The sequence below is a fragment of the Lupinus angustifolius genome, chromosome LG13, assembly GCF_001865875.1.
Source record: "Lupinus angustifolius cultivar Tanjil chromosome LG13, LupAngTanjil_v1.0, whole genome shotgun sequence".
Classification (NCBI taxonomy): Eukaryota; Viridiplantae; Streptophyta; class Magnoliopsida; order Fabales; family Fabaceae; genus Lupinus; species Lupinus angustifolius.
This window is the reverse complement of record NC_032021.1, coordinates 2427749-2494942: the sequence shown is the minus strand read 5'-3', so window position 1 is coordinate 2494942 and position 67194 is coordinate 2427749. Positions and strand designations below refer to the sequence as shown.

The window sequence follows — 67194 nt, the reverse complement described above, 5'->3', positions numbered from 1 at the left end:
ATGGATTAAGAGCACAAGGGGTGCTAACCCAAAGAGAATACAAAGATGAACAATATCACAAAGAAGCTAAAATACAAGACCAAGGGTCTATACACCAATTAGCAAAAGAAAGCGAATAACACTCCGTCTTAGCACAAAACCAAACCCAAGAACGAATCTTAATAGAATTCAAAACATTCAAGACACTAAACTTCATATCCCGAAACACAACTTTATTCCTCAATAACCAAATAGACCAGACCACCGCGAACCACAACATCCTCCACCAATTAGAGTAATTAGTGTTGCTACATAAATTCATGTGGTACCTCAGCGCATCCGTGATGCAGAAACTCCCTGCTGGAGCTGCTATATCAAAATTTGCTATATCATGTTGAATGAATGCCACAAAATTGAAGTTGTTTATGTGTTGATATCCAAGTGTGAGAAACATATAAAACAAGTCATTATGGAATTGAAAATAAGTAATCAGACTCACAGATCCAATATTTTTAGTCAATAGTTTATTTCTTTTTTTCAAACAAGTACCAAGTCTCTATGTATCTGATGTTGTTTAATATCTGGTGTGTTGAGTAGCAATTAGGGAATGGAGCTTAAAATATATTTGTTAAGGCATAAGTATCTATCAGAGCTGCAGAAATGGAGAGAAGTTGCTGCTAGTTATGGGCTATTGAAGGTTGTGAACAACACTTGACGAATTGATTCAACCAAATTAAATTGAACTCAAGACATCTCAAGAATCATACCCCTGGACCAAATATTAATGTTTGTAATACACATCTTATTAAGGTTTTAAATAGAAATTATGGTCGCAGTTTTAGAGACTGGCAAAATCTTGACATTCTGATCAATTTTAGACAAATGTTACTAATGTAGACTCAATTGTTATTGTGATATGTTTTCAGTGAGTCCCAAAACCTTAAGTGACTTAACGTTTGTAATGGTCACTGACTCAATTTTAAGGCTTTACTTGTTAACTCACATTTTATATACATGAAACTCGTCCAATAATAATGATATGATGATAGAGACAGTGTTCCAAAAAATGTATGTTAAGGAGTAACGTTGCTCTCGCACATTTCAGTGGGCACTTAGTAGCACTGGTCCAGAAGGGCATATTATTAAGCCGTTGCAAGTTTTCTAGAAAGCCTCTCCAGTAAGTGTAAATAAAGAACAATCTCTTTTGGGTTACTCATTCCAATACGTGTCATTTTTTCATATTGAGAATTTAGTGGAATCTTACATCACTTGACTAATACCTTGTTGGTATAACGATGATTTTGTACTACCCAACTGTAAATGCATACTTGTTTTCACATTTCAAACATCTCGTAAACTTTCCATGTTAAATTACACTTAATCCTTTGATTTATATGGTCAATTGTTCAAGTTAGTGAAACATTCTCTAGAATGAGAGATTCGAATCTCAAACCTTTCAAGTAATATTCACATGTGATTTTCAATTTGACCAATCATGTGCAAATAAAGCACCCAATATTCCATTTTAAAATTTAATCTATAGCTTAAATTAATATTCTAGTGATTAGTCCAGTATAATAACTTAATGGGGATGAAGCTGCAATGCTTCTGAGAAAACCCTAGCATAGCCCAAATTTGGCCTTACCTTATGCAAGTATATAATTATTCATTTTTCAATCTTGTGATAAGTAGCATTTATGGTATAAAAGTTCTAGCAAGTGAAGGATCAACTTAAACTAATACTCTTATAAATAGGGGTATTTAATTCTTATGCTCAAATAACACTACATTTTTGTTACGCAAGCATCACTATACTTCAGTCATACCTAATTTTTAGGTCTCTTTAATCATACATAAAGTTTTGTGGGGTGTTATCTAAACTTTTTGGAAAATAACCCGAGAAAGGCTCTTGTAAATTAGGAGAATAATTATTTCCTTCTCATTTTTGTCTTGGATAAATAAGTAGTCCATGCAAACTAAGATTAAATTTTGTTGTGTTCAAAACTATCAATTAGTAAGTACTTCAATATTAAATAAGTGTAGACTTGTATTGTTGTAGTATTTTAAAATATCAGGAAAGTTAAATAAATTTAACTAGTTTTATTGACATTTATAGATTATAATTTAGTTGAAATTGCTTTATAGGAAAGTAGTTATTAACCATCTAATATCTAAATTTAGGTATATGTTTTTTTCTTTTCATTTTTTTAGTACTATCAAGGGTATTCTTTCAACTTTTTATGTAAGAAATTAATTCTTTTCGGGTATGTGTATGTTCTCCCAACAAATGTCACTCTCAGGAATCGAATTATTTTACTTAGGATTCTAGTGTTGCCTTATACAACTCAACCAATGCCTTATTGTTGTTGTTTTTTCATTTTATGATGCTTCTTTGCTGGATATTTTAAGGTCAATAACTTGAAATACGTATAATGGAGTTGTCTATGTATAAAGATATTGAAAATTGATGTATGTCAATTTGATTTACTTTAAGCTAAGAGTAAGATGTGTCTGCTACACGTTATAAAGCAAAACAGTGAATCTTTTTGTTTTCCATGACATTCCCATAACCATAACAGAAAAATCAAGCCCAGCCCAAATTATGATTCAATCTATCCCCACTTTTGATGTGGACCAAACCAACTTTGCATCACTTTGTTTTTTTGGGTATGCAGAAACTTGCATCACTTTAATTAACACAGGACAGACAAGCCATCAAGTCATGTCCATGTCTAACTGTCTTCTATCTATTGTAGGCATACCAAAACATAAGCATATTCTCTTCAAATCTTTCACAAGTTAACTAAAGCATTACAGTTTCTTTTTTGTAAATGGAATGCATAATAGACAAATAAAGAGAGCCTTAAAACAAGTTGATTAGAATTAACATGATGTTCATCTCTATATTTGTTTTTGTTTTTGTATTTAAGAATAAATATTAGAAGTGTCGTACATACCACATCATTACAACATAAAAGAGAAAAGTATACACTGCAAAACACATCAAGCCAACCATCATGTTTCCTTATAGTATATGCATATCGTATGTTCTAATACATGTCTAAGTATCGGTTAATTTTTTTCTTCAAAAAACATGTTTAGAATATGTCTTGACTTTGTATTGATGGTTAGTAATTAATTATAGAGAATAAAGTTTTTCCTCTTACCATGAAATATTTTATCTCCTTAAATTCACTCACTCTTTACATGTGTTATATATTTTTTATATTATATTTTAAAATAAAAACTTATTGAGAGAAAGAAAATAAGACAGCGTCAAACACCAAATGGGTTTAAGGAAATATGACATAAAATACTTTATTCTCTTTAATTAATTACTAACAATCAATACAAAGTCTAGACATATTGGAAACATATTTTTTGAAGAAAAAAATTAACTGGATACTTTTAGAGACATGTATTAGAACATACAGTATGCATATTCGATACTTTATTCTCTTAATTAAATAGTTTTTCGAATACTTCTTTTAATAAAAAACCTATTTTGATATTTTTAATTCTTTTAAAACTTATCCCTTAATCTAAAATATTATATACTTATAACCAAAAATATATATATTATAGACTTAAATAATATGAAGATATAGCATTTATCATTAGTTAGTGTTTTGTTCCATCACAATTAAATCTATTAGGTAGCATTTTGAAGTGAGAGTTTTGTATAGTTAAAAATTAAGTTATTATTATAATATTTTATAAATATAATTAATTAAAAGAATTTAATATCTATGTATTGTTAGTGTAAATTTTCTTAGCCGATCAGTCATTGTCATTTACATTATTTATATTTTAGAGTTAATGATTATTAACATATAGATCATGGATGATGTTTCAACAATATAAGGACTCTTCCAATATTTGTACATACATATTAAATCATGATTATAATTATGAAAATTATAAGTCAAACATGTTTTTTCTAATAAAAGAATTTTAAGAGAATCTTTTCTTTTTGGATTACATAAAAAGAACCACTTATATATAGGACATTGAAAGTAAAAATATCTTGGAGCTTATGTCAATAACAAACAACGTCGTGATTTAGGAAAAAAGAGCTTATATTTGATTATTTTCTAAAAATAATCTGATACATTAATCTTTACCAAATATGCTCGTAATTTTCGAACACATTTACATCTTAACTTTCACCATCGTTTGATTGATGAATTTTAAACCAAATTTGATAACTTAATGAAAGAGAACTCTTCAATCTTCATCACTACCAGACTATCAAAAGTTTCGTGTCTATATTTCTAATTTAAATTATAAATGACTAATTATTTCCATCATTCTCAGCCACAAACCAATGATTTAGATACATGTGATGTCATCACCATTTTTTTATAAATATAATTTTAAATATATTCTTATAAAAACTAATAATAATTAGCCAGTCGGTGCATTCATGCAGAATCAATTAGTATAATTTATAGAAAGTTATCATTCAAAGCATGAATATGCATATATGGATTGATCTCTCCATGTAAGGTATATTGTGATTGTCACATTAAAAATACATTTATTTCTAAAAAAGTTTTATTGTTGCATTATGGAATACTCACAATAGGCATTGCTTACCTAAAAATCTATAGCTATTTTTTGTTCATTAATTTTATATTTTGCCGAGAATCCATGCCTCTATTAATGACATGAGTCCATAACCATTCCATCTATTTTTATTTTTAAGAAAAGTTCACCCTAGAAAATCTCATGTAGCATTCCATGATTTAATCATTTTACATATTAAATTAGTATGTACTCAAAACATTTCATTAGAGATTTAATAAGTTTGAAGTCCTAAGTTGATAATAAAAGCTTAATCTATTAATATACTGTCTTTAGATACTGTTACCAAAAGTAATAACAATGAGTCTCTGCACTCTAGAAGAAAAGAAAACCACAAGGGAGACAAGTATCCTATAAGATAAACATAATGTAACAGATTCTGAGAGAAATAGGTCAATGCGGTGATTAAAAAATATTATTTTTTGTACAAAAGAGATAAAAACATAGATGTAAGTCAGTATAGTGGTGTAAGACTGAACTAGATATTTAAGATGATCAAAAAGTCAAGAATTTAATTTGAGAATGATACTTGTTATGAGAGGCAATCACACACTCTAAAATAGATCAGTTCATTATCCAAAAAAGATGAAAGACATTGAGGGGTACCAAAAGAAAGAAAGTAGAGCAAATAAAGAAACTTTCAAAATTAAAAGATCAAAGATAAAGGTTTAAATCAAGAATGACACACAAGACCATTACACTGATCATGTAAAAAAAAACTTTATTTAAATTTTGATCCAAAGATGGAAATAAAGAACAAAGTCTTCTCGATGGAATGAAGATCAACTGTCTTATTGTGTATATTATCTAATTAAAAAGTGATATTTTATTAAAAATGAAAGTTTTAAAAACATAAAATAATATTTTTATATTATTTTGTGAAATTTTATTATGAACAAGATGAAAATTTTAGGAAGAGGATCAGTCTTCTAAGTGATGGTAGAGATCACATGTTACGAATGATATTTCATTCTTTATCTCAAGCCAATTCAAATATTATTTTTTATTCAACTTTGTTTTTAAAAAATATATTTTATTCATGTGATAATATATGACCAAAATTATGATTGAGAGACACCATTGCAAACATCTGAAATGACATGGAAGTCTTCATCTAACAATGAAATGTTTCCATGTGAATATAACATCAACTTCTGAAAAAAAAATTATAAAAAATTGAGATCAGCAATGGTAGTTCTAGCTATCAACACTATTCTTTCATTATTAAGAAAAGTAAACACTGACTAACATTAAGATTATAGTTTGAAATCTTCTAACGTAAGTCAATTAATTTTTTTATATTTTAAAATTGAAAATTCAACCTATCATTTTTTGTGTATTTTAAAGACTAAAAGTTTAAATATGTGACATGACATGTCACTTTGCATGTCTTTAATTCTTTTATTTTGAAGTCTACACTTCAGCAAATTTAAGAATGCTGAGATTTTTTCTGCTGAACATAAATAAAGAGAAGAATCTGAATCAAGAAAAAACCTCTCATTTATAGAAAGACAAATGATTTTAGCATTACTAAAAAACTAACTTATTGAAATTAAATAATAAATTACTATGATCCAATTATTCTGATTCACACTTGACATAGTAATTAAATATTGGTTATGAATAATAAACTATGCTACAAAAGATTATACTATTATGGCCTATATGTAGTAGCCTTATAATTGAACAACACATCAAAAATCTATACTTCATTATTGTACTAATTTGTATGTATCTTCTATATTAATTAACTTTTGGTATCAGTGAAACAAAGCATATTCATGAATCATGATTGTTTTGTTTATCTCAATCACCTCAGAATTACAGTGAAAAAATGATGAATAAAGACAGGGAAAAAATAAAAGCAAAGACAAAGCAAAGAAGAGTGTGATGTTATGTGGGTTCTGTACTGTCTTAGCTTGTCCCCCCACCCAACACACTCTCACTCTATCTCTAACAACAGTAAGTCCAAAAGTCACTACAACATGTTCTTTTATTGCCTTTTGTTTCTGTTCTTCCTATGCATTTGTCTATGTCTGCTCCCTCCTCTCACTACCTGCAAATGTTTATGGAATCATTCTTTCAATTTCTTGTTATTATTTCATAGATACCCTTTTTCTCTTTCTTCCCTCATCACCTTGTTGTTTAGTTTTATGTTCATCTAGTTCCACTCCAAAAAATATGAATTCTTTACCTTTATTTGACTTCACTTCAATTCCCTCATGTTATAATTTCCACTTTTTGTGTTACTAACTTTGCTTCCTTTAAAGTTTTGATATTTTTATATTGGGGTGTTTTGGTTGCTTGTGTTTGTGTTCTATCTTTCTTTCATTTGAGAACCAAATATAGTAGGTGTTCATTCATGGAAATTGATCTGAACCATGCTGTGACTGAGGTTGAGAAGAATGCATTTTGTAATGGGGAATGTGATGAGAAAGGTGCTTGTGTTTGTTATTTATCCTCCTCTAATTCAACTTGTTCATCTTCTACTTCTTCTTCACTTCATGTGTCTTCTTCTTACCTTGAGCTTTGGCATGCTTGTGCTGGCCCTCTCACTTCACTGCCAAAGAAAGGAAATGTAGTTGTCTATTTTCCACAAGGTCACTTAGAACAGGTTTCATCTTTCACACCAATTGAGATACCCACCTGTAATCTTCAACCACAAATCTTCTGCAGGGTTGTCAATGTCCAATTACTTGTGAGTACTGAATTCTCCTTTTAAATTGAATAATATTTGCTTAATTCATATATGATGCCATAGTATTAGCCTAGTAGGTTCTGTAATTCATTTGGTTTTGATAAATTGTCACTTTCTGAAACAGGCCAATAAGGAGAATGATGAGGTTTATACACAGGTTACTCTGCTTCCCCAGGCTGAGGTTGGTTTTTATTTGAAGTTGTCAATGTTTTGGTGTGTTTCTGATTTTTCAGGGTTGAATTTTGGTTCCTCCTGTGAAGTAGACAATTTCTGTGAAATAATTGCATGGTTCTGTTAAGCAGAGATCCCTTGGTTCAGGAATAATAACAATGCAATTTTTAATTGGACAACCAAATACATATCTTATTATAGCATAAACATCTTATGACTATGGGCTTCTTTCCTTGTCAATGGAACTTATAAACTTTGCTTATATGTGGAAACTAGTAAAATGATGCACCAATTGATTCTTTAGCACATACCATAAAGTATCTCAGAGTTTTGGACTTGTCTTTAGTTGGAAGGGATGCATTTGGATGGCAAAGAGCTTGAAGAATTAGGAGCAGATGAAGAGAAAATTGGAGGATCACCTGCAAAACCAACCCCTCACATGTTCTGCAAAACACTCACTGCTTCCGATACAAGCACTCATGGAGGATTTTCTGTTCCTCGTAGAGCCGCTGAAGAGTGTTTTCCTCCTTTGGTGTGACATCTTTTCCTCTTCTTCTTTTTCATAATGTTAAGTATTAAGTTATATTGTATAATCTCATTCCTTATACTTCTACTGCAGGATTATAAGCAGCTGAGACCTTCTCAAGAACTTGTTGCCAAAGACCTGCATGATGCAGAGTGGAAATTCAGACATATTTATAGAGGTAATGTAACTAGGAGAAAAAATGTCTAGCTTCATACAACGACTACTCAGTACACAAAATCAATGTGGTATTTTGTCAGGTCAGCCAAGGCGGCATCTACTCACTACTGGCTGGAGTATTTTTGTTAGCCGAAAAAATCTTGTTTCTGGTGATGCAGTGCTCTTTCTGAGGTATAGGTCAATTTATACATGTTTATCCTTCTGTATGTATGTTGAATTTTTAACTGGTATTAATCCCTATACAAATGGGGAAGCTTAGTATAAGACAAGGATTTTTGGGTTTTTTGTATTATTGATGTTGATGAGTTTCATTATCTTCAGTGACTGTAAAATACTCTTGTTTATGGAATTTATCATGAAATGACAGATATTATGGAATGCATAGAGTGCCAAACTAGAACAAGTAGTTCAAAGAAAAAATGTACACTCCAGTTTCAGCTCCTTACTGCATATTAATGTCTTTGTAGGGGTGAAAATGGTGAATTGAGATTAGGAATCCGAAGAGCTGTTCGACCAAGAAATGGTCTTCCTGAATCAATTGTTGGTAACCAGAACTGTTATTCCAATTTCCTTTCTTATGTGGCTAATGCCATATCAACCAAAAGCATGTTTCATGTTTTCTACAGTCCAAGGTACAAATAATAGCACATCACATTTTCTTGCTCTGATTCTCTCTTACACTGCTAACTCATGGTTGGCATGCGACTTGGAAATAAATTTGTAATCTGTTTGATTTGCTTGCAGAGCAAGTCACTCAGACTTTGTAGTGCCATACCGAAAATATATTAAAAGCATCAAGAATCCAGTGACCAATGGGACAAGATTCAAAATGAGATTTGAAATGGATGTATCTACAGAAAGAAGGTAAAAGTACAAAACTTCACCCCTATGTGTTCATTAAAAGAAGCACCTTGTGAAATCACCATCTTATCTTACAGGTGCAATAGTGGTATGGTGATTGGAACCAGTGATTTGGATCCCTATAGATGGCCTAAATCAAAATGGAGGTGCTTGATGGTACATTTGCAATTTTGCTTTATAACACTGAGCAATATATTTTGATCATATCAACTAATCAATCAAGTGAATTTCAAAAAATGAAGCTTGTACAATTGTTTCACCAACTTCTTTTCTTCATGCTTCACTCCAAGTTACTTTACATATCATTGTATCCAGAGAAGATATTCAATGTTAAGGGCTGCAGTAGTAATCTTTCTACAGAACTAGAAAGATGGCTTCATTAATGTAAGCTTGCTGTGACATCCAACAGGTTAGATGGGATGAGAATATCGAAAGCAATCATCAAGACCGGTTATCTCCATGGGAGATTGTACCTTCTGCTTCTCTCCCTCCCATGAACATTCATTCTTCGGCAAGATTGAAGAAACTGCGAACATGTCAGCAGGCTGCCTCTCCCAGCCACCTCATTACTGGTATGGATCCTAATGCTAAGATGGCTAAGGAAATGTTTGGTATGTGAATTTTTTTTCTATTTTCATTAACAATTACAAGTATGCCCGTAATTTTCATTTTGTTTTCTGTTTTCAAATATTTGTACAGAGATAATGAAAACAAACTACTGTTTTCCATGTTTTCTTTACAAATCTTTGCAAGGAGGAAATAAAATGAAAGCAAAGTGACATACTTTTCATTGTTAATGAAAACACAAAATGGAATAGAAAAACGTTTTCGCAAAATAAACAACCGAAAATAAGCATAAATGACTCTTTTCTATTCACTTTTTGACTTCTGGGTGGTTAGGAGTAGCTGCAGGAGGCAGAGGGCTAAATGACTTTGAGGAGTCTATGAGATCAACCAAGGTCTTGCAAGGTCAAGAAAAATCAGGTTTTGTTTCACACTATTATGGAAGTGATACAGTAAGAAAGGGCAACTCTGCTGAGCTTATGAGTGTTCACCCTTTCAGTTATGCAGCCTATATAGAAACTAATAGGTTTCGGAGGGTCTTGCAAGGTCAAGAAATACGTCCATCGAAATCCGTCACAGGAAATGTTGATTTCAACCTTGGTGCTTGGGGAAATCCTAATATCAGTTACACAAACATGCATCAGGTAACCAAACCCAACTTTCAATCTTTAGGACCACAAGTTCTTCAATCTGCATATTTTCCTCGTGGAGATATTAACAAAGATGGTCGAGCTAGCATGTTTTGCTCTAAACCTAAAAATCTCCAGAGAGAGAACAGTCCATACAACACGACTTCAACTCAGGCAAGGATCATGAGAAATGAAAATGGACAAACAGATCTCTCAAATGAGCATAAGCTACAGGATAATATTTCTACCGCTGCAGGATTATCGGCACCAAATATGAGGTTTCCGACTGAACACAATGTTAAGGGGAAGGTAAATGCCTGCAAACTATTTGGATTTCCTTTGTCTGGAGAAACAACTACTACCCAAAATTTACAGAACTCTGCTAGGAGTTGCACAAAGGTGAGTGATGATAGCAGCAAAATTATATTGTGATATGTCCTTTCTTACTTTGATGTTTTGCCCACCAATGTAATATACACTTAATGAAGGTTCACAAACAAGGAAGCTTAGTTGGAAGAGCCATTGATCTCTCAAGACTTAGCTGCTACAATGACCTGCTGAGTGAACTAGAGAAACTATTTGGCATGGAAGGCCTTCTAAGAGATCCTGATAAGGGATGGAGGATCCTCTACACTGACAGTGACAATGACATAATGGTTGTTGGGGATGACCCTTGGCAGTAAGTATTGTTCTTCCTGGACTTAATTCAACACTTATTGAAGACTTTGAGTAATGCTTTCTCCCAAGAACTCAACATCAATTTATCAAAATACTTGTTTTGGAAAATAAAGATAGTGAAGTGTGTTGGAATGTGTTTTTGTTGTTATATCATCTAAAAAGAGAGTGATGTAAGAGTAGTGTAGAGGTTTTGAATGACAAAAAATCATTAAAAATGATTGGCATTTGCCATTTTGCTTACACCAAATTTACATCAGTTAAGGATGACTGAACTATTGGTTAAAATGTACAGATAGCTTGCACCATATTTGTGTGCAAACAACACAATTGTTTACTTTCTATGTAATTGTGAAATGTGCTGTACTTTCTAGGTGATACTAAAAGAAAATGTGTTTCCTTCTGCTGCAGTGAGTTTTGCAATGTGGTGTCCAAGATCCATATATACACCCAAGAAGAGGTGGATAATATGACAATTGGGATGACCAGTGATGATACTCATAGCTGTTTGGAACAGGCACCAGTGATCATGGAGGCATCAAAGTCATCCTCAGTGGGTCAGCCAGATTATTCTCCAACAGTAGTTAGAGTCTAACTGTCATGGTAGTCTTTAGTACTATGCTGGACCAGTCACTAAAGTATTATATGTATATTTTTTATGCTATGTTATGTTTGCTTACTACCCTTTGAGCTCCTAAGCTCGGCAAAAATTGCGTTGTCAGCACTAGGAGGATGACAATTAAGTGCACTAAACTCGTTAAATAGGGGCTAATCATGGCATTATATAATAAGGCATTACCTAAGACTTTGGTACTATGTAGTATAAAGATGGTGATGGTTTCTAAATTTCCTATCATGGTGTAGTATAATAGCTCTAGTGTTAATTGTGAATCTGGTGGTGGTGTGATACGATTTACAGTTTCAGACAGGTACAAGAAAATGCAAAATACTAATCATGAACCATTTTGCCAGAATTTTCATAAATGAATCATTATTCAATATCACAGTAGGTCAGTCTGGTGTGAGATCTGTAATCCCCCTATATTTTTTAGTCAAAAGTGTATTTTTTGTTCCCATCTAGAAATGCTTGCTTAAACAAATGAATGTTCTGGTAAAATAATGGACTATCATGATATTAGGGAGTAATTGACAAAAAAAATTGGTGGTAACACAATTTTTATAGTTTTATAATGAAATTCACCCCAAAAAAAGTTGTAAAGATAATGACCATCAAAAGTTGTAAAGATGATGACCATATACTCTGTTATCAAATTAACTGGAAACTTTGTTTCCAACATTTATTTGAGAGGAATGGGTAGCTCTAAAGATAGATTTTCGTAGAAAAAGTACAAGGTAATAAATATGATATGGAAGCTTTGATTCTTTGCATTGATGATCAACTCTATGACTAAGTATGAGGATGAATGAATATTACTTTCACATACATCTGCAAAGGAATCTCCAAGGGTCTCAGAACCAGCCAAATGAATAACAAATAGGGTGGCATGTCATTGTTCCTTGAAGAGCTCGCGTCCAATAATCATTCTTCTGATCTCACTAGTTCCTGCACCGATCTCGTAGAGTTTGGCGTCTCTCAGGAAACGACCAGTTGGATACTCATTTACATAGCCATTCCCACCTAAACATTGTATGGCCTGCAATTTGATGTATATATTATATGCATATATGAAGGTACTTTACATTTAAAAAAATACTGTATATAATTAATTTTACGAAATATATAAATGGGGGAGCACTGGTGGTTGTACCCTTGGAATCCCTGGCTCTATAGCAACATATGCAAACAACTTATTTACCTGCAAAGCAACTTGTGTTGCTCTTTCGGCAGCACAAAGTATAGCTCCAGCACAATCCTGAAATTAGCAGGCAAGAGAGCATGAAAAGCAGAAAGTTTGTAAAAGTTTGTTGTATTGAGGGCTAGACTAAAATTAGCACCAGTAGAAATATAGTGACCCAACATCTTATCTTTAAGTTCAAGCTCGTTAAAACATGGCAAAAATAGAGTCAGTAGTAATTTTAGTTCTTGAAAGTACCATCTACTTAGTCTTTCCAAGAAATTCGTCACCATATTAGCCCCTCAAAGAGACTTGGCATCTGGCTTATCTTATTATTTATTTTTTATGTATGTATATTTTTGGCACAATGATTGTTGTTTTAGTAATCATGAGGTTATGAGTTTAAATTCTGAAAACAGCTTCTAAATAAGGTTGCATACATTTACCATCCCCAGACTTCACTAAGTGGAAGCCTAATGTATTAGGCTGCCAAAAAACCACCATGATAACTTACGGTATTTGCCTATAATGCCATGATGGCGGAATTTTATTAGGCCACCATCATCCATCGAAAACAGTGGGGTGAATCCTTAATTCCTTGTGGGAGGAGTTTAGTTAATAGAAAATAACCAATAATAAATTTAAAGAATCCAATGGTGAAGCTATCTTCAAGGACAAAAATTAGTAATATTATAGTAACCAAAAGATAAAGATTAGTGGAGGCACCTTTGGGTCAACTTTTCCATTGTCACAATCCCGAGCTACAGAATATACATAAGCCCTGAAATGAAAAATGTTATCTAGTGCCATGCAAACTTATTTTCAAAAACAGAAGAGTACCATGACATTAGAATTTTCTACCTTGAGGATTGTAAAGAAGTATACATGTCAGCAATTTTCCCCTGTAATAGAAGTGTTAAGGCTAAGATTCTCTTACAACAAATTTCAGGTTAACTGTAGTGTGGGAAATGTTATGTTGTTTGATAATATGAACCTGTATAAACTGGAACTCTCCAATAGGACGACCAAACTGCTCTCTTTGTCTAATGTAAGGAAGGCAGACATCAAGGCATGCCTGCATTATACCAAGGGGACCAGCTGCCAAAACAAGTCTCTCCAGATCCAACCCGGACATCATGACATAGACTCCTGAACGAAATGATAAAAGTCGTATCGCCGAACTATTATTGACACTTCGATGTAAAATAATTAACAGAAATGTTTGTTATCAGCATTTACAATGTAAAAAGTGTAGGGAAATTTAATAGCCCGCTTCATTGGAAATCATCTTTTAATTTACACAGTTTGTAAGAATAGTATGGCAAGAAAATGCTGCCACTAGAAACAAATTATGGTTCGGATGTAACAAGGGTAAGGATATAACTACGACTTTTCATGATTTCTGTAAGTGATTTTACATTACTAGTAAAAATGAGACAGGGGGGGAGAGGCTGATAAGATCTATCGACATCGGCATATAAGAATAGCCACTGTCTTGCAACAAACTTTTGCAGGCTGGACTATACCAAATGACATAAGATAATTTTGCTTCAAAGGTAATAAAGACTACAGAAGTAATTGCAAGACCTTTCCCTTCTTTCCCGAGAACATTTTCTTCTGGAACAAAGCAATTTTCGAAGACAAGCTCACATCTGCCACATAATACAAACCCATATTATCAGTAACAAGGCGAAAGTTTTTGGTATGGTATTATGGATTAGATATAGAAAACTTCTCACTGAGCATGCATACATACGTATCACTTCCTCGCATCCCGAGTTTATCTAATTTCTGGGCAGTACTGAATCTGTAGCCAAACAGAAATAAATGTCAGACTGTGTCACTATATTCAAATGATTTTTCATTTAAAAGAAATCACAACTTTTCAACCATGTAAGAAGATTTTTTTCATATAAAGAATTTTGACAGCGATAAACTAAGGAATCAAACTTGAACTAATTGAAGCTAAAAGGTGTCGGTAAACAGGATTTTATTTTTTACTAAAATTATCTAGCATTCCTGGTATGACACCTGGTAGGTTTCACCACATAAGTGTAGAGTTGAAAACATGTGCTAGAAATTTGGTTTAAGGTACAGTTTAATATCTAGTAGTTTGAACAGCACTACTTGTCAAAGTGAAACTATATCTGGATTGGCCATAGCATGTGATCACATTATGGCTTAAGGATTAACTATGTTTGCATACAGAGGTTCCTGTCAACTCAAGATCATATAACTTGTTGTCAAGGTGCAGTGTAATGTACCCGGGCATTCCCTTCTCGATAATGAATGCAGTGATTCCTTTTGACCCAGCTGCTGTGTTTGTTTTTGCATAGACAACCTGATTCAATCCAACACAATCAAATATATGATATGCATTCACAGCATATGCCTAGATCAGATGATCTAGTTTCATACTAAATGGGCATTCAGCTTCCCCATACAAGCCATGGGTATAGAAATTAGCCAATAAATGCAAAGAAGAGGTTGAGCAAGTGATTTAGTCTTTCATATTTTTCATTTTATAGTTTACTTATTTAATTAGGTATATAAATGTTTTTTCTTTCCTTCTTGAATTCTATTATTGTTCTACATTTCACACTATAGAGGTAGACTAATGTAATGATGTTTTATATTTTAATTTCTATTCATCAAGATATAAAAAAAGTTGGACTCTTCGGTCGTCCCTCTATCCTTTCCTGGATCCGTCCCTGGCAATGAGCATGGGAAATGCTATGAAGTTTAAATAAAGACATACTAATGTTTGAGCAACGGGGCCATTAGTACACCACATCTTGTTCCCGTTAAGTACGTAGCCTCCATCTACACGATCAGCCTTGCATTTCATGCTGACAACATCAGAACCAGCTGCAAGAAAAGGCCAATTCACTTTACAAATCCTTTGAAATATCTAAAAGAGTAAGATACAACTGTTGTGTTTCACATATCTTACAATTGGGCTCACTCATTGCCAAAGCTCCCACATGATCCCCGGAGATAAGCTTCAAGATTGAATAAAAACAAAAAGGCTTAGCCTATAAATAAACAGATAGACATAAAATTTGACAAGGGCTACTTGTGAGCACAAGAGATGGATGAAAAGCAAAGAACAACATGAGCAGTGTTGAGTGTTGACTAATTGAGTCAGCAATAGGGCAAGGCAGCATGTATTTTACTGATAATGAACAATATCAAAATAGGCAGAACTAGAACCTTCGGTAAGTATTTCTCTTTCTGAGCAGAGCTTCCATTCCTCACCTAAATAAAAACAGAAAGGGTAATCCTAAAGACTCATCACAAAATCACCAAGCTTATAATTAAAGAGACTTAAGTTTCCTTCAATTACCAGCTGATTGATACATAGGTTTGAATGAGCACCGTAAGAAAGACCAACAGATCCTGAAGCACGGCTTATCTCTTCCATTGCTATACAGTGATACAAGTACCCTAGACCAAGCCCTCCATATTCCTCTGCATAACAAAAATAGCTTTGGAAAATGTTGGCTTACAAGAAATTGTCATATTGCATATCTTAATAAAGATGCCGAGTATTCTGATCTGAAGTTCAGAACACCCAAAATATGAACAACTTCATCATAAACAAAGCTCTAGTTCATATGACTCCATTCATGGAATAATACAAGAGGATAATGATTTGTGAAATAAACGGGTATCTACCCATTTTTGGGGAAGGGGATACTAGACATTATTTCAGGGATTGAAAGTCAAGTGCAATAAAACAAAATGCTTTATTAGCATGAATTAACTTCACAATAATCTCATATATACAAGGGAAAAAACTACCTGGTGCAGTAATCCCATGGAGATTAAATTCTCCCATGCTTTTCCATAGGTTAATCTCCTAAAATTAGATTGAAACAATATCAGAATGTCCAGTACACTAAGCTATGTTCATGAACATGATAAAAATAGATCCTCATACAAACCTTTGGAAAGTAATTTGTGTGGTCTATTTTTGAAGCATGAGGGGCAATGTTTTCTGATGCAAACTGAGAGACACTTTCTTTGAACTGTATCATTCAATATATTATAACCTTGAAATCATTAAAAGCATGACATAATTCACCCTTGAAGAAGCTAGTATACAAAATCTCGCGATTTTCAACCCACTATAAAAGATGAGGCTTTTAAGAGGGTCTCAATATTTTCAACCTACTTGAAATTTGTAGAGTTTGAGGCAGCCAAAAATTTCAAGTTAGTTTCTGTAAATTGGCAGAATGCAGTGGAATCTTATGCCAATGGCATTCATGACCAACCATATAACATATACAAAGCCTAAAAATTCAGTATCAAAAGCAATCTTTTTTCCTACTAGTCGTGCAGCCGAAAATCGACTCTACTCAAATAGTTTAATCTTCTTATTTTATTGACCATATAAGTTCAAGTTTTTTCAGCAGATTTGATGCCTTATCCTTTAAATATAACAATATTACACTCTTACCCTTAAATATAAATGGAAAATCATGACCTTGTCTCTCCATTACTAGAGATGATTCTTTTCCGATGCCAATAGTACTTCTCTAGAAAACCCAGATGGGGTATCTAAATTTTTAATCTTTAACACCCAAACATTGAGGTGATGCTGTGCTATATGTTATTAAGAACATGTAATAAATCCTATGTAGGAAATAAAAACATTAGCATGTTGGAGGAACCTGTATCTGAGTTTCATCGAAGAGCAAGGAAGTTGAGAAAGCAGCAGCAGAGTGAGGTTTGGTTATGAGAACCTTAGCACAAAGAGACCTTGCGGTATTGATCCTATGCAACATGGTATGGTAGCAACAATAAGGATAAAGAGTGGAGAAAATAAATATGGGTAATGATGATCTTCAATGCAATATTCCCATTAATCTCATTCATCCTTTATTTAATTCAATGCTCCTACAGAATACTCGTAGAGTCGTAGCATAATGCTATTTTCTTACCAAAATATTAGTTCTTTACTCGTAATTCCATAATACTGTGACTAAGAAATTAATATATTTTTTAATATATTGATCCTTCCCAAATATTGTATTTTTATTAAAGTAATATATGTAAATTTGTGAGATATATTTATTTATTATAATATAACTAATGTGATGATAGTTACTTCGTGTCTCTTGACTAGTATTCTTATATTTTTTAGTATTGACAATTAATTTTATATATTTTAGTTTAAAGAATTATATTATATTTTTTGTAAATAATATTATAATTTTTTGATAAAAATATAAAAATGAATTCTGATATTATTAAAAACTACATTTATATTGAGTGAATATAACTTTCTCTTACCTCCATTTATATTTTTTATTGTATAGAAAAATATTCTAATAATTATTAATTGTAAAAGCAAAATAGATAAGTGAAAATTATGTCATGTAAGTAGTTATAAATCTCACGCTTATTCAACAGGTTTATTCATTTAATTATTTAACTTTCATTTTAATAAAAATATTTATAATTGCTATAATTCTCAATGTTTTATTTAATTACCTTAATCATTTTGTTTACGTATACTAGTGTGTACAGTGTCTGCCGATGAACATTACATGATACTACATATTCAATTTTTATATATTTCATTTTTATAATTAGAATGTATTTGTTTTGTTCCGTGTACTTTATATTATTTTTTTTGTTTATGTTAATATTTAATTTAAGGTGAGATATGTGGTTAATTAATATGTTGGTAGTACTTACTTAGGATTATATAATTTTTTGTAAAAATTAAATAATGTTAAGGGCAAAACAGGAAATGAAAATTAACTATGAAAATTTTCAAATTTTAACTTTATATATAGTATAGAAATATAAATATAAAAAGATAAAGAGAATTTGTATATATATATATAATTTTTGTCTGTCCTTACTACTATTATTGGCTTTTGGGCAGCATGGGTTTAAAACTGAAGACAACCTTTTATGTCTGAACCTTTATTTAATTCATTTTTTAGAAATAAAATTTTAAAATTGATAAATAAATTTAAAACCAAATTATTAAAGAGTTCAGATCTTAAGGATTGACACGCCAATGTAGGTTGGTCAGGAATCCCGATGATTCTATTCAGACAAAAGCAAGAAAGTTGTTTTTATCACATTACGTGTTCCCAATTAGCACAAGTTCCTCCGTGTACTTTTTTATGATAGAGATCAAATATCCAAAATGTTATCTCGCTTCATATATCAATTGGAATGTTCTATTTTATTATTTTTTATTTTTAAATATTTTATTTTATTCACATGTTAATATATGATTAGTTTGAGACAGTGAGTAAAACTTTGTTTAAAATATACAACCGGACAGAGTCCCGGACAAGTTCACATATCTCGTTTAAGGATGTGGTCCCCTAATGCACAATGATCGAGGGTAATAAATTAATAAATATTTTCAGAAAATTTCATTGCTCTTCTTACCCTTTTTAATATGGTTTGAAATTTTAGGAAACCAAACTGTATTAATTGTTTTTCCGTTTAAATAAAGGGTGAAAAAGGCTAGTATAAGTTGTTAGGAATAGTTTAGTATCACTATAGTATTTTATATTGATAATTAATATATTCAATAATTATCTTAATATATATTAAGCTAAAGTGATAATTAAAGTGAAATTATGAGAATACTTTACTATGAGATGTCTATAAATGTGTATCATAGATTTTAACACATCATTATTTGTGTGTGTATATATAAATAAAAGGTCTGATAAAAAAGTATGTAGTTGATATAAAGTATCAATATATTTATATCAAAATATACATGATCATAAAGCAATACGAAAATAAATACAGAGAAGGGTATATAAGCCCTACCATGAAAGTTGAAAATAGGAATCATATTATCATAAGAGAAGTATTTCGAATCAAATATATGAAATAATAGGATAAAGAAAGATGTAAACAATATTATTCAAGTGGGATATAGAAATTGAGGAGTGTATCAATTTGTATATTTGACTGAGAAGTGTTACTAAAATTTAAGGAAATTTTTATACCATACAAATATAAGACTTGCAATATTGTTAATGAGTGAATGTTGAATTATGAAATACCAACAAAAAAAGTAATCTTAATATATCATATATGAGAATGTTATATTGGAAGGAATAAATACGTTATACAATATGTGATTAAAAATGTACACATTAAAATAAAAATCGATGTAACTGTTATTATAAACAATATGTTATGATCTTAATTTATGTGGTTGGATGATATGGGAAAGAAACACATAGTCCTGATAAAGTATATAAGATATGCACAACCAACCAAATTAATAAACAAAACAACTAAAAATATTTAAATATAAATATTTTATTAATTGACATAACTTATATTATAATATTATTTCATGGTTTGATTTATATAACCAATCTCAATTTCACTTGTGAAAATGACAATAATCTACTCGTCCATATTTTAAAGAAAATAAAATTTTAAATTACTAGTTTTAAATCTCAAATACATTTATATTTACTTTCTGAATAAAACCATCGAAGAACACGGACCAGAGTGAGAATAAATATATTTATGACTTAAGTATCATGCGGGAAAATATCTATACACAATCTATTTTGTTGATAGAACTTTTATTGACTTTGTTATATATATAGTATAGAAGTATAAATATATTTTCTTTCTCATGCCTTTGAAAATACTTTTATAAAATAAGTATGTGTATCCACATCCAAACAAGTTGCGAATCACAAATTAATCCACAATAAATTTAAAATCAATTTTTAATGGACTATTTTGAAGTGAGTTACGCTCTTTATAACAAGTTATTTTGCGAGTAGTCCTTGTAAGTTTTAAAAGGTTTAGCATTTTAAACTTTAAAATAGTTTGCATTAAGTCCTTGGAGTATAGGTTGAAGAGGTTGAGTCGTTGGTGTTTGAATTGTTTAGGTTTGATATATGAGAAAATAAATATATGCATTGAGTATATTATTCGTCATTCATTTTCAATAATCATCAACTCTCCAATAAAAATAATATAAATAAAAGATAGATAATATATTGATTATGTATAAATCTTTATACTGTCAGAAATATTACATTCTTAATATATTTGGGATCAATTTTGTTACAAATTAAGTGTTATGAGTGATGGCTCATAAATGGTGGCGTTATGTTTTAGCTACAATGATATTAAAAATCAATTACATAAGCTAAGCTCTAGGTTGTGTTTCATTATTGCTTCTTAACTTAGGGACATTTTGATACGAAGGTGAATGTTCCTTATGAAGGTTGATGATGATCTAGATAAAAGGTTAGAGGTGGAAAATGTAACGTTTTGTTCTAAAAATGATGTAAATGAAAATGAATGACTATAATGGTTGTGGAAGGGTTTAGTTGGAATATCAAGAAAATGAAAGGATAAGAAAGTATGAAAAGTTTAAAACTATGAAATATACTATAAAAAGCTTTTTTAATGATAACTTTAGTAATTTTACTAGAAAGAAAAATCAAATTCTTACTAATGTTGTTAACAATATTTTTGTCTAGGTTTACTTTAGTAATTTTAGTAATTTTACTAGAAAGAAAATGTAACGTTTTCAAGTATGCATGATTCACTACCATATTATTGTGATTAATTAGTATATCCCATTTTTTGCAATTTGTTTAAATTACGTATGAAAAATATTATCACTATAAAAATTATAAAAATATAAAAAGTCAAGGTTAAATATATATAACAACACTTGTTGGAAGCCATTAGTTCCTTAGGGCCAATTATGAAAGCCTAAAAATAAAATTAAAAGAAAGAAGTGTATTTTGTTTGGTGGAGTTAGAGTATTTGTTAGTTTTAATCAATAATTTAATAGGTATATATTGATAGTATAAATATTTTTTATACTAATCATCAATCATTGGTTTAAATAATTTTATATCGTCAGTACACAGATTTTAAACTCTTTAATCAAATCATGTCAGATTGGTTTTGTTTTGTGATAAGGTGTTAGCCAAATAAACCTAGCTTAAAGAAGAAATTGTTCATTAACCTTCAATTTTGTATCAAAGTTTGAAAGTTCTAAACCCTCTTCAGTCAAATTTAAAGCCCGGGAAGAAAATTCTTCTTCTTCGGTGCGGTGAACGCGAAACCCTAATCTTCAAAATCGAGCTACCATGGCTTCTTCCCCTTCATCGAATTCGAAACCTTCAAAGTTCTCTGTATATCAAAACCCCGCTTTCTCTTCTGCTCTCACCTCCAACAGCCTCCAACCTTCTAATCACACTATTTTCTCTCTCTTCTCTTTCTTCTCTGCCTCTTCCCTCGCTTTTCTCGCTATCATCTTCAGGTACATTACATTTCATATTACCCCATCTTTGCTTTTCATTCTATGACAAAAAAATCACCTTTTTATTATTTTAATTTTATGTTCTTTTTTACATATATAATCTGCTTTCAATGCAGAATAAGCTAATTCAAGTTCACTCTTAATTTGCCCCTTTTTTCACATATTGTAGGGAAAATGTCTTCATTGACATCTTGAAGCTCAAAAATCTATCCCCTCTTGTTGCTTGTAAGTTCTCAACTTCCTTCACCTATTATTATTTTGTTTTTTTGTATTTGTTTGAGGTGATTTGTTTTAACAACACAATTGTGGTTATTATTATAATCAATTTCTTGAACTCTTAGATTGGATTGCAAAGATGCTACAATCTATTGTGGGTCTCATTTTCGTGGCGAATATGTTGGCCCTTCTCAAAGTTATATTTCTCCGTAGACCTACATACAATGCTGGTGTTGCAACCAGTTCCAGTGTTAATAAATTTGAGGTGTCTCTCACTAAACATCAACTAGAGCTTCTAGGAGTGAAGCCGAAGGTTGAATCGGTTAAACCCGATTCAGCAAAGAAGCCTCCCAGGTCTAAACCACACTCGGCGTCTTCTGAATTGCTTGTTCCACTTCATCAGCCAATTCAAAGTCCCAATCGCTCTTCTCGAATTGATGCTGATAGTTCAAATTCTAATAGGGGAGCTATGGCGCGTTCTATTAGCACTACTCCCTCTAGGTCGCCCGGTTCTTCATCTTTGTATCTTGCCTCTGGAGTGATTTCGTCGCCAAGTTCTGTTCAGAATACAGCCGGAATGGATTCCGTAGTATCGAGCCCTTGGTCTAATAGGCGAGCCTCCTTTGCGAATAAGATAACATCAGTGGAAAAGCTGGAACAGTTCTTAGCAGAAGTTGATGAAAGAATCACTGAATCAGCTGGGAAGCTGTCTACGCCACCGCCTACTATTCCTGGATTTGGCATAGCGAGCCCTGTTGCAGTTACCGGCTCAGCTAGTACATCTGGAGCTACAAGGTTGACACCATTGAGGCCTGTGAGGATGTCTCCAGGTTCTCAAAAGTTTAAAACCCCTCCTAAGAAGGGTGAGGGGGAACTTCCTCCACCAATGTCTATGGAAGAATCTGTTGCGGCTTTTGAAGATCTTGGCGTCTATCCTCAAATTGAGCAATGGCGTGATCACCTCAGGCAATGGTTTTCTTCAGTTTTACTTAATCCTTTTCTTAACAAGATTGAGATGAGTCACATTCAGGTTCGTTTATATCTTCATTTTTTTTGTGTTCGAAGCAATTTTGTTGTCATAGTATTTGCTCAGATTCTTCTACACCCTTCCCCATCAAAAAGAAGGTTAAAGTTAAAGAAGCCACAAAAAATATTGACCGTGGAAGACAATATATGTGTTGGTAACAATAATACTCAATTGTCATATCAGAATGTTTGTTGTAACATTTTTATTCAGGGTTTCAGGACCACTAATTTATGTGTTTATTCTTTAAAAAATTGGTAGAGAATGAGAGGTGTTGCAACGATAAGGTTGTCTACTTTGTGACCTGGAGGTCATGTGTTCAAATCCTAGAAACAACCTCTTTGCTTGCGAGGGTAAGACTGCATATATCGATCCTCCCAATATCCCCCTAGGTGGGAGTCTCGTGCATTGGGTCACCCTTTAGATAATTGGGATAGAATTATTTTTGAGAATTAATTTTGGGTTACATTATTTCTTGACAAGTAGTTTTATATTTGAATATGTACCCAAAAGTATTAGAAGAATAATGAGTCTTGCTTGGTTAATTAGAAAAAAATTGCTTGTGGTGTGTGGTTACCATGAAAAGTAGAATGAAAGATGTACTACACAATTATTTAACTAACATGACTAGTAATACTACCTCCAATGGCTTAATATTCAAATTAGTTTTGCTGAAACATCATTCATGAAGTCTAAGGAGCTCAATAAGAATTTTTGGATGAACCACCAAAAGAATGCAAAACCAGTCAAAATCTCAATATGGCACTCCCCACACAAACTTTTCCTCATTTTAACTGTTGAAGTTTGCTCTCCAAGCCCAATGTTGTGGTTCAAGTTCTATAGTATACTAGTATTGATGGAGGTTCATAGATGATTTTCATTAGTAGTAAACATCACTGAAAAGTTAGAGCCACAAACATCTAACAAGATTGGATCTTCAACTTAGTTAATGCTCTTTCTCCCGGCACTAATATTTTCACGTGTATAGGTTATGCAAGCAGCTGCTAAACTTGGTGTTTCAATAACAATAAGCCAACTGGGCAATGATACACCGCCTACTGGAACTCCTGACACCTTGCCAGCAATTGGTAAGACTCAAGAGTGGCAACCAACATTGAATCTCAATGAAGATGGATTGCTTCGTCAGTTACATTCAACGCTTGTGCAAGCCATTGAGGCTGCCAAATGTATGTTGCTCCACATTGTTCAATTACATGTGAATTTATGTTTTCCAAGTTTTGGTCAATTTTGCTTATAGCTTCTATGTTCTGACAAATTCCAGTTGGTTTATATTCACACACAGCCAGGTCGCTTGTACCTAATATGCAACAGTCACCACAGCAGACTCCTTCGATTCCTATCATGCAGGATTGTTTAGATGCTATCACTGAACACCAAAGACTTCAAGCATTGGTTAAAGGAGAGTGGGTTAAAGGTTTGCTACCTCAAAGTAGTGTTCGCGCTGATTACATTGTGCAAAGGATCCGAGGTATACAGGGTTATCAATATATTGCCTATCAATCATCACCTTCACTTCATAGATTTCTTGTAACAAATTGAAATGGACTACGATAATATTGAGATTGGTTTCATGGTCAGCATACACCCATTCAATCTAACTTTTAATTACGTTTTCTGAATTTTCAGAACTTGCAGAAGGAACCTGCTTGAAGAATTATGAGTATCTTGGAAGTGGGGAAGTTTATGATAAAAAGAATAAAAAATGGACACTTGAATTACCTTCTGATTCTCATTTGCTCTTGTATCTGTTCTGTGCTTTCCTGGAACATCCAAAGTGGATGCTACATGCAGATGCTACATCCTACCCGGGAGCTCAGCCTAGTAAGAACCCCTTATTCTTAGGAGTTCTTCCACCAAAGGAAAGGTTTCCAGAGAAATACATTGCTGTAGTGTCCTCTGTCCCGTCTGTGCTGCACCCAGGAGCATGTGTACTGGTAGTTGGAAAGCAGGGTCCCCCAATTTTTGCCTTGTACTGGGATAAGAAGCTGCAGATTTCTCTTCAGGTTGGTAATACTTGTGTATTCTCAGATTATGAACACATACTAAATTCTATTAAGCCTTTTTTAATGCTACTATGACTACTAGTATTAAAACTTTGATACTGTCCTTTTTTGTTAATAAAATTATACTGTCCTTTTCCAATGTATGTTCTATGTGCTTTGTGAGTGAGCATGCTATGCATAACTATTGCCAATGATGCTCTTATCAACCATTATAACTTCTTGTTATATTGGTTTGCTGACTGTTACGATATTTATTATGTCAGGGAAGAACGGCACTCTGGGATTCCATCTTGCTTTTGTGCTATACGATTAAGGTTGGATATGGAAGTATCATTAGGGGCATGCATCTTGGTGCTTCAGCTTTAAGCATTCTTCAAGTTATGGAAACAGAAGCTGAAGATTGAGTTGTGTTATGACCAACCATTGTGCTTCTACTAACATTCTGTATGCTGACTTAAACTTTGGTGGTAAATCCATTCCTCCCACTCACACATTTCAGAGAAGAACTTATTGGAGATGAATTCTACCTGATTAAGGGTTGATTAGAATTATGCTAGAGCCAGCTAATTTGTCTTGTATCATTTCTAGAGGTCTTTAGAATACCCACATGTTGATTTCATTGTATCTGGGGTCTAACACTTTGTTAAAAGTTATATTTGGAGAGTTCATGACCAAAAGCATATTGTTGCTAGTAATATATTTTTGTTTTCAATCTATGGTTTTCCTGTTAATAAATTTGATACTGAAATCTTATTTACATGTTATGATATTATCCATGTACAAGCATTGTCATTTTGTGTGGTGCCATAAGAGAAAACTCTTACGTTTTAAGATGTGATGCTGACTTTTTATCTCCCTCAGGCTTGTAAAATATGTTTAGGTTGGTTTGTTTTTAACTTTATAAAGCTTTTATCCTGAATCTCTCTGAAACATTTTGAACAAAAAAGACTAATTCAAATAATCTTCAAAGGAATTGTAGCACGAATGACCAGTGCATAGGTCTTTTTTCCTCAAAATTTGCTTAGGTGTGTGTTTGGATAAGTGATTGAGAATATTATTTAGCATACTTGAGAAAAACTTATATGAAGATGAAACCAATATATCATATTTGGAGACACATACATTTATGTTTCTGAGTGCTATCATTTAGTAATAAATTTTAATTAGAATTGATTTTTTTTAATGTGATGTCAATCATTTATTGATTGTTTCTATATAGATATCTTCACACAAATATTTCTCAACATATTTTTCTATACATCTTGCTTCTTGTTCAAAAATTCCAAAAATATGATATCAAATTCAAGCTTGGCCTGGCAGATTATTACAAATTAATCAAGATACTAACAAAGCTTAATACTATATTTATAGTTTAAGTCTTTAAACATGGAATTAGTTGTTTGATTCTATCATATGTTTTTGTTATGAGGATACCGAATTTGATGATCTCTCCAATTCAAAATAGATTAGTGTTTGATTACTGAATAAGGGACACTTTTGATACACATTACAAAATCTTGACTAAGCTGATAAAAATGTAATAAAAGTTGTTTTGTAGTTCTTTTTGAAGCATTAATCAACGGCTAAATTAGGTAATTCATGTGCTTATATTAACACCCTAAAGTGTACTCATCATCGAATTTCAGTGAATTAAGATCCAAAGATCATAGTACATATTAAACTAAACCAAATTTTAGAAAAGGTCATGAACATATATATTCAATATATATATGATATTAGAGGATATCATCAACTTGCCCGTCTAGCTCAGTTGGTAGAGCGCAAGGCTCTTAACCTTGTGGTCGTGGGTTCGAGCCCCACGGTGGGCGCTTCTTTTTGTTGTTTCAAATTTGTTTCATTCCAACTTTCCAACCTAATGTTTTCCTAATAACCAAATAATCTCATCTCTAGCCGAATGAAATTATAAATGACATCAAAATCACTATTTACTTAAAAAAAGACAACACTCGAAAGAAAAGAAAAGTTTGAGCCCTGAATCAAGCACCCCAAATCCAATTAGTAGACTACAGAATATAGGGGCTATTATAGCCCATTAATTTTATCAAAGCCCATAAAATTTCGACCGAAAAAAGAAAGTGAGAATTACATTGTTCTCTTTTTTATTTCTTTTACGAGAACTGTTGTATTCTTGAACAAAGGGCAAAGGAAGAAGAAAAACATAAAAGCAAAAAACGAAAGCGTTTTTCAGAATAGCACTATACTTCAATCACTCCACTCTTGTGCACTGTTCAATTTACAAATCGCTCCAATTGTGTTATGATGGGATCCGTAGCTGAAACACAACGAACTTTGTATGTCTTTTTTTTTGTGCGCAATGCTGAAACTGAGAAACTCATAGTTTTTTGTTTTCGCTGACCTAACCCTAATTTTATCAGGTACCCCTATGTAACTGGATCCTCTGTGGTCGCAATTAAATACAAAGATGGGATTCTCATGGCTGCTGATATGGGAGGTTAGAATGCAGATCCAGCTCTTTTCCTTTTTTTCTATATTTTATTGATTTATTTATGTGTAGAGTGTATAACAGACACTTATTTGTTGTGTAATTTGTGTGTGATAGTGTGTTGCATACTGATTGTATATTTTACCAGTTTTGTTAGTATTTGCTTCTCCAAAATACAAGCGATAGTTTTTTTTTTTCATACTTGGTACGAATTTGTTTGGTTAGCTTGAGAAATTGAGTCAATTTTAGCTTATTTGGTGGAATAGAATTCAGCGGTTCAATTGTTTATTTTCTTTTGAATTATTTTGTTAAAGAAAACAACCTCTCCACTTGCAGAGCTATGACTGCATATGTCTATCCTCCTCAGACTCGGCCACATTTTTTTAATTATTTTGTTAAAGATGTGCATTCTTTTATGGTGAATGTTTTTCTTTAAGGTGAGTTGGTTCTTGGAAAGGAAGTGAGAAAAATGAAGGGTTCTTTAATAGCTGTGTTCCAAATAATCATAAACGTGTAGTTCATCCCCAGACAAAAATAAAATAAAATAATGGCCTCACTGTGTACATGTATTCATGATGCATTCATTGATAGGTTCTTATGGGTCTACTCTACGATACAAGAGCATTGAGCGTTTGAAGCCTATTGGAAAGCATTCCCTTCTCGGTGCCAGTGGGGAAATAAGTGATTTCCAGGAGATTCTGCGCTATCTTGATGAACTCATGTAAGCCCTGGTTATTTATCACAAGGGAAAGTCATAAGAATCTGCTTAATAGAATGATTTGCATTTCATTGTTAACCTTGCTTGGTTATTTTTTCTTTCTCTGAAACTTCATGGAAATGATTCTATTTGCATAGACCCCTTCCCAATCATTTCAGATTTGATTACTTCAACGTTTGTATGTAACTTTTGATTGTGAGTTTTGACTGTTGCAGTCTTTATGACAACATGTGGGATGACGGGAATTCTCTAGGGCCTAAAGAGGTGCACAACTATTTGACTCAAGTGATGTATAATAGGCGGAACAAGTTCAACCCTTTGTGGAACTCCCTCGTGCTTGGTGGTGTGAAGAATGGACAAAAGTACCTTGGCACGGTATACCTTGTCCTGTCTTTATATTTTGTTCAACAATGAATAGTACATTGCAAGTTTTTTAGTTTTTTTACTTATGAATCTTATACAGGTTAACATGATCGGGATTAATTATGAAGACAACCATGTATCTACCGGACTGGGAAATCATCTTGCTAGGCCAATTCTCCGTGATGAATGGCATGAGAATTTGACCTTTGAAGATGGCATCAAGTTACTGGAAAAATGCATGCGTGTGCTTTTATATCGTGATAGGTCTGCTGTCAACAAGATACAGGTTTTGTTCTTTTTCCATTTGCTTGTTTCACCCATGTTCTCATCAATATAGCACAGGAATGAAATGTATGGCTAAATCTTTAGAAAGCTGCAAGGGTGCATAATCCATATGGAGGTTTTATGCTCCCTACTTTGGTCTAAATGAAAAAGAGGCATACAAAAGGATTCAAGGTATCATCATAAAAAAGTAAATAAAAATTCACAAAGTTCTAATATAAGTGAAGTCTCAACATATTCTCTTTAAACCTATAGTTTTTTGGTGCATACTTAATACTTTTGTCAGCACTGCTTGCTCATCCCCCTTTCATTTTGCATGGTTAGATCTGTAGTTTCACAATTTATATATGTTTCACAATTTGCTGTTGTCTTCTGTTCAGTCTTGGTGATCATTATGACAACCAACTGCACATTACTTATTATATATTCTGTAGGAATGTTAAGGTACTAAATTGCAGGGAGGGTTTGCTGCACCCTTTCTGTCTTGTGCCTATCACATCTAGATCTGGCTTTTCTTCCCTCATACATTTTTTAGATTATTGTAGTTTTAATTTAGTGAATATGTTGTCCTCAGTGAATATGTTGTGTTGAATTTTCAGATATCTAAAATTACTGAAGAAGGTGCTACTGTGTTCCCAGCATTCTCATTAAAAACAAACTGGGAGTTCTCTGCTTTCAGGAATCCAACTGCAGGTGCTGAAGGTTCATGGTAGCTGGATGGATATGAAATCAATGAAACTGAAATCTTAAATGGATATGAAATGTTTTCCAATTACAAAAGATTATTTCATTATGTTAAATGGATATAGAATGAAATAACTGTTGTGGGTTTATGTTTTCATTAAACTTTTTATTATTTGACTTGATGGTGAGGGTGTGCATAATGAGTTCAAATCATAGAAACATACATCGAGTGAAGATACCTTGTTTTCTGTATTGAACCGTCTTTTTTTTATAATAATTTAACTTGAGATCTCTTTCAGAATAATGGTAGTCCGTAGTCCAACCATTCAGAAGAAAACTACCGGATTTTTCATTTCAACCTTGTTAGTTTAGTCTGCGTTTAAATTCAATAAATCCCTTCCAATTATGTGACTCCGTGCAAAAAGTCCTTGTGCTTTAAAACCATAAACTCACTAAACCTTGAGCATCATACTCTAGTTAATATTCATTTATGGGAATTTCTACACACACAAGTTAATATAGTCTAGTATACACATCTTGGTGAGTTGAAACTTGAAAGAATGTTAGTGAGCCCATTTAGTCTTCTTTTGTGTTGTGATTGCATTTTGCAATGATATAAACATGGTATGTGTTTTGCTAGTGTTCCTAAGTTGTTTAATGATTTTTATTAGTATACTCTCTTGTGCCCACACAACGGTTTGGTAACCAAAATTAGTGATGTCACAACTAGTCCAACTACTTTTATCTATAAATTAGAGATTATTCAGGTTTAATATGTTTGAATTTTCCACTATTCTTAAAATGTACTGGTAGCAACATAATACATTAATATTCCTTTGAATGGGCGACAATACATTCTAAAGCAAAGAAGAAGCAAAAACTTCACGAGAAAAAACAAAGAAGTGAAAAATGAAATGAGGGTGATATAATCATACAACCCGCACTTCATTATACAAACTGTAGAAGGCAAATACCCATTTCTAAACGTGAATGGATGATGAGAGAGTAGATTTTATTAACAACTTAGAGAAGTTCAGAACAATTACACATCCGAACAAAGCGAAAAAACGAACACGAATGCAGATTATCACTATCACTACCTAAAAACAAGTCTCTTCAAAATTAAACACTCTCATCCAAAACATTCATACTCATTCGCTTATCATCTACATCTCCCGGTGCAGCAGATGGTGAGGGCAATATCACAGCCTCATGCTGAGCATCAACCACCCACCGCATCGTGTCCTCGGCAACCCCAAACGCCGCCGCAAGCTCAGGACCCATCATGGTCCTTAAGATGGAGGCTGCACCCGCCAGGAACTGTGGCCTGTTCCTTCTGGCTGAGGTGGCGAACCCAAAGAACTCTAAGGGTCCATTTCTTGATGCTATTTGACAAAAAGGGAAGTAACGAGGTACAAAGAACACGTCCCCTTGTTTGATCTCAGTGTTCATAGCACTTGTTCCGTTTGGAAACACTATCTGAATTCTACCAGAACCACTTAGTACTATGCCATATTCTGTTGCTAATGGATTCACATGGGGTGCCATCATAGATCCCTGTCGTACAAAAAAGAATATTGTAATAACAAATCGAAAAGTACATAAAGTCCCTCTAAACTTTATACTTTCTGCAAATAGCTACTGTGAACTATTCTTTCGACCAACCGAGAATATGAATTGTTGAGATTAAATAGAATAACAAATTATTTGTATGAACGTACCGCAGTAAGATTGACATGATAAATGCCAATACGAGCTGTTTTGAGTGGAGCATAATCTCTTCCATCAAGAGCAATGCTCCAACCATAATTGTTTCTGAAATCTGGTTTTCTGTCATACAGATTCACTGAGTCAGGGGAATCACCAGTGCCCTTACCCTTACCCTTGTGCTTCCTCTCTCTCCCCAATAACAATGTTTCTAACACGTTCCTCCATGACCAACTTCTTTGTTTCTCTTCTTCTTCTTCTTCTTCTTCTTCTTCTTCTAACTGCAACATTCCCTTCATGTGTTGCACTTTATCTTCCTTCTTGAGTTCAAGGAACTTGGTCCATAGGCTAGGGGCATGAGAATCATCCACATATACAATTGGCCCTTCTACTTCTTTGCTGAAGATTTTCCTTACCTCAGTTCTTGATGCCTATATATGAAGGATATTTAATACATGAAACTTGTTAGTGTTTAATTTCTGTGTATAATGTGTGAGGTCTTGTTATGTTAGATTGGAGAAAACGAAGTCATATATGTAGCTTAATGGTGGCAACTAATTTGTAAATTGACTATTTGTCCCTGAGTAATAGGTTTGAGTCGCGTGAGGCTCCTGTTGTTGGTGTGAATAAAATACTGCAAGGGTATTTAAGATAATGGGTGACACACTCAGTGTAGGTCAGGGAGGTAGCATTTCAGGACTCTTGTAAATAAATAAATTGTTTTTAGGATTTGAACTTCTAACTTCATGGTCATAAAACAATAACCTTAGTGTTACGTCATCCTCAATAATAATTGTAAACAATGAAAATGGTTGTTGCTATATAATGAAAATGAACTAATATTACTAAATTAGCTTACATTAAATGCGGCTTCAAGGATTTCAGGTCTGAATCCAGAAAGCACTGAATCTCTTCCACCTAAATAAAAGGACTGCATGGCCCAAGAAAAATCAATTGACAAATATTAGAACTTAGTCACATTATAAGGTACAATTTCAAAGTGACATGATAAAGTTGAAAGTGTGAAATAATGTACATGGAAGGTATCTGCTGCAAAACTCTGTGGGGATTGAATGCTGCAAATAATGTGAAGTCTTTGACCCTCCCATACATTAACCAAATAGAATGGTGAACCAGCTGGAATTATATACACATCCCCTGCTTTAAGTCTCCTTTCCCCTAAATCATTTTTATATATCACTCCCAAATTTGCTTCCCCTGCAATCAATTTCCAACTTCACTACACAATTCTCCAAACTCTTCAAATTTTGATGCATTTTTCGAGTCTTATGTTTTTTAGCCTATCATTGCATGAACTTCATCAAAGTGGTTGTGATAGTCAAACACCATAAGACACATATTTGTATAATACTGTGACACCCTAATGGTAGATCAAAATTAAGCCCTTCCCAAATTTCTTTTATATAGTTTATAGTTAAAAGAGTAGATATATGTTATCTTATATCATATTTCACACACTAATAAAAATATGTTATATTAACTAAAAAAAATTAACATTCATTATAATTGGGCGAGACAAAATTTGAGACAAGCTATCCTTTTAGGCATGATTTGGCTTAGTATAGGTGGCAAATAAATTTGATAAGTGGAATATGAGGCAAATCCTTATGAAGTAGACTAAGATTCATTAACAAATACTAGGCTAATCCTTAGAAAGGTTAACTCAAATGAATAGGTGGCAAATTTCTTGTAAGGGATGAAAATAGGAATCAAGGGACAAAGTGCCCCTGAAAAGTATCTTAACTCTATAAAGAGAGGAAAGTAGGGAACAAAGAGTGACTTTGATACCTCTACGGATGAATATTGCCAAATTGGAATCAAGGTACTGAGGAATGAATAGTGATTTTGGTTCCATAGTGATGAAACCAATATGCATGCGCCTCTCCAAAATCCCACCACCATAGTTTTTCACTATCATTTCCCCAGCTTCAGTCTTCACCACACTCTTGGAATCATGCATCAAGAACAAACTACTCTCTGATGAACTTGAAGGCCTTTCTTTTCTCACTGTCCTCCTTTCTTTTTTCACTGTCCTCCTTTCTTCATATTCAACTGAACCCATTGTTAAGGCCACTCCATTGCATATAATAATAACAAGGAGCAAAAGCAAAAGGGTGTTTCTGTTTGCCATAGTTTCTTGATAAGGTTTGGGTTTGAGAGATGAGGATGAAAGGGGTTGTTTATTTATGAAGAAAATGTAGAGAGAGACGTGTCGTGCATGTAGAATATAAGGGATTTGGTGGCGAAGTATTGCATAGACAAGTTAGGATCGGTTAGAACATAGTGACACAAAGACAAATAATGCTTGAAACTTTCTGTTCTAACATTAATATACATTTACATGACTTTCCTTTTTAAGACATCTCTATAATATTTCGGTTTATAGGATACCATGATTTTCACCTCGGGTAGGTAATTCACCTATTGTTGTCTAAACCATAAGTTATGTAGGTCATTTGGTAAATATCAAAACTTTTAAGTGTTTGGTTGTTGATAAACTTTTAAAAATGTGAACTGAAGTGTACGTAGAACCATTGATTAATTCACCTTCCCGAGAAAGTTTGAGACATATTTTATAAGGCATGAGGGAATATATTGCCAAAAAAAAGTTAAAAAAATCTTTTCATTTTCATTATGTATGTTTTTTATATATATACTATATACTATATATAAAGTCAAAACTTGAAATAATTTCTCTCATGATAGTAATTTTCATTTCCTATATTGCCTTTAACATTATTTAATTTTTACAAAAAAACTATAAAATCCTAAGCAACTACCACCAATATATTAATTAACCACATATCACACCTTAAATTAAACATTATCATAAACACACAAACAATATAGTATATAAAAATTGAATATGTAGTATCACACAATATTCGCCGGCAGACACAAAGTGCCTATACACACTAGTAATAATACTTGCAAAATGACATGTTATTCTTATTTTATAAACTTTTGAGAAGAAAATAGAGATAATGTGTTGTTTTTATTAACAATTTAAACTTAAATTGTCCATCAACTTTTTATTAATCAATCATGTAATTAGTTTTTATATTTATAAATTATCTATACCTATCTATATTACTTAATAAAGTCAAAACTCAATATAATTATCTCATTATGACATAATTTGTGGTTCCCTATTTTGCCTATTATCTTCTAATTTCTACAAAAAAAACGTATAAAACTCAATATCTTTCTCCACCCCATTCATCTTTCATGTTATTTGGTTAACTTATTCTTTTTTTCCTACATTATTATAACTATAAGTTTTCCCTAATAAATAGTTAATTTAATTTCTTTTGTTACTATTTTTTTCCTCTGAAGAGAATGTGGAATATGACAAATAACCATCATAATATAATAAAACTAAACCATATTACCGTGAATTATTAAACTAATAATAGAACTATGTATTATAAACAATAGGAAAACAACGATAGACAAAACTTTGAATCTTAATACTGTTTAATAACTTTGAAACTTTGAATCCTAGTGTAGGTTTAATGAGGAGTGTTGAATAATGTTTTTTGCAGTCTTTTTATTATAAAAATAGCCTATACTTTAAAAAAGTCCATTTTTTGAATCTTAATACTAAATCACACGTCAAGAGATTCCAAACATTAAATGATTAAATTGCATATCATGTTGAAGATGATTTATTTGTTAGAAATAAACGGTTAAACTGTAACAAAGTATTATATTTTTTAAATGTTTTCAACAGTATCAAAAACTTGCTTTACAATACCTAATTTCTTCTAAAGATAATCTAATTATTAAGACTAATACATATTAGATTTTGTGAAACAATTATGAAAATAGTTCCCAAGTTGTGAAGATACAAGGAAACAAAGCCTAGGAACTCTAGTTTCTACGCAATCGCCAGCGGATTTAGAAATTAAAATTTCACTAATTATAAGACCACGTGATATAGATAATTATTTTATCTGTGCGAGTAAAATAGATACACATCTACTATTTCATAATGAGTGTTATTACATGCATCATGATCTTATAATTAGTTTAAAAAAAATATTTAAATTAAACTTAATTTTTAAATATTTTTTTAACCAATCCTATCTCATACTACCTTGCTCAATGTGAATATAAATAGTATAATAAATTTTCATTACAGTTTAAGGAGTAGAATAGAAGTTTGTTTCGTGTAAATATGTAAGACAGAACCCCAACGAGCGAAGCAACCGGTTGAAGTGGCCACGATTCCACCCCTTAACCGTGGCGATTTCGACGCTTACTTTTACCCACGACCCTAAAACGTGGGTAGTTGCTTGTTCTATCCATCAACACCAACATGGCCGAGACATCCTCGTACCATGATATAAATATTGATGCACCACCCACATCGTGATTGATCAACAAATGGCTCTCATTGAAGCTGCTTTTTCTTTAGCTTCTTCTCTTTCTGTTATTCGTTCTTCATCACCATTTTCTTCCCCTTTACTTCTTCATAAAAATGCATTGCCCATAAAATCATTCACAGTTTTATCTAAGAGAAATTTATCCAATGGAAGTGGGTCCCACTATCCTGATATTGAGGAATCTTCGCCCAATGTTCATGATTCCTTTCTTCGCCGATTCAGAACCAAAAGAGGCTTATCTGTTACTGATCTCACTTCAACGGTATCAAAATTTCGATCTTTTTCATAAAGGGTTGTTCATAGTACAAGAAATTTAATGTTTTTAGATTGTTATTGATGAAGTGAAATGATTTATGTAATAGGAATGGTGTGAAAAACAAATGGAATTTTCTCTTCAGCTTGGAGGAAGGAAGGTGAATAAAGTTATGAGAGCTGGTATTGTCAGACATGCCAAACTTGAACAAGAGGTGCTCTACTACTATATTAATTTCTCATATAACTTTACTTTCTTGCTTCATCTTCATTCTGTATCTAAATTATGGCAATGAACTATTTCTTTGTTGTAAACCTCTATTTCATTAATTATGCATGAAATATTATAGTTAAGTATCAGGTAAAATGATTGTAATCAATTGTGTTACCAAGGTATAATTATACTTATGCTATTGGAATTTATGGCCATGTAACCATTTAGCCATGTATACTAGCGTAAGTCCTTCCTAGATCCCAGGATGACCAAAAAGTCAACATTTCGATCAAATAGTGTGTTTGCAGAAGTTTGCTTTAATTAACTAGATGAAGGCAGATTATTTCTTTAGTTATTTGCTCAATAACAGGTTGTAAAATTTTAGGATTATTTGAACTTTCTGTGTCCTATCTGGTCAAGTTTGCTATCTTCTAAGTTGGATCTTTCACTACTGATTGTGTATATTTGCAGGTTATAACACGTGTGGAAGTGAAGATCAAATCACGAGAAGATGGGTGGGCCCTAAAGTTTCTTAATTTTATAAATGGTGTGTATCAGTTATTGTTTGAAGGATTAACTCGTGAACTGCCAATGTAAGTAAATGATGTACTTTGAGTCAATCCTCAAGTTCTCATTGGTTAATTTGGTTTTGATAACACATACCAAACATGTTATAAATGTGTCATTAGAACACAACAAAGTGTAATCTTGTTCTTATTGGCAAATGGAATGAGAATCAAGTCTAACAACAATATAGGTTATGTTGGATTCTGTCTTTTGTAATAGTTGTCATAAAGTGCATCCTCTGCATGTTGATGAGTTATGGAAGAGGCATTGGATATGCATTACTTTGAGAAGAAATAAGTATATCAGAAAATATGGTTTAGTTTCCTTTTGAGTTATGCATTGAATTATGCTCAAAATTTTATTTGTTTCGACCTGTTAAATTACAAATCCCCCATCTTATAGTAAATCAAGCTATTAATGCTACTTGGACTATATTAGATTTCAGAAACCTAAGTCTTCATTGGTGGGATTTGGTGCTATTGATATGTTCTTAGTAAGAATTTCTTACTTCTCATTGCAGAATGGGCATTGCAGAAGGTATATGGATGGTGGGAGTGATTGATGAGATTCAGATGCCATTAACGGGAAACGATCATAATGCATTTCTAATTGACACGAAGACTCGCTCTCGAGATAACCTTCCTTCCGAACCACAACGAAGAAATGGAAGGCGTGTTAATTCTACCGTTTATTTCATTCTATTAGATGCGGAATTGCAAGCTAAGCGTTTGATTGAATCATTATCTGTTTTTTGGCAGGCTTCAATTAATGTGCTATAAGTATTTATGGGACAATTTAGTTGCTGATGATTTCCCTTCAAAGAAATTTTTCACCTTTTTTGGCTTAAACCCTCAGCATAATCTATGTGAAGATCTGAAAATGATGAGTGCTGACTCTGGATTTTCTGCCTTGGTAAGTAGAGGAGATTGGGTTGCTAAGCTCATAATATTTTCTTGGTCATTGTCATTGTATTCTTTTTTTATTATGATGTTTAGGTTGTTACACAATGCTGCATTGCACAAAACTAGGGGCACCCTTCATTCATAGTCTATGAAATTACTGAATTATGATACTGAACAAAACTAAAGCACTGTTTGATTTGAATGACTTTGGGTTAACAATAGTGTTTCCTTAGGAAAATGTTGAACTTAGATTACAATATCACAAAATTTTGCTGAAAATTTCCAGTTGATTATTAAAGATGCATGCCATTACATAATTTTCTTTCTTTACTGATAACTTGGTAAATGCAGACCCTTGATGATGTGGTGAGATGTTATGGAAATACATGTAAGATGCTTGCCCCTGCTCATGATCAACTTTTATTGAGGTAAGCACAAAATCAGAAGTTGCTAGGACCATAACTGGAAACTATTAGGTCGTCCGGGGCCATGGTCCCGGAACACTCATGCATCACCTGTGCCAACTTTGGGACACACATACGAGTTGCTTATTGAGTGAAAACTTATGATGTTAAGCAAAATTTACAAAGAAGAGGGATGGTTACAATACACCTTACTTTTAAATGAACTTAAAGGCTTAATTTTGTTTGCATCATGTCAGATATGAGTATCAGAAAGATTATTCACTGCTTGGTGAAGACAAATTTGCATATGATTCTGATTGGCTAAAGAATCAAATTCGTCGTAGTCTTGAGTTTTGGCATGGAGAGCGAGAAGCCAGTTACGCTTCTGCGGAGGAGCGCTGGAAATGCGGTTTCTGTCAATATTCAACTGTCTGTCCTTTATGCACTGATAATAATAAGAGAACCATGGCCAAATTTTCAAGCAAAGATTCAAATATTACAAATGCCTAGATATGTAAATGCAGTCCCTCTAATGTTATTATTATTCTAACCAAGTTTATAAAAGCCAGAAGCAGCTTCTACTCTAAGCATTGTTGTATTCATTCATTTATTGTAACACGTTCTTCTTGTTGTAGCCTCGTTTCAACTATTTTTACAAGTAAAAAACTTGACTCATCTTGTATAAATGACTCATCTTGTAATACTTGAGTGACCTGTTAATTATTTATCAATATATATCCACAGATTATGAAAATTATTTTTTGAAAAATAAATTATAAATCCTGTACTTTCTGACACCCTAGGCACTCTTAAAATTATTTTTCAACATCTCTTCAATTACTAAAACTATCCTACAAAAAAAACATTTAGAGAGAAAAACATAACACAAGCAACAAATAGAGGAGAGAAACATAGCATTCAATCTAACCAGTGGCTGAACATGTAAAGGGTAGGTGGGTCAACTGCCCCTGAATTTTTAGTTTTTATTTTATTAAAATAATATTTTTCTACCTCTTTACCTATAACAATATATCCTATGTTGTTTCATGTGTTACTGGTTATGGTTGAGTATTTAATTATTAAACTCTTAAATTATAAAAAGTGATATATATAATGCCATATTTTTTGGACTCTTATTTATAAAAAATATTTAATTATTAAACTCTTTAATTATTAAACTCTTATTTTAGCTATTATGGTTTAGTTACTACATAAATATCATTTTCAGCAACAAAAATAACCAAACAAAATTATGTAGTAAAATAGAAGATAAATTTCTTGTAAATTATATAGTAATTTATATTGAAAAGGAAATAACTGAAAATTTTACCATATATGATCCTTCATATTAATGTCTCCTCTAAAATTTAGATAAAGATCTGTCACTGAATCTAACAATTGAAATTATGAGAGAGAAAGGATAAAACATGTGGAGTGCATAGGAAAGAAAGAACAATCAATCGTTAAACAAGATCTAATACAATTCCTATTCGAAGGCAATAAACAATGACTTTTATGACAATATGATTTTCATTTTATGTTTACTGATCTATAAAAATATTTTTTTTTATTTGGAATTTCAAAACAATTATATATTCTTTATGTTTTATGAATTTTATGGACATTCTACCCAAGAATATCTTATCATGTATTTTTTGAATAACATTGTTGGTTCATACTATGTGTACTTGTAGATTGTGAATTGATCACTACTGTTTACACTACTTGCTGTTCAATATTGGCTTCTACGTTGGTCTGATCTACTTCCAAAGAAATAGTGAGTGGGCCTTGCGGGGTTCCTAAAAGTGTAGTGAAAATCTGTCTGTGGCATTCATCACAAAAGTATATATATGTGAAATGGCCTTCATATGGCAGTTTATGTACTGCAGCTCCAGGTAGTATTCGGTGCACAAAATCAGTCATTGATGGGGGAACCACTTTATCATCCATTCCCTGTTAACATTGCAAGAAAATTACTCATGTTTCACAAAAAAAGAGAGTTTAATATGATTAAATGGTTTATGTAAATGACCTCAGTATTAGAGGGAGCATGGGGATCAAAACATAGATTCACTCACTTGCCATATATGTATTGGACCAAGAAAGCCAGTGTACTGATCCGAAGCTTCGATAAACATTGACTTAAGCCAAGTGAGCACATTTCTACTCCGTTTTATCTTCTGCAACTTGAGGTCTGACATGCCGAAACCCCAATTTGAGACCTGCAAAGCAGCTTCCTCCACAAAGGGTTTCACATTTCCTTGTCTGGTTGATTCTTCCACATCCCTTTGCCAGAATTCCTCATAGACTGGATCTTCCATTAGTGCTTTATCCTGAAAAGGGAATTGAGATATTCCATGAGGAAAGGTACAGGTAAAACATGGCATAAGCAAGCCCTCGAAAACTACTTTTAGAAATGCAAAAAATTTACACTACACATAACTAACTTGATTAGTGAGCTTGGGCAGAATGATTTCAAGGCATGTATAGAAGTTTTTTTATTCCTATCAATTTCAATAAAAGTTCAATGATAACATGTCTTATATTTGATATTTGAGCAACACCAGCGCAGAACTGAATCATATATGAACATGCCAAGAAGATTATTCAGCATCAGCAATAATAGATGGCCCCTCTATCTTCCATATACTCTTATCAGCAATCAGTTGCAGCTCTAATAGTTTATCCATCTGAGTAGGATATAGGGCAGACATAAATCGGACATCACATAGAAAGATAGAAAACTTTATAAGTCATACATGCATCTCAAATAGTAGACATGTAACTACTAAGGGACAAAAATAGATCAGCAAAGTTTCCCTTACCCTCTTTCCTAGAGATAATGACAGCCACCTATCAATCTGACCATGCTTTCCTGATAAGAAGCTACGCCGATAGAAGAAAGCAAGAAATCTAGGACACCTCCTAGCTAAAAAATACATGATTTGCCTTTTTCGTGTCCATTTCCTCCAAGTTCTTCGTCTTTCTTCCCTGGTCATGATAGGATCGTATGGGTTCACCATTGGAGCAAACATGGCTGCACCTGAGAGTTAATACTTGACAGATCATTCCCAAAATGAATAGCAGAATCCTCTCTGGAAATTGAAAAACTTAGTTCTATTGATTTGACATGTATGTTCCATCTTGTGAGAAGTATTTATTATTTCAACATATTTTTATAAAGACGGTGTTTCCATTACTGAAAGATGCAAAACTTAATCTGACTCTAACCCTGAGCTTCATGTTTTACTTTAAACAAGTTATTCAATATTTTAGATGGTGAAAAAAGAACAAAAGGCCTAAAGAAAACGTGCAAGTACATGACAACTATAGTTTAAAAAGTGAATGAATAAGAGGCTAACTATAAAAATACGGTGCAAACAAAAGAGCTACCAATACCTGCAAGTCTGTCAGGAATGTACCTAAGTGCAGCCCAAGCATGCATACTTCCACTTGAGTAACCAACAACCCAAAATTTGTTGACACCAAGAGCATCAGCTAAAAATGACATATCTGTTGCTGAGGATTCCAGGTTTCGTTTGGGATGTGGATCACTCTCACCAAAACCAGGAAGATCATATGTCAGCAAGTGAATGCCGAACTCTTCAAGCAGTGCATCTTTAACACCAGGAATCCCTAATTAAAAATATATAAAAATGTTCAAATGTGCATCAAGCATAGCTGGACAAAAAATTTAACTTAAAAGAAACTAGCAAGGCTTCGAGTTAACACTGAAAAACAACCTGCAAGGCGAGAGGAAAGAAAAGCATGAGGAGCAATCATTGAAAACCTAGCTCTGTCAGCTGAAACACCTCGCTCCCGATATGCCATGTATCTTCCATCCGGAAGAAGTATGCAGTGAGCACTAGGAGGATGTACAAACACTTGCTTCATAGGTGGGGATGTGGTGAGCACATGCTCAAGATTTACATATAAAACTGCAAATAAATCAATCCTGTTATCCACAACTTCAGCTGGATAAACATTGTCCATCTACAACTCTACATTGATGAATTTATAATACTACTTGAATCTCTAATACCTAGGAATATAATTTAAAGTATAATTTAAGCATAAATTTGATGGGACCATTCACTAGAGTCCTCTTTTTGGGTCGATTGAATCAGTGGATACTCCAATCATGTGGAATCTAGGGAGAATATATGTAAGCAATTTTACAAATAAATAAATCAAAGATAGAAAGAAAAATGATACCTGCAAAAGAAAATAAGGAAACGAAGAAGATAATGGAACATGCGTGAAGGGGATCCTTATCCTCAGGCAAGTAGTCATTTAAGACACTGAATTTCTTGCACAACTTGTGACACGGACCTCGTACTCTCTTACCAACGTAAGAATCTTTTCCAAAATTCCTGTTTATGTACGAGTCCTGGTTTATTACACTCTGTTTTACTATGTCCCTGCACCCTTTTCCTAACTCCACCGCCATCTCCACCGCACCTTTCATAAACTCACTCAAACACATCTTCACCTTCGCCCATTCTCCAGATTCCATCACTTTCACAGATTTGGACCACAAATTTTTCTTTATTTCTTTTTTAACTTCAAATAGAAAATCAAAGTTTGGAATTATTTATGTTAGTGTTTTGGTGGGGTTTGATTTAGTGTGGTGAAGGGAGTGAGAGTGAGAGAGAAGTGTTGTTGAGAAAGGAAAAGAGGAAATGACGAAGACGGAGAAAAAGGTCACTCTATATGATAGCAGTAACTTTTTTAAAAACCTTTATGGATTGAGTGACATTTAAGGAACAAAAGGTGTAGCTTCTTTTAACCATTATTGGACATTATCTCATTAAAGTTGGGTAAAAATAAATCTGTTTAGTATTCGGTGCTAAGTATTAACTAATGTGTTCAACTAAATTAAATAATCATCGGGAGTAGTTCCTAACATATTCTTTCACATGTTTTGTGAATTTTTGTGGATAGGTGGTTATGACAGTGAAAAAGGGAAATTATTAAATAGTTTTAATCATGTAAAATAAACTATAATTCAGTGCTCATAAAGTCATAATTGAGAATATCCCAATATGACAGAATAAGCATACATGAACACAACCCAATGGTCCCTTCAGACACCACCACCACAAACAACAAGACCAAACTGGGAGAAGAAAGTGACATTTTACCCAACCTTCATCAAGGGGTCTCCAATTATAAGAGACTGCGGCACTGATCAGCATGATATTTACCTAGATGAGTGTTAAGCGCTAAAGATAATCTATAAAAAATGTTCAACAAAATTTTAGGTTAGTTGTTGACTATACTTTCAATCATAGCTTAAAACAAACCATGTATAACATCCCATACACAGACAAATTTAAAAACATAGCCCATGCTTTTAGAATATAGAAAAGAATAGGCTAAAGAACATTGGGTTTTGGGCGAAAAGAGGAGAAAAAATGGAAGGTAGTAGGGAAATGAAACAAAAGATAATCACTGAATCCACAATTCCATTAACAATATATATCTAAATAAATGTACGAGTATCATCCCAAAAAAAATTAAAAAGGACCACTGGTTAAAACCACTGATGATTACTATTCACAACATCTGAATAATCAGATTCATAATCATAATCTTCTTCATCATCTTCCTCTTCTTCCGACTCATGATCCTCTAACCAAATATTGTCCTCGGCCCAAAGTGGACAAGAACATGTTGCTTTTTTGTTCTTCCACACAGCTCCACAGTTGTAGCAGAATTCGTTACCACATCTGCCATCACAAGGAAAATAATATGTAACCATAACATTCACCAGAACTGAAAGTAATGGTGGCTCAACATATCATTGCTTCCCATTAAAGATATTGTGACACAAACCTGATAGTTTACCTCACAAATGGAAATATGTCTAAATTACTTAAATGAACAGAGTATCAAGAACTAAACTAAAATTAGATGGTATCACCTGCAACGAGAATGTTTCATTTTGGAACTGAAACAAAATCACAATTTCAAAACAATGAACATTGTTCTATCAAACGTTAGTTCTATAAAAATCTTTTGGACAATTCCATCAACACCCAAGAAATCAGTGCTCACACCGAGACAAATGGACCATCCATCAATGTAAATAGGCATATGGATGAACCATCTGTTAGTGTAAGTGTCATATATAGTGTAAATAGCAATATGGATGAACCAATGGTTTCTGGGTTTATATAGAATTGGCTCAGATCTTTTTGGTGCTGAAAAGTTTAGGACCAGATATGACTGGAGTGGCTGCTCCATTCTAGTATGGTCAAGGGTGGTCAGTGGACCTTCAAGATTCCACAAATGACTATGTCCATGTCAGCCATCCAACCACTCTTGCTTCTCATATAATACCACTCAATGGTTGACTAATCATAAACAATTATGTCTGTACTGAGGCTTATGTATTGCTCAGACTTTTTTGTTGAGGAAAAAAAAGAAATGAGATTTTACAAGAATGATCATAATAATATGGGTTAAATCCAACCAAATATTATTAGAGTACCTGCACGTCATGTGATAGCAGCCTTCTGCAAGTTCAATCATGTGGTTACACATCACACACTGACGCCATAGACTCCTTGTTGCCAGAAACTTCAACTTCACATCCTCAGCAGGAGGGTTCGGATTCAAAGCTTTGTAATTAGAACATGAGAGACCAATATGCCAAGGGACCTTGCAGCTAAAACAGAAAAGACCGTGACATTTTATGCATTTCTTGGGCCCTGAATGTTCGGAGTCACCAATAAGTCCTTTGGAGTACTCTAAAACCGCAGTTTTTGACATTAGTGCAGAGCATCTTGGATGAGGACAGTAGATTTTGTCAGTGATAGGAATTGAAGCTTCCAATTTACGTTGCTGCATGGTCTCAACTAATTTAGGAGTCAAGAATTTCATGCAGCTGTCCACTAGAAGCACTGAATTGCATCCTTCATGAGGGCATTTTGGCTCCATTCCATGAAGCAACTTCACCTCCACATGTTGTTTCATGCAAGAAAAGCAGTATCGGTGTTGACAGTCATCAACAGAAAAAATATGAGACAGATCAGTATCCTCCAAACATATGACACAAGTTTCATTCAGATTCTTTCCATTCCCAGATTCTGCAGGCCTTGTGAACTGAGAAATAATTGCATCTCTTGCCAGCTTAAATGCAAATTTGACATCTTGTCTTGCCACATGGACTGGGTTGCAGTATGTAAATTTTCTTCGAAGCAGATTCACCTGATTAATTAACATAGCAATCTTCCGCTGTTTAGCAGGCCATTTTCCACTCACCTGACCAGCAAAAAAAAGATTTTAGTGACCTCTATATAAGAATGAAATTCACACCGGAACAAATGAATCAAACAAAATATAGTTTAAGCCACATCAGGGTACAGGGACATAGAATCCTAGACTAATAACTATGGGCCCTTCTATGAGCAAAAAAATAGCATCCCCATAAAGAATTTAACATAATGGCAGCCTAGTGTACAAGGCTACCACCTAATTGGGTCCAGAGAGGGTAATTGTACGTAGCAGTCGTCTTACCTCCGCAAGGAGAGAGACTATTTCCAAAATTTGAATACATGGCCTCCAAGTCACAAGGCAAGCAAACTTACAGTTGCACAAAGGCTCGCCCTCTAAAGAATTGTGCAGATCTCGAAAAATCCATTTGTCGTACCAGTTTGAATTATGCATTGTACTTTACACACAGATCATGATCCTCTCAGGCTACTCGCTAAACAAACAAGAAAGGTCACAGTAGAATAAATCTTGTATGAGCACAATCTGTGAAATGTTCATTAGCTACGGAAGTATCAATTGAAAAGGACAACAAAACGGTCTGCCAAAAAACAACAAAAACCTTACTGTAATCTTTTTAAAACTATCTTAAGATTTTCATTTGTTGTTCAAAATAGACACATGTCCATACAAGAATCACTCAGTCATAATATGAGATTTTAACATGATAGGAGAGAGATAGACAAACAAAAAGACTTTAAGCATGGTCGAGCAAATTTTGACAAGGCCTGTCTGTCATTTGAGAGGATCTATTTCCTCTATTATTAAGTTTCAGACACACGACACAAGTGCTTGGCATCTCGGGGTGTCATATGTTTCAAGGGTTGGGTTGTTCGCTCATTAAAGCACTACATGATCTGGGTTCAGAACACATGGGACAGTTCAGCCCATAACCTATAAATAATAAATTGCATTGATACTAGGCATCACAAAACAAAGTGAATTTTATAGGAATAGAAAATTAAATTGTAAAACCACGGCAGTGAAAGGTGTTGAATGCGATACCTAATCACTCACCACTCCATTTTACACATGAAACAAAACTCTAACTGTTAATTGCTCTGGACCAATTCTAAGACTTAAAGGTTTCGCTCAGACCATATTACAACCAGACCGAGACACCCTTGAGCAGCCCAATGCTGTATGGCCTATGAAAGTGCTGCCGACAGATCAGACCAACTAAATGCCTTTTCTAATCATACATTCCATGGCTCGTAATAACATTCAGTCACCATAAGTCCATAAACACCCATGATGGTTATTAGCTAAGCTATAACAGGCAAACGTGGACAAAGTGACTCATCATGCCTAATATGCCAAGTAAAACTCAGGTTTGATCACCTCCTTACACCACACACATAATACCGACAAGATGGAAGGGTTTATACCACATAGGGGGCTTCACCACCATCGTCATACAGCAAATGCAAAGTCTCTGCCTACCTACAGCAAGACTCTCAACCCCCTACAACTAGGCTGATCATTACATACATCCTACAGCACATTAGCCAAATATAAAACAAACCTAGCATGCGCAATTAAAATAATAGTTTTTTTTCAAACAAGTGTCAACAAGCAATAAAATAACCCAATAATAAAACAGAACAGATTAAAAAAGGAACTCACATATTGAAAGAGAGGATAGTAATCAAAATAATAGGCAACACGAGACAAGTCCAAAGCAATGGCAGCATTGAAACCTTCGATCAAAGCCTTAGCTTCAGCAGCAATTTTACTCAATCCATTCCCAACTAACGGTTTCGCCAATTCAAGAATCAAATTATCAGAAGGATCACAAATAGCAACACCAATCCCAGCCAACACAACCTTCTCACCCCTAACCCACTCTTCACTAACCAAACCCTTAAAATAAATCCTACAAATATCACTCTCATCGAACCGAACCGGACCTTTCGAACCGGAACAACCTTCCCCAAACGGTTTCGCGAACTCGTCGCCCCACTCTTCCCACTCCTCCTCCGTCATCTTCATGATTTCAGCCGCGACTTTTAGATCATGAATCCGACGGCAGAGATCTTCTCTCATTTTACGAGTCTCGACCTCGATCATCTCACGGTCCTTGATTTCCTGCTCCGCGCGAGAGAGCTCTTCGAGTTGAATTGCCGTAGCGTTCAAAACGGCGTCGTCGGGGATATGTTGTTGGTCGTCGGGGATGGTGAAAGAGGAAGGGGAGGGGTTAGAGGCGACGGAAGCGGCTAGGGCTTCCTCTAATTGGAGGCGGAAGGCGAAGTCAAGGTCGGAGTCCATGGCTTCAGCCGCGGCGAGTTCGCGGCGTTGTTCCGATAAGAGACGGTGCAAGTTTTCGGTTGTGTCCATGTGACGTAATGTAATAGAGCGGAGTGAGAACGAGACTCTCTGTCTCTTTGTTTTATATGATTTTGCTTTGGTGTTTGGAACTGTGACACAATTTCTATTTAAAGCTGTGATTTGCCCTACTTTTTTCATAAAAGGTTTTTTCAAAAAGCTTATTATCTATTTGAAAAGGTCTGGCTCAAATTTTAAAAAAAATTGATATGATCTTTTATTTTGGGTTTTGTTTATTTCTAAAATATATTCTCAAATCCTCATACAAATTTTCAATATTTTGAAATTTTGAAAAAATCGCAATGTAAAAATTTAATGGTCTATTTATGGATCTAAATGTATAAGTTTATAGGCTCCATTGATAATAAATGTTATATATGTTGTAGGTAAGGTTAAACTTTAAAATTTAGTCCATGGTTAGTTTAAAACACATGTCATCCATGGTCATATATGGATTTAGTCTAACCTATTTTCATTCTTAGAGCTAAAGATTCATTGAAATTAACTCTGCATTTATCAAAAAAATATTTTTTCATACATGTATTCTAAATCGAGTCATCTAACTATTTCTCAACTAACTGTAATATTATTAATATGAGTTGGTTGATTTTAATATAAGCAATTCTCTCCAGGGTTCTTAATTAGAGTACATGAAGTCGTATATTCTCCCTATAAAAATTGCATTCTTTATGATGTAAATATGTTTTTCTAAAGTTTGAACTCTTGTTGAGTAAATTTGAGATTGATTTGCACACTCACCTATTGATTTACACCTTAGACCACCTAGAACAACACGAACAAATGCCCACACAGGGAACAAAATCAAGCCGAAGTTCATGTCATTGAAGTTTTACCACTTATTGGCTATGAATTTATCACTAAGGTATTACTTTAGTCACATTTTAATGTACTCTATTCTCAATTATAGGAAGAAAAAACATCAATATTTTTTAGTATCAAATATAAGAAAATTTTATTATTTTTATAATCTTAAAATAATAATTATAATTGAAATAATTTCCTATATATCACATGTTGTACTACCACGATAATTAAGTTTTTATTTTATTTTTAATTTATATATAGTATAGATATGGAAATACTTCATTTTAGATTGTGTTCCTAATGATATTTCTCACCAATTACAATATGTCATTCAATTAAATAAAAAATTATAAAAGTAGAATTATGCTAGTTGGTGTTTTTTGATTAAACAAAGATAAGAAGATACATTGTTTCTTAGAACAAATAATCTCTCTTTTTGTTGAACTCTAGCTAGATACCTAAGTGTTTTTTTTTAGATCTTTCCCCTTGATGTTGCCTAGTGGGAAGTTGATTAGCATTATCTATAATTGAAATTAATATGTAGATACTGACAGTGTAAGTGTTTTTTACACTGTCATTCAATTATCTACCATTGATTTGTTAACTACTATTGACTCTTAAACAAAAGTAATACAAATCAATGATAAATGATATACTGACAATCAAACTTTACACTATCAGTGCATAGATTTTAAACTCATCTTCAATTATATCAATTATAGTAGAACGGAACCATAGAATTTTGGATTAAGCTATTTCGACCTTTCATCTTGATATTCTCATGCGTCCCTTGTTACTCATCATTTATTTCTTCATTGTTGTTTTTTGATCGAAAGTTTTGATCATGTAACCAAAAAGTAATAAAACACTTGTAAAAATATATGTATGAAAATAGAGCATGAGAATATCATTATTGTATGAATAAATAAAAAGGGGTTCATCACGCTCTACCCCCTTGCTAATCAGCAATTACCTTTTTAGAAGAAGAAAAATATCTATAATTTAAATAGCATCATAAATAATAACTTCGTAACATAATTTTTGCTGTCTCTTTAATGCAAATTTTACATGGAGTAAAACCTATCTATTTTTTTTAGGATGGTGTGAGACTCATTTACTTCCCTATATGGATAAAGACTTTCGAGACGGCATATCCTCTTTGAGAAACTTAAAATATACTTATGAGATGTTTCAAGAGCCTTTCATCTTTGTTCCCTTTTAAAAAATCAACTCGCAAATACATATTCGAGAAAAAGTTAATGAAACACTCTCTAATTGAATATGTATATGTTATATGCTATATATATGTAATCTAGTTATCCTTCACGTCCAAAGAGGCTGATCCCACAACAAATTCAAGCTAGAGTTCTCCTCATAGAAATTTGCACTGCTTTGATAGTCACTACTATGTGGAGGACTTGAAATGAAATTATCCATTGATTGTTGTGGTGATAATTCATGTGGACTTTGTGCCACATCCATGCATATTAGTGCCATAAGATTTGCTTGCTGGACTTGCATGTTTACAACTTCAGCTTGTGCCTTAGCTAATTGTGCTTGAAGTTCATTCACCTGATTTTGGAGGTTGCAAATTACACCTGCACAACCATAAACTGGGTCTCTTATTCTTGCACTAGCCTCATAAACCATGCTGCTCACTGCATCAGCTCTTTGAGACTCTGGAAGTTCCTGTTAAATCAAATAAACAATAAAAAGTTAGTTTATATAACAAATGAGAGAAAAGTGTATCCACCCGTCACTAACCATTCACGTTTAATTATCATTGACAATTCAAAAAACAGTAATACAAATGAGTAATAGATGATACACTGATTGTATATATAAATCTCTACAGTAACTAACTAAATATTAAATTGTTACAAATATATATATAATAATTGCATTTAAGTTTTAGCCCTTCAGGTAATAACAGTAGACAAAATATTCTATGACTTCGATTGACAAAATTAGATAAAAAATATATAGCATCTACATTCTATTTCTAACTTTTTAATGTGGAGATTTGGAATACTATACCTAACATTGTTTTAGAGCTAAAGAAAGATTATTGTTAAATATAACTTCTATGGAGGCCCCCACTAGGCATTTGTTAAAATTAGCTTGTTGAAAATGCATTTATTTGAGGCATATAATTCCAAGGATGGAGCTCAATTTCGTCCAATTATTAGGACATGGGATCTAATTTATAAAAAAAATGAAGGTGAATAGTCTCAGTTTTGTTTTAAAATTTCCAGTTAAATTTGTACTTTGTAGCATAAATTTTTGGGGTAATTTAGTTTAAACAAATTTGATCTGCTCAAATTGATACTTTTCATTATTTATAATGGATCAAACGTGTCTTTTATATAATTGATACATTATCTACTATTTATTTAATATTTTTTAAATAATTAAAAATAAATGATTTATAATAGACTGACATATATAAAATTCTTATATTGTGTCACCTCATCATTGTTTTTTTCTTAGTAAGAAAACAAGTAACCCTGTAAAAAAAAACTAGTATTTTGTCCTTTTAGGTACCTGTAAGAGCTTGATGATGTTGCTAGCACCAAAGACACGGTGGGCAATGGTAAACTTAGCAGGTTGAGTGGGAGGGAAATAAGGTGCCAACACACATTTCTCAGCACATCTTCTTCTCAAAATTTTGCAGGCAGCACAAGGGATCATAACAACTTGAGGAGGAGTAATTGGAAAAGAAGATGATGAATTAGTAGGAGACTGAGAAAGTAGGGTAGAGGAAACAGGGGTGCTTGTGTCACAACTCTTCATATTTCTCAGCTTTTTTGTTCCTTTGTGTTTGGCTTCTTCTTTGTGTATTTTAGGGTCACAAAGGTGAAAAGAAAGGTGAAGTGAGGTGGGGTTTGTTTGGAAGCCAAAGCTTACGGTTTTATAAAGGGAAAAATGATGAAATAAAAACTTCTTAACCAATAAAAAAGTGATTTTACTAAGACTTAACACCAATGTCATAGTTGACATTTGAGTTTATCAATATTACATATTGTTCTATAAAAATAGAACTGTGCTATTATAATTGTGATCGTGATAATGAAAACTAATAATGTGATTTTTAGGACCCAAATTTAAAATTTTCACTAGAAGGTGGCTGCATGTGGTTTCCCACTTCTTGGTTAGGTGTGTGGAATGTGATGCCTTCTTGGCTGATAGTATGAAAACTAAACTCTTCAAGTTTGAAAAACCCTTTTAAAAACACATTATATTTGACCCATTTAAAAGGATTATTAATAAGGATAATCACCACAAGTAATTTCTTTCCACGTGGAAGCAAATTTTGAATTTTCCACGGATAACTCTTTATGGTTTGCCTAACTTTCCTGCTAAGTGATTTTCTTTAGTTATAAATAGAAACCATTGAGAGCAACTTGTCCTCTTCAGTCTCCAACTTTACTGGATTCAAGTCATAGTATTAATTCAAACCTGAAAAACTACTAACATAGCTCTCAAAAGCATGCTTAAATTGAGTGAGATTTCTCTCTATTGGGAATTGCTGTAAAAAAGTAAAAAGTAAAGGAAAAACAATATATGTTGATATTTATATCCTTTTTATTTAAATTAATATTACATTTTTACCCTTAAAATACGAAAGAAAAAGTCATTTCCCTCTCCATTAATCGAGAATAGTCTTACTTACCTAAATGGGCCTAGTTGAAATTAATCTAAGTCCAAACCAAAAAAGGTAATTACAAATTAGACATTTGTCACGTTACTCTTCCATCTTCCATTTTGTTTGTTATTGATTTTTTTCTTCATGCCCATAAACCATTATCATAATAGACAACAAGACAACGAAGAGCAGCCTCAAAGTTCAAAGCAAAACTAAACATATATTCTCTCCATTTGAATAATCTTTGGCATTGCTGGTCATAAAAAAATTAATATGCTGAATTGATTCAACAATGGATGTGGTAGGTTATTTTTTCTTTTCTTTTAATTACTCTCATTGACACATTCCATGGTGAAAATGAAATGTTATCTCCTTCTCATATTCATACTTATAATTTTACTGCATTCAGTATTCCTAGGTTTGTTTAATCATGACCCTTAAATATTTATTTTTACTATGTGTCACAATTTTAATATGGTAATATATAATAATATAAAAATGACTGACTAATTACCTAGCAGTGGTTTACATTAGTTATCATCAGAGTTGGTACCACCATTGAGACAAGGTAGGCTATCCTTCTAATTCTACTCAGTTACAAACACCAATTGAGTCTGTCACTTACTCACAAATGTCCTTTTTGCACTTACGGTGTATGAGCTTTATACACTGTCATTGCATCATCCACCATTTATATTTAATTATTGATTTACTATTGACTTTTCAAAAAATATAATCCAAATAAATAGTGAATGATGAAGTGCATGTGCATAATTCTTCACACTATAGTATATAAATTTTACACTCATGCGTAAATGTGTTAAGTGCGTGCACGTGTGTGGAAAGTTAATAGGTCACAAGGTGGGACAAGGTTGGTGGTGAGTGGTTCAGCTCGTTGGACACACCATGTACGAAAAGGGGATCCATGCAATCAAAGTCTTAAGTTGCAATCAACCATAGTGATCCTTCAATATATATATATTAATTGAGAGTTACTGTATTATAGATCCAATATCTTCCTATAAATTTTCTATTTACAAAAGAGTGATATATGTCATTTGTAAAACTAATCATTAATAAATAAAGTATCATATTATAGTATACGTCATTTTGAATGAATATGAGAATTAATATAAAAATTTAGTAGGAGAATATATCATTTTTTTCCTCCTCCACGATGCTTATTAACATTATTGTATTTGAAGTTCGTAATTGAAGTATTATTTTATACTTTGGAATTGTAGTTTATCTTGAAGTGATTAAAATTTCCACCACTAGGGGAATTTTAATTGGAGGTTTCAACTTTGCGGTGGAAGTAGTTATTAGACCTTTGTATTTAGTAACATTTTCTTCCCCATTTGCTGCTCAAGAGTCTTTAGCGTGTGGACTTTAACAAATGAGAAACATTAGCCAACTTCACTTTAAGGTTTACTCCCACTATACCGAAGTCATATATTTTCCTCACTTTAACTAAACATGTTCATATTATAACGATGAAATAGTGAGTAATGGAGAGTAGTTAATTTGTAAATGATGATAAATGATGTTACCACTGAAATTAGTCCCAAGTCCCTACTTGGCTTTCATCATTATCATCAATAATTGTCCTGCAATGCCAGAAATGTCTAGAAATCATGTTGAAATATGGTCGTACTATAAAATTCTAACATGTGTCCTTTATAAGTTCCAAGTGCTTTTTGTATGTTTTTATTTTATATATTAATACTTAATACTATATTAAATTGTACGTTCTAAATATATCTGAACAATAGTGTTAATTTTTTTAAAAATGTATCATATTTGAATGTCAATAATAGTATTGTAATCACGTATGCATCTGTACATTCTAGCTATCAATAATGGTTGGAAGTTGTCACCATTAGAATGATTAAGCTTTTGCTTCCAAATTTTAGTGTTGTAAATGCATAATAGTCTTAATTCCATGTTGTTAAGGCTATCAAGACGACAGTAATCAATCCCAAATTCATATCATTTCCATATTTAGAATATTTGTTTAGTGGTGTAAGTCTCACTTTTAATCCCCATTTAAGAGGTGAGAGGGACAATGACATTCATGTTCTGAAAAAGATTATTAATCTTATATTTGAGATGAGTCTGACTCCTCTCCATTTCCAGTAAGAGATAGTTCAGTATTGAAAATGCATGGCTAAAAAACAGAGGCTAAGGACCAAAAATTAAAATAAACTCATAAATTTACATTGGAAAGGACAACTACCTGTCGCTAAATTCTAAATACATACATCCATGATTTCTACCAGGCAGCAATGATTCATATTTGACCATTATTCTGATATGCCAATTTTTTCACGTCGGTGAGTCAAATTTATTGAAGGGTCCCTATCTTCTCATTAAATTTTAACTTAGATATGTTCTTTCACACTAGTATAAAGATTCAAGTTTTCACTGCTGTAACGGCTAATGATAAATATTTGTCATTATGCCATATTTTAACTCAAAATATTACCGGTAATTTCTTACACGTTGCTCTCATTTTATGTAACTCTAGGTATATATATTTATTTATTTCTACCTCCTTTTCTTTTCTTTTTAATTAGGTAAATTACTTTTATTTCATAGAATTTTAGATTTTTTATTTATTATTAAAAACAAGTTAAATCGATTAATCCAAACGAATTCAGTACCATTTTTAAAGTGTAACGAATTCAATTTATTCTAAAAAATTGTATTCAATATGTTTTTAAATAATTTAAAATTATGAAAAAAGTTTTTCTTTTCTTTTTTCATAAAATAGTTCTGACGCTGAACCGGTTAACCGTACATTTCACACTCTCCCTCCCTTTTTCTCGCACGAAAATCCCTAATTTTGAAAACACGCGCCAACTTTGAAAATCCCTAATTTTAATTTTCCCCCAAAATACTTCATTTCCTCCTAACTTGGAATTAAAGCACGCAATTCTCCATCCAAATTGAAGGGAATAACTCACTCAAATATTTGATCTAGGAGTGGGGTTTTTACCTTTTCCTCAATAATTTACTCAATCTTTGCGGGCTTCTCTTGCTTCTAAGTTTTAATTCTTCCCGTATGCACTGGTTAGATCTCAATTCTATGCTATTTTAGTTACTTTTGAATGTAGTGATATGTTTCGAGTTCATTTTACCCTCTATATGCAGTTATGTCTTTCCATTAGTTACAAAGTAAGAGATAGAGCAGGAAGATCAAGGATACGATGTCAAAGTACTACGATATCGATGATATTATCACCGAGGAAGAGGTGGATATCACACTCTTTCGTTTTTTTTACAATTTCCTTTGTTTTTATGTATACATATATTTCTGATTTCATGAGGGATTATGGTTAAATTTGGAAAATTAATGGATATGTGATATAACTAGTTATCTTATGATGCTATGAGGCTTATGATGTTTTTTATAACAATAAAAAATGGTGGCTCGATGCATGAATAAGTTGTTTCCGAGATTTTGGAGAGGTTAGATGTGAATAAGTTGTTTCCGAGATTTGAAATCATGACGTCTAAGTCATATGACAAAAAACCTTACCGTTGTGCCGAGGTCCATCATCTATTTATTTTGTCACAATAATGAGGAAAAATTCAACTTAATTTTCTAATACTTTGATTTGATATGTTTTGGTCACAGACTGTCTCAGTTATATTTCAAAAGGCAGCATCTGGAGTGGGAATAGATCCGAGTGCTGAAACAGACTTTGTAAGAACCATTTACACTGCATTATCTATTTGAGGAGAGGATTGCCGGCAGTGGCCGCAGATCAATGCTCGGAGAAACTTCATACTTTTACTTGACATTTGAATATTTTATTTTCAGATTGAAGCTGGTTCAAAAGTTGAAGTACCATTTTGGCTTGCACATGAGTTACAGTTGAGACAAGCAGTGTCAGTCAATGTTCCTCCTTGTTTCAATCAAAAGTAATGATCAATTCATGCCTTTTTGAAACTTATGATCTATATCATTTCTTTAGCCTTGTTTTTCATGTAGCATTTAAATCAACTTGTTGGTCATTAAGTGCATAATGTTGTATGGAACTATGGATACAACATGATTTTTCTATAATCCATTTACTTGGCTCTCATGAAAGTTATAAAAAACTAATAACAATGTATCCTTGCAAGTCTGCACTGACATTCACATCCAAAAGTACTAGACGAACACCAATAGCTTGATGATGTTGTTATTAGATTGGTTATGATTTAAGTTAAAAGTGTTTCCCTTTATTTTGTCTGCATTTACTCTTATAGATGGTGGTTCTTGATTTCAGAACAAGGCTAGAGATCCAGGCTGATTCTGCAAGTGTGGATTTGAGGTCTAGATGTCCATTCTTTTATGAATTTGGTTGCAAGATGGCGCCCATGTAAGTATTACATATGCCTATAAAGTCTTAACTTGTTATGTTATGCATATCCCCTATCCCCACCCTTGTGGAACCAGCATACCTAGAGTTAAGAGAAAAATTTCGAAGTGACCCAAGCTTTGTGGCCTTTTGTAAATAAACTACACTAGACATAGACTCTCATCAGTGTTGATATTTAGTCTGTTTTGACTGAAAAAGTAACTGTGTAGCATCCTTTGTTCTTGTTTAAACACAACAAACCTCAATATAAATAGGGAGAAGTGCATATTTCCTTTTTTTACTTGTTTTTTAAATTAGGTCAATTCAAAGTCTTAGAAGTGTTTGTTTATTTTTAGTTACTATATAGTTGATTATAGTTCAATAGTATTTGCCTTCTAATCCTTCATGCTAACATCCAATTATCTTTTCATAATTTGTCATTTTAATTTATTTTTCATTTATGGCAGAGTCGCTGATCGAACCATCGGGTTTCTGTTGTTGTCTGCATTTAAGAGTAGATACAAGGAAGTCCTGACCAAGGCACATACCACATCATTTGAAGCTGGTTCCAAATTCTGGACTATTCTAACAAAAGAAGAGATCAATTGTAAGACTTGTTCTATTTACTAAATGAAACATACTTTTAATCTTCATTTATGTGGTCACATTCTTTCCCCCTCATGCAAGGAGATGTTAATTTAATTTTTTGGTCGTTCTAATTCCTTATGTAGTGTATGAGACAGCTCAATCTGCAATGGTATCCTTCAAGAAGTGGCGAATGGGGGGAGCCAGATTTCAGATAGCTTCTATTCTGAGAAGAAAGAGAAAACCAACTGAATAGCTGCTTTCTAAACTTAGCACATATGTTTTATTTCATATGGTTTGTGCATTTTGTGTTTTAGAATGGACAAAAAATGTTAAATTATTTATACTTTAAACTAAACACAGTGTGTTCCAATGTTTAAACAATAAACTAAACACAGTGTGTTCCAATGTTTAAACTTTAAATCATTGGCTTAAAGGTTTGATAAATTTCGTCACTGAAAAAATGCATAAAACAACCTTGTATTATTGTATACTTCCCGCGGTTCAATTTTGTGTCCCACACTGCGCTGTGCTTGTTCTGTATAAGAAAGTAAGAAACTACTGGTTTATAATTGAGACTCTGATTTTGATTTTAAATTTGAAATATGTTGATCTATACCTTCATTTAATATTTCGAAGTCTTAAAAAACGTAAAAAAAAGTTGATCAAACGAATCAATTAAATATAAATCAACTAGTGTTATATTTAATTGATTTATAAATAGATATAAAAGTGTATAAACAAATTAAAAGATACCAATATTTTTTATTTTAAAGTAATTAATTCGGTTAAATAATTTCAAATGATAATCACATTGAATCTATTAATAAATGAGTGGGGATTCACTTTCTCAAACTTACTCTTTATCTTAACCATTAATTTTATAGACTTATTTATAATTGAGTGGAAATTAAATTTATTCACTAATTCAAACTATTGGACTTTCTTATAATTGAAGGCTAAGATAGAGAGTAAGAAATTTACCATAATTCACATTTGGGACTGAGACAACTGTACCATTTACATACTTGCTCCTCTGTCCCCATTCTTTGTTTTTTCTAAACTTCAACATTCATTCATTATCTCCTCAACAAACGGAAACTAAGTACACAACAACAACACAAGTGTTCAATTCACACATAAGAGATGAGAAGAAGAAAAAAAGCACCAGCACCAACATTGAACAAACACACCACAAGGTTTGGATCCATGGATGCTACCATTTTCTTACTTTGCATTAAAAAAATTGTTTTTTTCTTCATTTTTTGTTGGAAAATATATTAAGCAAAGATATACACAAATTATTACATTACTTGTTCATTTGTTACCTCATAAAACTACTTGCTTCCCTTTAACATAGATGGCTAGATGCTTCAGTTTCACACTTTAGTTATCCACAACAAAAGTTTGCTGAACCCAATTGGTTCTTCTTTTCAAGCTTCCTGCTTTGCTTTTTTTAAAAGCAATTTTTGCCTGAAACGTCTGTTATTAAGCTGAAAAAGCTATTCCAAAAGAAAGTTCAGGAGCTGCAACGTTTTGTACCTCTCATACATGATAAATTTACATATATATTTTTATTCCAAAGGAATATGTTTTTAAAAAAGTTGATTCCATAATGTACTTACTCTTGTCTGTTTGTTGTTGTGCTTCTTCTTTTTCAAATGCTTTACTTAATAAATATAAGTAGCATTTCTCTAAATAGTGGTGCCTTCTCTCTCTCATTTATAATCTCTATAGTTGTGTCTTCCACTATCCACTATCCACTTTTGTTGCAGAGTTCTATGGTGTTGCATTGCATGCTTTTTCTTTTGATGTAAAACTGATTCCTTCGAAAATCCTTATCTGAAGTGAGTTTTGAAGAGTTTTCCCTTCTCCATTTTTGGGTTTTCCTTGTCATGCATGTAATGTTAGAAACATTTGTTGTCTACAAAGCCATGTTGTTTTCTCACATTGATATAATTATGTAAAAATGTCAAGGGTTAGAGCCAAATTCTCATTTGGCTTTCTCATATGGCAGGCATAATCAGAAAGGTTTAAGCTTGTTTAGTTAAACATATTTGTAATTACCAACTTCAAGTCCATATTCATGCCTTCTTTCACGGTAAAATTGGAAACTAGGAAAGTTTCATTTTTTATGTACGAAAATGCCCACTGCACTACCATGTTATGGATTTCCTTCAATGGGCAAGTTGGTCTTTTCTCATCTGATATGGGTATTTCTGTAATCTAATTCTTTTGTGTTGTTGCAGTTGTAGGACCCTCTTGATTAAAACCGGGTGCTGTTAACTCCTATGGCTATAAGACCTTATCATAGGTAAAAAGATAACATTTTTTTTCTCATGTGTGGACCCTAGTTTGCATAAATTGATACAAATCTAATTGATTTTTACATAAATTATATATATCTTTTCCAGTGATATCATTTGGTACAATTTAGTCACATTTTTAGGTGAGGGAAGAGGCAGTGACTAGTTAGGGACAATTACTATTATTACTAAAAAGTTGAAGTCACAGTAACTAAAAATCTTCTGCATTTATGGCTTAAGGGGTGTGATGATAAGAGGTGCATACCATCCTCTGCATGAACCCATTTATTTTACCATGACTTCATTATCCTTCATATTGGTTTCGTTTGTCTCAGTCTGTGATATTTTTTTCTGAACTGTTATAGTCCTTGTGTGTCAGGTAGCATACAATACAAGTAGTGAGGTCCATAATATTGACACATTTCTCTTAACTTTGATAAAAGAAAGTTTAGCCATGCAGACCCCAAAGACAAGGTAATCTTGAAATGTTTTAGCCATCTTTTCCTTCTTTATATATAAATGTTGCTTTATACTTAATTTCTGGTTTTTAAATGTGATTAAAACACAAGGAGAAAGTGTCAATCAATAAGGTTCATGTTTCCTTATAACTTCACATGTGATTTTCAGCAGCAAGTGACACCAAATGTCTATCAGCTCCTTACAATTTTTCTTCTGATTTAGTTTTGCTTATGTAAAAATCTTCTTACTTTTATCAAATTTGCAACTGAATTCATGCCACTTTCATATCAAATCAAAGTATTAGCCATTATATAGATGTTTTTTTTATCTCATAATGTAATATATAACAAAATGCAAGTTTTATATGTGCCTATTGTTTTAGATGGCTTCAAGGTATTTACTGCTAGAATTAAGAAATATGATTTCCCATCATCCCCCAATGGAATTCACTTCTTAACATGATCATCATATTATTCCTGGTTTCAGAAGTGGCTCCTCTGAGGTACCACAGAAGGTTTCTCCCCGCGCCATTCGCCGACTCAGGACTACTACTCTAGAGATGGGATCTGTATCTTCTTTACGTCAAGCTAATAAAATATCAAAGGAAAGAAGCCCCAACGCTGCTGGCCGCAAATCACCTAGAAGCCCAGTTTCTGAGGTAACATTCTTTTTTATTACAAGTATATATCCACAGAAAAATTTAACCAGTAATGTCTGGTTGGATAAGCTTTGTTTTCTATTCGAAAGTGCTTTTTTTGCCTTCTCGAAAGGAAAATCAAGTGCAATGTTTTGAACTTCTAAGGAAATCACACAGATCAAACAAACTATTTTTAATTTATTCTTTTCTTTAAAAGCTGAAATTTTTTAACTTTGTTTTAATAAGAAAGTTCTCTTCACCAAAAGTGCTTGAGTTTTGCCAAAAAAATTCATCCAGACACGTTATGCTGTATGGGTGTTTTGTGGTTTTCTTTCACAATTACTTGTTGGTGATTGCTATTAACTATTTATTTGAAGTTGGATTGAATTTCTCTTCACATTATTATTGTTTTTGTGTGATATACTGATAAAGCTACATGAAGAACTAACTAATATGTCTCAACTATTAGTGATTTAGTGTAAGCATTTCACACTATATACCTAAGGAGTAAATTATCCAACAAACTGCACTTCAGAAGATGGATAACAAATGGATCATTTAATGGATTCTGCTCTTGAACATTTAAGTGTATCCAAATCACTTTGAAGAAGATTTTGTATGTAACAAAAAAAATAACATTGGTTTTATACTTGTATTTGGCATTGCATATCATGGACTTGCGAAAAACACATTTATCTATTCGTTAGCCTCTGATGTCTGGATTTTCTTGTACTCGGATTTCTGTGATCCAAGTTTGAAGCACCAATATGGTTTGTTTTGTAATTTTAAACCATTACAATCTTCTGTTACTTTTAGAAGAAGCGCCCCAGCAGAATATCTGAATTGGAATCTCAAATTTCTCAACTTCAAGAGGATTTGAAGAAGGTGAGGGATCAGCTCATTTTATCTGAATCATGCAAGAAACAAGCTCAGCAAGATGCTGAGGAGTCCAAGAAGCAACTGTTAGCTTTATCTGCAAAACTCGAAGATTCGCAAAAGCAACTCCTTGAGCTATCTGCTACTGAAGAAGATCATGTTATTGTGCTCCAGAAATTGTCAGAAGAACACGATGAGGCATGGCAATCCGAGCTTGAGGTTTCGCAAAAGCCGCTCTCAGCCCACTCTTCGGTGCTGGCTTCTGCGATGGATGAGACTCAACAGCTCAAGGTCCAACTTGAATTGGTAGCTAACTTTGAGAGTGCACAAATCCAACATGTCGAATCAGCAAATGTGGGACTACTACACCTGAAGCAAAACTTGTCAGAAACTCTATCTCTTGTGGGGAGCATGAAAAACCAACCCAGAAATTACAAAGCATCTGAATCTCAGGCCCAAGATTTGATATATGAATCTTTGTTGCAACTTGAGGCTGCGAAAAAAGCTGTGGAGTTCCTACATGCTGACGCTGCAAAAGCGGTAGATACCTACAACTCCATTGCTTTAGAGTTAGACCAGTCTAGAGCACAAGTGAACTCACTAGAAGCAACTATAAGAAAACTTGAGGCAGACCTCATAAGTAATGAAGGCATTCAGTCTCGAAATCTCGCCGCTGATCATAAATTTAGGAAGGAACCTGAATGTTTGGAAGAGGATGAGGATCGTAATCAGGTTGGAGCGGAAATTTATTCTTTGAAGTCTGAGGTTGAAAGATTGAGATCTGTTATAGAGACAGCTGAGACTAAACACCAAGAAGAACAGATTCGGAACACAGTGCAAATCAGCAATGCCTATGAGTTGATGGAGAAAATAAAATCTGAATCAAGTCAGAGGGAATGTGAGATAGAGGGTGAGTTGAACAGAAAGAAAGCTCATATTGAAGAGTTGAAGGCTAACCTAATGGATAAAGAAACTGAGCTGCAAGGTATTATGGAGCAAAATGAGAACTTGAATTTAATGATTGATGAGAGCATGTCATCCCGAAAAGAACACAAACTTGATAAGGAACTTAAAAGACTCGATGAATGTATGGCTTACTTGAAGGCTGATATGATGGACAAGGAGACAACATTGCAAAGCATATCAGAAGAGAATGAGATGCTGAAGTTGGAAATGAAAAAGACGTTCTCCGATGGTGAGAAAGTGAGGGAGGAAGTTGGTACAGAATTAGAGGCAGCTAAGGCTGCAGAATGCGACGCTCTTGCGAAGCTCGGGATTGTGATGGAAGAAGCAGATAAGAGCAACCAGAAGGTGGCGAGGGTGACCGAGCAGCTAGAAGCAGCACAAGTAACAAATTCGGAAATGGAAGCAGAATTGAGAAGGCTGAAGGTACAATCTGATCAATGGAGGAAGGCTGCAGAGGTGGCGGCTGCTATGCTTTCGGCAGGAAACAATGGGAAGCTAACAGACAGAACCATGTCATTGGATGGCTATAAGTGCTCGACGTATGCAAGAGACATGGATGATGATAACTTCAACAGAAAGAAAAATAGCAACATGCTAAAGAAAATTGGTGTCTTGTGGAAGAAACCTCAAAAATAACAACTCTCTGATACTCATCCCTTGTTCTGAAAAATGTTGTCCATCAATAATATCCTTCCTCTTGCACTGCACTGTAAATTCTTCCTGTATCTGAAACTTTTGAACTATCTTGGAAATCTGGCCTTTAGATGAATGAATTCAGCTATTTTATCATTGGAGGCTTGTTTATATTATGAGTTTAATATATATACTTTCTCTATGTAAAGTTTTTTACAATGTTAATGCATGGACCATACATTTTATTTAAGAGTAAATAATCTTTAATACATTAATGGTGGATGATGCATGCTGAGGATTCCCTCTTCAAAGAGAAGAAGAAAAAGCCTAGGTCTTAAACTATTTCTATTTCTTGTAGGATACCCTTGAACATCGTACTCTTATATGTATCTTATTGGAATGGAGATTTGCTGTGCCGATTTGTGTTCCCATCTCTGTCACACCGTATTATTCAGTCATAAAAAAAATGGAAAAACTTGGTGTACATTGATTGGATATGTAAAGGAAAAGACGAGTTTTTAGGATAGAGGATCATTGTTCATCTCTCTTATATTTCAATCTTACGTGGGAACGGGATCTGTCCCTTCAGCTTCATGTCTTTGTGTCCCAGATTATTGAGTGTTTGCCAACAAATAAAAAATAATATTTTATTTTACAGAAATAATACATTAAATCTACATGTTTAGATATAAGTGAGCAAAATAAGATTGTAGACACCAAATTAGCTCAGGTGGTCCATATACACTTGCAAGAATCATACTTAATTTTTTCTATTCAGCGTTATGCAGATTGTTTTATTGAGGTTTTCCTCTAGTTTGGTTTTTCTTAAATGGGCACTTTGATATTTTAAGAATTAATTTATTTAAGAATAATTTAAAATATGAACCTTTAAAAATTTAACTATGACATGTGGAACCATCTCAATCCAGTAACGAACTTGGCAGCACTTAAAATATCTGCATTCAAAATCATATAGGATTGTTGATAGCCCTACCTACTGAAAAAGTACTAAACACGCTCATAATTGGTAAAAAAAAAGTAAATTTATAATGTGTATCTATAATTTCTATTTGCCTGCCTGAGATAGAACATGGTCTATTATGAGATAAATGAAATTTGTAGTACCCTTTTATGGTAATGCATGTACTTCAACTTGCTCAAGAGTTTTTTTGTTCTAAAGTTTAATACTAAGGTGCAATAATTTTCCTTTATTTGGGAGTTTATAAACATGAAATCATGCTATTTTTCTCTTAGAATTATCTTCATAGGTTGATCCATCACTGTGTCCAGGTAAATCTTAAGTACAGTTCCCAACATGTAAATGTTGATGGTACATGAAATTATATAAATTTTGAGATAATAGATGTGATTTCAAATCACTAGATCATCTCGATTGTCAATATTCACACCCTTCATGTATCCCCATAATTCCAGTTTTACTATCATTTTTATACCTTTTAATGAATACACAATGATCACCAGTTGTCTTTTTGAAACTGTATTTGGTCATCAAGGATTCAAACTTCTTGTACTATTATCTCGGGACTTGCTTTAGACCATATAAACTCTTATTAAGATGACACACTAAGTGTTCCTTGTCTGATTCTTCATAACCTTCTGGTTTCTCCACATAGATTTCTTCTTTGATGTCTCCATGTAAGAAAGTTATTTTGACATCAAGTTGTTCAACTTCTAAGTCTAGGCTAACTGCTAGACCCAATGCTACTCTTATGGAGGAATACTTCACTACTAGTAAGAATATCTCATCAAAATCAACTCATTTCTTCTGATTGCATCCTTTCACAACAATCTGAGCTTTGTACCTTGGTCTTGAGCTTCCTTCTTCAACTTTAAGCCTATAAACCCATTTGTTTTTCAAGGCTTTTCTTCCTTTGGGCAACTCCACCAGATCATAAGTGTGGTTCTCATGTAACGAGTTCATCTCATCTTCAATGGCTTTAATCCACTATTCTTTATCAAATGTCTGCATAGCTTCTGAGAAGTCTTCAGGTTCACCATTATCTGTCAATATGATATAATCTTCTTCAGGATACTTTGAAGAAGGTATTATGCCTCTTCCGGAGCGCCTCAGTTCAACTTGCATCTGATGCCCTACTAGCTCGGGTTCTTGATGCATTTGTGTGTCTACCACCGCTTCATCATGATCTGACTATTCATTAATCTGGTCAAGTTCTGTGCGAGCAGGATCTGCCTGTTGGTCTATCTATTCTGGATCTATCTGATGATCAGGATCTGTCCCTTGAGGAATCTCTTCCCCTGAATCAATGTGAACTTTGGACCTGCACTGGCTTTTCTTCTGAACATCTTTGATCGTGTGATCCTCAAAGAACACAACATCTCTGCTTCTCACAATTTTCTTGTTTATTGGTTTTTCCCATAGTATGTACCCAAATTCATCTTTTGGAGACCCAAGGTAAATGCTTGGTCTTAGCATACAACTTCTTTCTCTCATCTTTTGGAATATGAACGAAGGCTCTGCATCCGAATACTCTCAAGCGATTGAAGGATGCCTTCTTGTACCATACTTCTTCTGGAATTTCTTCGTTCAGGGGTCTTGAAGGTGTTCGATTTATGAGAACCACGACAGTCTTCACTACTTCATCCTAGAAAGACTTGGGGAGTTTGGAATCTTGTAGCATGCATATGATCTTCTCTTCAATTGTGCGATTCATCCTCTCAGCTACCCCATTCAACTGAGGAGTCTTTGGTGGTGTCTTCTCCAGTTTGATACCAAAATTCTTATAGTAGGCTTCAAATGGACCACGATACTCTCCTCCATTGTCTGCTTTCAGACACTTTCACTTCTTCCCAGTCTCACGTTCTACTAGTGCATGGAACTCTTTGAATGCTAATAGTACTTGATCTTTGCTTTTCAACAAGTACACTCATACTCTTCTCGAGTGATCATCTATAAATGTAAAGTAGTAGGCTCCTCCAAGAGATCTTTCAGATGGTGCACAAACATCTGAATGCATCAATTCAAGTACTTCATCTCTTCGTGAGGGATTGTTTGTTCTTTGAAAATTGACTCTATGTTGTTTACCATAAAGAAAATCAGTACATGAATCTAAAATTTGACCTTTAATACCTGCAAGGTGGTCTTTGGCGAGAATATGAAGTGCCTTCTCACTCATGTGCCCCAATCGCCTATGCCAAAGATCTTTGGAGTTAGTAGCAACATTTGCTTCTCCAGAACAAATTCCTCCTTTCATAATGTACAAAGATCCTTCTTTTGAGCCTCTAGCAATGACTATGTTGCCTTTTGCTAGTTTCCACTTTCCAGCACCAAAGTGGCTTACAAAACCAGCATCATCCAACTTACCCGTTGAGATAAGGTTGAGACGCATATCTGGGACATGTCTTACCTCCTTCAGTATGAGCTTTCCTCTTGTGTCTGTTAGCAGCACAATATCACCAATTCCTGCAATCTTGCTAGTAACATGGTTTCCCATTTTCACAGTACCATAATCACCTTTCTTGTAGTTTGAGAATAAACCTTCATGTGGACTTACATGGAAAGAAGCACCAGAGTCAACGATCCAAGCACAATCACCATATGCAACACTTAAGTAATTGTCTTCTTCAATGATGAGAACATCATCATATGTGGCGACGGCTGTGGTAGACTTATGACCAATTTTCCTTGGATCAACTAAATCTTCATGGACATTCTAGATTTATAGTCTTTCTTCAGGGACCTGCATTCAGATATTTTATGTCATTGTTTACTACAATAATAGCATGTTAATGACCTCATGCGAGATTGAGAGCGACATCTGAATTTGTTTATGCTTCTTCCACGAGATCCATTCCTCCCATGAGTTTCATTTCTTCCACCTTTCTCCACAACATTTGCTTCAGAATGGAAGGATGTACTTCCTTCTTTCCTTCGGAATTCTTCATTCAATAGACTGTCTGACACAATATCCATTGAGACCTTCCCATCAGGGACTGAGTTGCTAAGCGTGATCACCAATGTATCCCAGCTTTCAGGCAACGAACTTAGTAGCAAAAGTGCTTGCAGCTCATCATCTATCTTCATGTTTATCTTTGTCAATTGATTGACAAGACCCTTGAATGAATTCAAGTGCTCTATC

General features: G+C 33.3%; 10 protein-coding genes, 1 non-coding gene and 1 pseudogene across 25 annotated transcripts; 7 read left to right on the top strand and 5 right to left on the bottom strand.

Moving 5' to 3' along the window:
* LOC109325611 (auxin response factor 4-like) lies at window positions 6471-11771 on the top strand. 4 transcript variants are annotated; one of them, XM_019558068.1, is made up of 13 exons: window positions 6471-7264; window positions 7389-7445; window positions 7782-7967; window positions 8055-8139; window positions 8219-8309; window positions 8606-8770; window positions 8883-9002; window positions 9077-9155; window positions 9409-9571; window positions 9912-10591; window positions 10681-10871; window positions 11279-11472; window positions 11643-11771. In XM_019558068.1, the coding sequence occupies exons 1-12, from the start codon at window positions 6929-6931 to the stop codon at window positions 11460-11462; spliced, it is 2337 nt and encodes a 778-aa protein (XP_019413613.1). In that variant the 5' UTR covers window positions 6471-6928; the 3' UTR covers window positions 11463-11472; window positions 11643-11771. The 4 variants fall into 4 exon arrangements, with proteins under 4 accessions (XP_019413613.1, XP_019413612.1, XP_019413611.1 ...); XM_019558067.1 differs by having other exon boundaries at window positions 9909-10591; XM_019558066.1 differs by having other exon boundaries at window positions 9900-10591.
* Window positions 12215-17578, bottom strand: LOC109325612 (isovaleryl-CoA dehydrogenase, mitochondrial). 2 transcript variants are annotated; one of them, XM_019558069.1, is made up of 15 exons: window positions 17340-17578; window positions 16611-16694; window positions 16468-16525; window positions 16010-16134; window positions 15877-15921; window positions 15617-15665; window positions 15422-15531; window positions 14928-15004; window positions 14420-14470; window positions 14251-14315; window positions 13658-13812; window positions 13525-13565; window positions 13390-13444; window positions 12685-12741; window positions 12215-12522 (listed from the first exon to the last, which is right to left on the bottom strand). In XM_019558069.1, exons 1-15 carry the CDS (start codon window positions 17451-17453, stop codon window positions 12376-12378), a joined length of 1233 nt encoding a protein of 410 aa, XP_019413614.1. In that variant the 5' UTR covers window positions 17454-17578; the 3' UTR covers window positions 12215-12375. The 2 variants fall into 2 exon arrangements, with proteins under 2 accessions (XP_019413614.1, XP_019413615.1); XM_019558070.1 differs by lacking the exons at window positions 12215-12522; window positions 12685-12741 and adding an exon at window positions 12748-13293 and having other exon boundaries at window positions 13364-13444.
* Window positions 21592-25939, top strand: LOC109325849 (transmembrane protein 209). The gene is made up of 7 exons (XM_019558444.1): window positions 21592-21961; window positions 22131-22186; window positions 22303-23207; window positions 24190-24388; window positions 24505-24690; window positions 24849-25225; window positions 25489-25939. The coding sequence occupies exons 1-7, from the start codon at window positions 21789-21791 to the stop codon at window positions 25627-25629; spliced, it is 2037 nt and encodes a 678-aa protein (XP_019413989.1). The 5' UTR covers window positions 21592-21788; the 3' UTR covers window positions 25630-25939.
* Window positions 26982-27054, top strand: TRNAK-CUU. Its single transcript has one exon. It is a non-coding gene; the product is annotated as a tRNA-Lys (tRNA).
* LOC109363353 (proteasome subunit beta type-4-like) lies at window positions 27375-29918 on the top strand. The gene is made up of 6 exons (XM_019609591.1): window positions 27375-27537; window positions 27622-27698; window positions 28281-28410; window positions 28623-28782; window positions 28871-29056; window positions 29652-29918. The coding sequence occupies exons 1-6, from the start codon at window positions 27503-27505 to the stop codon at window positions 29763-29765; spliced, it is 702 nt and encodes a 233-aa protein (XP_019465136.1). The 5' UTR covers window positions 27375-27502; the 3' UTR covers window positions 29766-29918.
* LOC109325521 (vicilin-like seed storage protein At2g28490) lies at window positions 30727-33596 on the bottom strand. The gene is made up of 5 exons (XM_019557936.1): window positions 33253-33596; window positions 32480-32661; window positions 32303-32374; window positions 31458-31874; window positions 30727-31293 (listed from the first exon to the last, which is right to left on the bottom strand). The coding sequence occupies exons 1-5, from the start codon at window positions 33593-33595 to the stop codon at window positions 30859-30861; spliced, it is 1449 nt and encodes a 482-aa protein (XP_019413481.1). The 5' UTR covers window position 33596; the 3' UTR covers window positions 30727-30858.
* Window positions 35624-38724, top strand: LOC109325523 (annotated as a pseudogene).
* LOC109325522 lies at window positions 39792-42891 on the bottom strand. The gene is made up of 6 exons (XM_019557937.1): window positions 42407-42891; window positions 41935-42129; window positions 41591-41827; window positions 41017-41234; window positions 40270-40524; window positions 39792-40144 (listed from the first exon to the last, which is right to left on the bottom strand). Exons 1-6 carry the CDS (start codon window positions 42705-42707, stop codon window positions 39908-39910), a joined length of 1443 nt encoding a protein of 480 aa, XP_019413482.1. The 5' UTR covers window positions 42708-42891; the 3' UTR covers window positions 39792-39907.
* On the bottom strand, window positions 43642-47886 carry LOC109325520. The gene is made up of 3 exons (XM_019557935.1): window positions 47096-47886; window positions 44688-45460; window positions 43642-43923 (listed from the first exon to the last, which is right to left on the bottom strand). Exons 1-3 carry the CDS (start codon window positions 47804-47806, stop codon window positions 43728-43730), a joined length of 1680 nt encoding a protein of 559 aa, XP_019413480.1. The 5' UTR covers window positions 47807-47886; the 3' UTR covers window positions 43642-43727.
* On the bottom strand, window positions 49877-51489 carry LOC109325524 (LOB domain-containing protein 1-like). Its single transcript, XM_019557938.1, has 2 exons — window positions 51164-51489; window positions 49877-50308 (listed from the first exon to the last, which is right to left on the bottom strand). Exons 1-2 carry the CDS (start codon window positions 51410-51412, stop codon window positions 49943-49945), a joined length of 615 nt encoding a protein of 204 aa, XP_019413483.1. The 5' UTR covers window positions 51413-51489; the 3' UTR covers window positions 49877-49942.
* Window positions 55055-57573, top strand: LOC109363442 (DNA replication complex GINS protein PSF3-like). Of its 3 annotated transcripts, XM_019609707.1 has the most exons (8): window positions 55055-55337; window positions 55419-55519; window positions 55906-55974; window positions 56092-56128; window positions 56165-56192; window positions 56543-56635; window positions 57082-57221; window positions 57346-57573. In XM_019609707.1, the coding sequence occupies exons 2-8, from the start codon at window positions 55475-55477 to the stop codon at window positions 57453-57455; spliced, it is 522 nt and encodes a 173-aa protein (XP_019465252.1). In that variant the 5' UTR covers window positions 55055-55337; window positions 55419-55474; the 3' UTR covers window positions 57456-57573. The 3 variants fall into 3 exon arrangements, with proteins under 3 accessions (XP_019465252.1, XP_019465251.1, XP_019465250.1); XM_019609706.1 differs by having other exon boundaries at window positions 55056-55337; window positions 55419-55513; window positions 56092-56192; window positions 57346-57571; XM_019609705.1 differs by having other exon boundaries at window positions 55061-55337; window positions 56092-56192; window positions 57346-57568.
* Window positions 58242-63278, top strand: LOC109325833 (interactor of constitutive active ROPs 3-like). Of its 9 annotated transcripts, XM_019558421.1 has the most exons (6): window positions 58242-58398; window positions 59449-59513; window positions 59873-59979; window positions 60451-60502; window positions 60542-60622; window positions 61418-63278. In XM_019558421.1, exons 3-6 carry the CDS (start codon window positions 59960-59962, stop codon window positions 63077-63079), a joined length of 1815 nt encoding a protein of 604 aa, XP_019413966.1. In that variant the 5' UTR covers window positions 58242-58398; window positions 59449-59513; window positions 59873-59959; the 3' UTR covers window positions 63080-63278. The 9 variants fall into 9 exon arrangements, with proteins under 9 accessions (XP_019413966.1, XP_019413958.1, XP_019413963.1 ...); XM_019558413.1 differs by having other exon boundaries at window positions 59885-59979; window positions 60451-60622; XM_019558418.1 differs by having other exon boundaries at window positions 60454-60622.

Coding starts and splice junctions, on each gene's coding strand:
- LOC109325522 (XM_019557937.1), bottom strand. CDS start 42,707: ATGGAATCTGGAGAATGGGCGAAGGTGAAGATGTGTTTGAGTGAGTTT. Junction 41,235..41,590: donor CATTCCTGACAGACTTGCAG/GTATTGGTAGCT, acceptor ATTAACTCTCAG/GTGCAGCCATGTTTGCTCCA. Junction 40,525..41,016: donor CATTATCTCTAGGAAAGAGG/GTAAGGGAAACT, acceptor TTCCCTTTTCAG/GATAAAGCACTAATGGAAGA.
- LOC109363353 (XM_019609591.1), top strand. CDS start 27,503: ATGATGGGATCCGTAGCTGAAACACAACGAACTTT. Junction 27,538..27,621: donor GCTGAAACACAACGAACTTT/GTATGTCTTTTT, acceptor TAATTTTATCAG/GTACCCCTATGTAACTGGAT. Junction 28,411..28,622: donor CGCTATCTTGATGAACTCAT/GTAAGCCCTGGT, acceptor TGACTGTTGCAG/TCTTTATGACAACATGTGGG.
- LOC109325520 (XM_019557935.1), bottom strand. CDS start 47,806: ATGGACACAACCGAAAACTTGCACCGTCTCTTATCGGAACAACGCCGC. Junction 45,461..47,095: donor ACTATCCTCTCTTTCAATAT/GTGAGTTCCTTT, acceptor TTTGCTGGTCAG/GTGAGTGGAAAATGGCCTGC. Junction 43,924..44,687: donor TGCTATCACATGACGTGCAG/GTACTCTAATAA, acceptor TTGTGATGGCAG/ATGTGGTAACGAATTCTGCT.
- LOC109363442 (XM_019609705.1), top strand. CDS start 55,475: ATGTCAAAGTACTACGATATCGATGATATTATCACCGAGGAAGAG. Junction 56,636..57,081: donor GGTTGCAAGATGGCGCCCAT/GTAAGTATTACA, acceptor CATTTATGGCAG/AGTCGCTGATCGAACCATCG. Junction 57,222..57,345: donor AACAAAAGAAGAGATCAATT/GTAAGACTTGTT, acceptor TTCCTTATGTAG/TGTATGAGACAGCTCAATCT.
- LOC109325611 (XM_019558065.1), top strand. CDS start 6,929: ATGGAAATTGATCTGAACCATGCTGTGACTGAGGTTGAGAAGAATGCA. Junction 9,611..9,899: donor GATGGCTAAGGAAATGTTTG/GTATGTGAATTT, acceptor CTGGGTGGTTAG/GAGTAGCTGCAGGAGGCAGA. Junction 10,592..10,680: donor CTGCTAGGAGTTGCACAAAG/GTGAGTGATGAT, acceptor CACTTAATGAAG/GTTCACAAACAAGGAAGCTT.
- LOC109325521 (XM_019557936.1), bottom strand. CDS start 33,595: ATGGCAAACAGAAACACCCTTTTGCTTTTGCTCCTTGTTATTATTATA. Junction 32,375..32,479: donor TTGCAGCAGATACCTTCCAT/GTACATTATTTC, acceptor TGGGCCATGCAG/TCCTTTTATTTAGGTGGAAG. Junction 31,875..32,302: donor TCCTTGAAGCCGCATTTAAT/GTAAGCTAATTT, acceptor CTTCATATATAG/GCATCAAGAACTGAGGTAAG.
- LOC109325612 (XM_019558069.1), bottom strand. CDS start 17,453: ATGTTGCATAGGATCAATACCGCAAGGTCTCTTTGTGCTAAGGTTCTC. Junction 16,695..17,339: donor TCGATGAAACTCAGATACAG/GTTCCTCCAACA, acceptor TGAATGATACAG/TTCAAAGAAAGTGTCTCTCA. Junction 12,742..13,389: donor ATGGAAAAGTTGACCCAAAG/GTGCCTCCACTA, acceptor TGCTAATTTCAG/GATTGTGCTGGAGCTATACT.
- LOC109325524 (XM_019557938.1), bottom strand. CDS start 51,412: ATGAAGAGTTGTGACACAAGCACCCCTGTTTCCTCTACCCTACTTTCT. Junction 50,309..51,163: donor ACATCATCAAGCTCTTACAG/GTACCTAAAAGG, acceptor TTGATTTAACAG/GAACTTCCAGAGTCTCAAAG.
- LOC109325833 (XM_019558417.1), top strand. CDS start 59,960: ATGCAGACCCCAAAGACAAG. Junction 59,980..60,450: donor ATGCAGACCCCAAAGACAAG/GTAATCTTGAAA, acceptor TCCTGGTTTCAG/AAGTGGCTCCTCTGAGGTAC. Junction 60,623..61,417: donor CTAGAAGCCCAGTTTCTGAG/GTAACATTCTTT, acceptor TGTTACTTTTAG/AAGAAGCGCCCCAGCAGAAT.
- LOC109325849 (XM_019558444.1), top strand. CDS start 21,789: ATGGCTTCTTCCCCTTCATCGAATTCGAAACCTTCAAAGTTCTCTGTA. Junction 21,962..22,130: donor TTTCTCGCTATCATCTTCAG/GTACATTACATT, acceptor CACATATTGTAG/GGAAAATGTCTTCATTGACA. Junction 23,208..24,189: donor TTGAGATGAGTCACATTCAG/GTTCGTTTATAT, acceptor TCACGTGTATAG/GTTATGCAAGCAGCTGCTAA.